The sequence below is a fragment of the Coffea arabica genome, chromosome 11c, assembly GCF_036785885.1.
Source record: "Coffea arabica cultivar ET-39 chromosome 11c, Coffea Arabica ET-39 HiFi, whole genome shotgun sequence".
Taxonomy (NCBI): domain Eukaryota; kingdom Viridiplantae; phylum Streptophyta; class Magnoliopsida; order Gentianales; family Rubiaceae; genus Coffea; species Coffea arabica.
The window spans coordinates 37,938,306-37,999,253 of NC_092330.1; the positions used below are offsets into that span (position 1 = coordinate 37,938,306).

Here is a 60,948-nt window from a genome sequence, read left to right on the forward strand (position 1 = left end):
TTTAATTTAATTGTGCTTTGGTACCTAAATTTTTTTCTTTCATTTTGACCTCTATTTTTTGTAATAATTGAATTTAACCCCAAAAATTTCTTAATTTTTGTAATTAGGTCCCTAATAGTTTTGATTTCTTAAATATAATTTACTTTTCTTCTTTAATTATAGATTATACTTCATTTAAATACTTTGATTGGTAGATTTCATGATAATTTCCATTTATTTATAATTAAATTAGTGTCTTAATCATTTTGTTCGTTTTGGAGTATAAGTAGGGCAAATTTCACCCTATTTAATCACCACTTCACGAGAGGTAACCTCTTTTATTATTTTAAACTCTTTCATGTGCTCCAATGTGTTTTTATGTGTAATTGCAGGTTTTGAATGTTTTTTCTTTTAATTAGTCATTCTTATTCATTTTTAAGTTTTATTTGTTTTATTTAATTTTGATGATTATCTGAGAGGCATTAAAATGCCAAGTTGTAACAGATAGGTGCTCAAGACATGTATTTTGCTAGTTTATGCAATAGATAGGTTCTAATTTTTGTTTAAAATGTATTTAGTTAGATGAATATAATAATTAGGTTATTTTTTTTTTGAATTCCCCTTTAGATTGTAGTTAGGGTCCGAATGTAATAGTTAGGCTTTTATTTGCATTTATTTGTTTGGGTGCTTGCATGCTTGTGTGTTTATGTGTTTACTCATTTTCATTTGGGTTTTGTATCTAGAAATTATGATTATGTGTTATGTGCTCTATGTGCATTATGTGTTTATTTGTTTTAATTATGCTTTATATGATTTATTTAATTATAATAAATGCATGACGTCACCACATCAGTCCAACGCTAATTGTGACCTTCCTTCGCGATTTCTCACTAGTCCCACGCTAGTGAGAACTTATAGACATGGGTTAGTTATTTAGTCCAATGCGAGACTCTTAGGGACCGTCCACGCACTATATCATGTTTTTGTGACAATCACTACATTTCATGCATATTTTCTACTTTTTAGAATCCCTACCATTTGGCATGATATTTCCTCTATATGTATATTCCTTATCCCTATGTGCGAAATAGAACATTTAGACTTGCGTTTCATTTAAGAAACTTAGAAATATGTGAGATCATTTGCTTGATTAGATTAGGAGAGCACCCCTTCAAATATGGGAAATGAACAAGTATAGCTACTTAGTCTTAGCACGCTCGTGTCTCCTCTATAAGAAAAAAAATTGAGTTACAAATCTTAGTCCCCCGTACTCATTATCATGCATTCCTTTAGCTCATGTATATTTGTATATTATTATTTTTCTTTCTTTTCTTCGAGTCTCATCTTTTGCATATTCGTAACCTTTTCAAAGAGTCACTCTTGGGCGTCTCAATTAATGCGCTTTGCGCCAATTAAATTTTGAAGAGATATTTCGACCATCCCGATATCCATTAGGTCTAGATTTGCATAGATATAGTAACATATAAATGTGATAAGTTTTATAGGTTAAATTAAAAAATTTTTAACTAAATCACACAACTAACCTTGACTAGATTGAAAGGGTGTCATAGATCAAATCTTTGTCTTCTCTTTCTTCAATCGTGACTCCTGAACTTTTTTCTTTTGTTTTCAAAGACGTGGAGTCGTTTAAAGAGGGTTTTACCTATTTTTTTATTAAAAAAATATTTTTGGGTGATTTGGTACACCTTAACTCAATATCAAGTGACGACTCCTATTTTTTTAAACTATTATTTTGGGCCAAAATCGTCGCACTTTTAAAGTCCCATGTTAGGCTCTTTTTCTGCATTTATTCTCTAAAAATCAAAAACTCATTTTTACTCAAAATTAATCAAAAATTCATTTTTTATAACACGTAATTTTATTTTTCAAAAAAATGGGGCACGACAACCTTTATCAGGCGGGACACATACGTTTAGAAAAACAACTTTAGTAAGTTTGGAAGCGAAGTTGTTTTTTATAAGATGAGTGAAAATCTTTTACACAGTAAAATATTTTCAGTAATTTTGTGCAACCAAACATGGGAAATTAGGAAATTATTTTTCTCGAAAAGATTTTCAACCGAACACAAACAGACCCTTAATGCAGTATCAATTACTTCTGGAAAGCAACTTTGCTATATAATGCAACCACCGATACCCCAAGCACTATTTATTTGACCAAATAACAATCTTTTTTCTACACATGCTTCATGTCATGGAAAAGTCTGCAATAACGATCGTTATGATAACGAAACTGTTTTTACCTGATATAACAGGTAGAAACAATTTTAGTGACCATTTGATTACCTATTGGACTGGTCACCTAAATAAGATAGTACCTAAAAATTTGATTAGTAAGTTTTACATAAAAAATAGTAAGTTAACTCGATAAATTAGTAACTTTTATGTCTCAACAAGTAAATTGGAATAAATATGGAACTTACTTTTTTTTTAAAATAAATTACTACTCGATATCCAAAACTTACTTTTTGGAGAGTAAGTTTAGTTCAAGTAATACTAAGTTTTTATAGATTAATAGTAAATATTGTTGATAGAATAGTAAATTTAGTTAGTGGTCAAAACCTACTAGTTTGTGGTATAAATTTACTATTTTACTTAAAAAACTTATATGAAACAAGTATTAGGAAGTTCATTTGAAGTAATGCTAAAATTTTTTATTAATGATTAAAACTTAGTATTATAGTTAGTAATTACTCATAATGTAAATATATGATACACAATTGTACGTAACATTTATAAATGTTATATTGTTTAAGCATTTTAACTATACTATGAAAACTATTTTTTTTTGCACATGACCTTTAAAATATGTAAGAATAATTTGTCATATTATAAATTTTGAATTATTTTTGAATTTGTGAAAGGTTAGAAAGTTTGGATGACAATAACAACAAATCTTTCAAGTTATATATAGAATTGCACTTATCTATACATCACAATTTTCATATATTAATACCTATGAATATAATAAAATGGTAAAGTTTTAATAAATTTATTTACTGGGTCACAAGTATAAAAGTTAAAGTTGTATTATAATAACAACAAATCTTTCGAGTTGCATATAAAATAGCACTTACTTATACAACACAATTTTCATATATTAATGCCTATGAATTTAATAAAATGGTAAGATTTTAATAAATTTATTTTCTGGGTCACAAGTATAATAATTAATGTTGTGTTAACATAGCATAATTTTTGAAAATTATAATAAAATTACCCATATGTTAAGTTTTGTGACTTTCAAACATACTTTGTATCATTTACATTATGGATTTGTATCCATATTTTTCTATCAAACTCTTTTTCATTGGCAAATGGTATATAAATTATTATAAAATGTCATTTTATAATAATCATAATTTTTTATAGATGAATGTTATGCAAACTGTTAAAATTATCAATTCACAAATGGCTAAATCTTACTACTTATGGCATATATTAGTCTAATTGACTAAAAAAATACTGTAATCATGTATACGTTGATTGTTGAATTGAAATTTCGTTTATTACTAGTACAAGTTCTTCTAATCAAAGCAAAATAAAATCAAATATCTTTCCCTTTTGTATGTAGTAGTTATGTTTAGTAGAAAATTATTAAACCATTTTTACAATACATAATTTCTCCTAAAATTAGTAATATTTTCCATGACCTCTAACCTTATCAATAATACTAACGACCGACATGTAGATAATCTTAAAAGCAAAAGCCATCATTATGACAAAAAAAGAATATTTTCATGCTGAATAAACAAAATTGTAATTCTATATAGAATCGAAGAAATTCATCATGAATGAAAATGAATTGCAAAGTTATTACATTTCTAATTTCATATGTATCTAGAATTTCACGCAGCATTACTTTAGAGGAACTTTCCTTTTTCACACTAAGGAACCAATCTCAATCTCTTCGTCTCTTTTATTTTTTCTTTAACCATTAAAATACTAAATAAATTTAATTCCATTTCAAGCTCTAGTTAATTGTATACTAATATTTTACACAACAATCAATTGAGCACCAATTTCCTTTTTTTAAGTAGCTATTATTTATTTTATTACTTTGGTTAAATATTTACATATAAAATAATAACAATAGAATGCCAATCCTCGGATCAATGAAACTTCAATTATTGTTAATAAAAATAATTTTACATTGATAAAAATTAGTCTACAGAATGAAAAGTCAATGGCAACAATTGCTAAAATATAGCAATTTTTAATTGTGGGAAAATAAACAACTAAGTTCCCAAAATATTTCACTTTTATTGTTTAAAAAATCTCAACTTGTTAACTAAATTCAAAATAATTCTATTGTCAAAAATATTTCTCCTCAAATTAACTTTAATGATTAGAGATGAGATACAAATATGGCAAAATATCGCTCATACGTGTGTCATGGATATTTGAGACTTTTAGTAAAAAACTTTTTGTTGTTAAAATAACATTGTATCATAGTGTACTAATTATTTTAGAACCATTTTTATACGTGAACTAAATTTAATTTAAATTATACAATATATTATATATGCATGTGATTTTCATTTATAATTGTTGGATCCTATTTTTTATGAACAATCTCCCAAGGAAAAAAGTTCAGATCATACTGATTTTCTTATATTAATTGTTATACTAATTTTGTCATTTTTATTGTTATATTATTTCTCATTTTGTTTGGGCTTTAGCTCTTATTATTTCTTGTGTCCCAGGTCTAAATTCATTAAAACTTTATCATCTTATTATATTCATAAGTGTTAAATTATAAAAATTGTGATATATAAATAAGTGATATTCTATATATAACTAGGAAGATTTGTTATTATTGTTATTCAAACTTTTCAGAAATTGAAAATGATTAAAAACTTATAATACGACAAAATTTTATTACATATTTTACGAGACTATGTGAAAAGTCAAATTATTTTTCATAGTATTTTAAAATATATAAATTCAAAATTTTTTTAAATTATACTTATAATCATGTATTATACAGGTATATTACGAGTACTTACTAACTAAGGTAATATGTATTAATCATTAATAAAACATCTTATCGTTATTTCAAATAAATTTCCTAATACTAGTTTGAAATATGTTTTAAAGTAAAATAGTACATGTGTCCCATAATCAATAAGTTTTGATTATTAATCAAATTTACCATATTATCAGTAAGAATTACTATTTATGTATAAAAACTTACTATTACTTGAATTAAACTTACTCTCTAAAAAGTAAGTTTGGGATATAAAGTAGTAATTTATTTATTTAAAAAGTAAGTTTAATATTTATTCAAATTTACTTTTTGAAGTATAAAAGTTACTAATTTATTACTGTTAACTTACTATTTTAGATGAAAAACTTACTTTCTTATTTTTAAGTGTTATTCTATTTAGATGGATAGATCCATCAAGTAATCAAATGGTCGCTAAAAGTGCAACAACCTGTTATATCAGGTAAAAAATTATTTCGTTACCATAATTATCGTTACTAAAACATTGTACTCGTGTCATAATCATCGAGCTTTACATGAATTGTTCATCAAAATTGGTCTCCCAACTTTGATCTTATCATCTCATTCTACCATTTAATGCGACAGCGAAGAAAGTGAAACTATACCATAAATCTGCCCGAATACCATCAAATAAATAGCCTACATGAATGTGTTATGTACTATAATCTTTTTCCTACTGCAGCTTGATGAAAATGGGAAATAGTTTTACCCTTCAACTCGTATAGACACTGAACATACACAATTTTTTTTTTTTTACTGCAGTTTCTACATTGATCTCCTTTTTCTAATATTAAGTAACACGATGAATTAATCTCTTAAACTTCCAAATTGCGGTAATTACAGACAGATGTTTGCCAACTTACAACTACAGCTTTGCCAAATTTCTCAAGACAAAGAAAAATATTTTTAAGTAGGCATCTATGTGCAATGTAGGTATGAAACCAGAGAATTCTAGTAGGGTTAATTAGAAAAATCCAGAACTATTCAGGCGATTCATAGAATTATACTTATTAAAACATGTCCTAATAATTATAGTGGAAGCAATTTAAAAAAAATTAATGTTGGGAACAAATTAAGCTAAATAAAATAATCATTATCTTTGTCATACCTAACAATTTCATTCAAAAATAATTATTGTCTTTTTCATACTTAACAATTTCAAGCTAATTAAATCACAGGTGTTTTTCTAAAGAAAAAAAGATAGCAAGACAAAATTGTATAGTTTAGCTTATTAAACATCCGGTTTTAGATATTTATCAAACATTATAGATAGATTTATTATTAAGATTCAGATATTCATATATTTCTTTTTATTAGTTAAAATTTAGCAAATTAATTGTTTCAATATTCAGTTTCAGAATTCAGATTCAATTTTATCAAATAGGACCTTAGTGTGAACTCTTAATTGTAATTGAATTTGATATTTTAAAATTGACATTTAATACAAACTTTTATGTTTAACTAAATTTGATTTTTTCAAAGCCACAATTAATACAAAATCTCAAATTTAACTAAATTTGATTTCTTGTCAATCACATTTAGTACAAGACAAAGACAAAGAAACGGTAAAATGGGATTTATATTACTTACTCGAAATGAACTTTTTTTGTTTTAAGAAAAATACAAAGAAATTAATGTTAAAAGATTAACTCCTTTTCATAAATTTTTGTCAAAAAGTACATAGGGAAATGGATGGATTGGGTGATTCGAAGAAGGACGTGTAAGTGAGAGATTTTGGTTTTAAGCTTCCCACTTACGCTATTAAAATATATAAATTCAAAGTGTATGTAATTAGACTAATTTTTGGGGATTATTTATTCTAACATGGTCGACATTATTGATGAAATATGGCATCAGCAGAACCTAACACTTTGGAATTCATCTGTCCCAGAATTTCAAATGGTAACATTTTTCCTTAAAATTGGAATATTTATTTTAGGGAGGTAAGAGCATCCGGTGGAATTGAAATATGAATTTAGCTAACGGGTGTGCAATTGGCCCACGTTGAAATATCAGCTTGGCTAACCGGTGTTCTAATGGCCTTCACTAAGTGGGGCGTTAGGCATTAATTTTTGAAAAAATGTAATTAATTTGAAAAATTATATAAATTCAGGGGATATAATAATTGTGATTGTGTGAATTTATATGGTAAGTTAGATGTAATTTAGGTACATTAACAAATATCCACCTAGATGGGAACCTTCACAAAAATCCCAAGGCATTGTTGTTTTGAGAGAAGGGCAGGGAAAGGAAAGCAAACGGAAATGGAGGGATAAAGTTTTTAAATTTTGGATTAGTTTTTGAGGAGAGAAAGAAAAGGATTTGGAGGGAAAGGGAGGGATAAAATTAGTTATTTTTTATCAACCTGTTTCATGTCCAAATGTGGGCAAAACAAAGGGAAACGACACCAAATTAATGAAAATTTCAAAATGTTCTAAAAACCTATCATGTATTTATAAATTAAATTTTAAATTATGGAAAAAAATATAATTGATGCATGATAGTTTTCTTTCCTTTCCTCTCGTAATCCAAACAAAATAGACAGACTTAGATTTCTTCTACTCCCCTTTCTTTTCTTTTCCACTAGAGTCTTCTCCTTTCCTTTCCTTTCTTTCAATCCAAACGGTGCCTAAAAGAAAATACAAGATGGTGCGACTAAAAGTTCATACCATTCCTATGGACTGTCAATTGCATCAAAACACGAACTTTGTCTATATAATGTGCACACTTTGTGACTGATTTCTGTCGAGTGCTTAGCCCATGATTGTTAGTGTTGCTTGTTGGATAGTTTACTCTCAGTAAAATACTTTGAGATTTTAGGCCATAGTATATACTTATGGCTTATAAGGTGCATTACTAAGACAAAAAATACCAATCAGCAACAACGGTAATATTGGGTTTAAATGATACAATACACTAGGATAATGTGCATTTTACCGACTTCATGAATGTGAAGAACTAAATATTATGTATTAATTATTTGTTTTTTTTTTCCGGATATATTTGGCTTCAATTAGCGCTCAAACTCGAGATCTCACAAGTAGACAAAGAAACCATATTTTTTAGGTATGGTTTCTCTTTATTGCTAGAGTTGGTATCAAATGTACTTAGGAGACTGAGATACCTTAAACAACCTTAAGCCAGGGCTATGAGCTATAAAACAAGAAGAGGATGAACTACTAGAAGAAGAATATGGGCATAGTAGGGCTGTCAAATAAATTGAGTTGCTCGCAAATAGTTTGAGTCAAAACTCGATTCAAGTTAGGTCAACATCGAACTCGAATCGAGTTCGAGTTAACTGAGTTGAACTTGAGATCAAAGATACTTAACTCGTTAGTTCGCAAATCGACTCGATTTTATATATTTATATTTATATTTTTTATTTTAATAGTAAAATTACATATATCCTTAATATTTTATTATTTGTTAAGAAACATTACTATTTTATTCATTTTTAAAAATATAAAATAATTATTTTTTATTTTTTTAAACTCAAGCTTGAGCCCTACAATAAGAACTCGTTGATTTTGAGTAGGGGTGGCAATTCGGGTCCAAATCAGGTTGGCGGGTCGGGTTCGGGTCAACCCGCCAGAAAATCTGTTGACCCGAACCCGACCCGCCAAACCGTAACGGGTCAGGTATGCTGACCCGAACCCGAAAATTTCAGGTTGACGGGTTGACCCGAAATGACCCGAAACTTAATTTTAATTTATTAATTTATCACTGTAATTTCTAATAAAATCAATTTCTCACAAAACTAATTACATAATCAAGTAATAAAAATTTAAATAAGTAATTTCAAACCAAATCTAAAATAAATTAAACACCGTAAAAGTGTTTTATCCCAAACAAAATATAAAATAAATTAAAACAGTATAAAAGTAAAAAATAATATAATATATTATTTGTCCAAATATAATAATTTCAACTTCACACAAATTAAATAAAGTCATTTATGATTAAGTAATTAATGCCTTTGAAAAAAAGAATAACTTAGGTTAGTTAGATAAAATTATATTTATATTTATTAAATTATTTTTAATTTGTAAACGGGTCATATCGGGTCATATCGGGTCACCACGGGTTGACCCGAAATCGACCTGTTTTCTTTTCGGATTCATCGGGTCCAACCCGATTCTGACCCGAATTCCCAAAACCTCAACCCAAACCCATTAATTTCGTGTTAGGTTCGTGTCGTGTTTTCAGGTCGTGTCGAAAATTGCCACCCCTAATTTTGAGTTTGATAAAATTAAATCAAAACTCAACTCAATTAAACAAAAATTTGACTTGACTCAACTCGTTTACAAACCTAGATATAGAGTTACAATAGTGACAGGTTGTCGATGCCTGTGCAATAATAAAACCTGCTCAAACTAAAAGTAATTTCTGTAGATAACGGTAAGCAGGGTCGAATCCACAGGGACTGGGAGTAATTGTTCCTTTTCAAATTCACAGTGACAAAGGGGAGTGTTTTTATATCAGGGGTGACAACTCAACTAAAAGTAAAATAATAAAAATAAAATAGCCAACTAGAAATTAAAAAAACACAATTTACTAAAATCAAAGGATCTAGCCAAGGAATAACTTCAGCAATGGTTCACCTAATTGATCATTGATAAGCAAAGGCAATTCCAATTATTTACTAATAAATAGGTTATAACTGCCAAACAAGCGATGGCAGTCAGCCCCTCCTTACTGTGTCGGTGATCAAGGTACGCTCGTTAATCACTTCTTTAATTGGAAGAACAATCCTAGGTACGCCCATAAGATTTAATTTCCCAATTGCCTTACGTATTAGAGGAGCCCTATTCTAATCAAATAACGCACTACCAGGGTTATTTCAGATTAGCCCGCGTATCCCCCTGACACGAATCTAATCGTGCCAGTTGTCACTATTTCAAGACAATTAAACAATTACGAATTTAATGTCCTAATTGACAGTAGATTATCCAATCAATTAACCATCCGGATCCAAGACAATCAACTAATTAAATGACCATAAGCATAGCAATCAAGGAATATGCGAATACTAATAAATAAAAGAAAAAAATTAAATTAAATCGATCTTACAATTTGTAGGCGAGCCAGAGCCTTCGTTATTTCTTGACTAGAATGAGGAAATTAGTTCATATTTGATGAACTGAGTCCACACAACATTGAAGAGAAGCCAGCGGCCATGGTCCGTTGAAATTTAGCAGAATCCAACTCGTCTCAATATATTGAATGAATAGAAAAGCTACAAAAGTTCATAGTTTTCACTCCGTCTGGCGCACAACAATGAAGAAAAGACTACTAAAAGCAACTAAGGAAGAAAAGTCCAAGCCATGAATGGCTAAACTCCTGACATTCGTAAGTCCCAAGAGCTACTAAGAAGCCAAAGAAAAGTCAAAGGCAGCAAGTCTTCATTGTTCCTGCCATGCGTTTCCGTTCTTTGGTCAAAAGTCTAAAAAGGAAGAAGAAATCTAATTCTAAGCTAGAAGCTGCTGCCCCTTCTTCTGCACCATTTTCTCTTATATCCTCCTGTTCCGTGCGGCGGCTCCAGGGAGAAGAACACTTTTGGCACAATGACCGAAAAGGGCTCATGTCCCTACTTCCCAAAAATGCCCTTTCGAGCCTTCTATTTAATTAATTTCCCGATGATTGTCAAATTGGCCTTAATTGTAGTATTTTCATTCTACTTCCTGAAATAAATGTAAATTACGAAAAGTGAGTAGAATCCAATAATTAATTCACATCGGGTCAGGTAATAGAAAAAATTAATAATAAAATAAATGATAAAATTGCACCCTATCAAATAGCTCTATGAATTACCGTAAGACATAGAGAATAGAGAGATTGGTACATATCCTCTTAATAGTTAATTCCCCTCGAGGCAACTCTGGTATGATTGAGCTAAAGCTCATTGTGCCTAGCAAAGGGGGTGTAAGTACAATGTTTTACTCTTTTTTCCCCTTTTTTTTTTCTTTTCTTCAAAAGAGGATTAATACTGGTTCAATTTACATGGGTTCAAATACAATGTTTTACTTGTTCAAATGGTTCTGCAAAATTTATTTTTCAAAACCAATTATGGCAATCCAAGCTTTACTAGTTTTGGGCCCTAGATTCATTTTTCTCAGTTACGTAGACCACTGAACAGAACTCTTTTTTTTTCCCTATTATTTCATTTTTCTTTTGTGTGAAATTTTGACCACGAAATATAACTAGAAGCATCTGGACCTGTCCAAATTAAACACATCTAATAGTATGGATTACTGAATAAAAAGGAGCTTATGTATTTTGCTAATGAATTCAAAGGAATTCATACGCAGGGAGACAAACCAGTTTGAGATGGGGATAAATTAAAAAAGAAAAATTGAAAAGGGAGATATACCGCCGTTTTATTAATTTTTTTTTAATTTGGTAAGTCCTTTCTTTTTGAAAGGTTAGTTTGGTAAATCAACTCAAGTAATGAAGTAACAAAAGTGTAAACTTTACACTCTTTACAGTTAAACAGCTCCAAAAAAAAAAGGTCTGTTTGCTAAAGAATACAATCTAGCTCTCTAGGGTATACTTCTCATCAGCCATCATACTACTTCTGCTACTTTAATTGCTATAAGTTCATGCTGGTAAATGTATTTGCACCAAAGTCATATCCAAATATTTATTAGCTGAGTTAAAATGAAATATAAATGGTGCGATATTTTGGAGTTATGATTCTTTACTTTAGTGGAATATATTAGAATAGTTGGCCAAATAAAAGAAATCATTTGGGGTTATATATTGAAATCAGCAAATTTGCTGAAGAAAAATAGGTCCTTGCGAGTACGAAGCAACCACATGTTTCAGAATCACAATAAAATCACAAATATTCATTACTCACAAATAATATTTATTTATGTTGTTCAACCTTTACAAACATTGCTTGTGAAACTAACAAGCATTAGCTTTATAATGACATAGCACACATTTATTCGTGCATCCATTTTAGAAGACACCATATATAGCAACTTCAAACACGCTAAATACTTAGAAGATATGTCTCTCTCTCTCTCTCTCTCTCTCTCTCTCTCTCTCTCTCTCTCTCTCTCTCTCTCTCTCTCTATATATATATATATATATAGATGGTTCAAGCATTTTTGATGTGATGAGATTCAATGTCTTCAACCATGTGAAGGAAAAAGTTGAGCAAGGTTCCTGGATGTGGGGTATCTTCCTTCAGCTTCTCATAGTCGAGAGTCCATGTAATCAAACTTTCTTTGTCACCAAGAACATCAACATGGTATATGATAGTGAAGGTCTTGTACAGCTCCATGAGATCTCCTTCAATCATCTTAAATACGATTGATTTCTTTTCTTCATTTATGTCTTGAATAATCTGCTTTGCCACCCTATCTTTCCCGTCTGTAAAAATGAAAAGTAAATCAATTACAGACTCTCCAATTCCTAGTCAACATGCTGGTAATCCAAAAACAAGGTTTGCGGAATTCTTTCTTTTCGGTTTTTAGGGATAGACAATACTATTCACACAACCAGGGAAGAATTCTCGTTGTGAAACATCTGGTATATCGCATAAAAAACTTGAGAAAAGCAAAAGAAAAAAAATTCTGTAGTATTAATTAATTGAATTCTTTACGAAGATGGACTTCCTTAATTAACCTCTGTAGTTTCCACAATCAGATTATTGTCTTCGTATAAATACTAATAATAATATTAATAATACGGTTAATAGTAATAGATCTAGTCCGTTTTTCATTAAAACTTTTCCCGAGGCAGATATTAAGCTTTTATCCTTTCTTTTTCCTGGCAAATAAGTTAGATAACTAATTGTGTGCCAGTTCAAAGCAGGGAAAAACGGATGGAGAGAGTTTAAATCAACTTAGTCCAGAAGCTGACCAACACGCAACAAAAGCTAAATGAATAAAGGAAAAACAAGAAAAACTGCGGGGAAGAAAGAGCTTTGAATATTGATTCCATACCATGGGTATAATGCCAGCAGATTTTGGATCCAACAGTTCCAAGATCACCACCAAGCAAAGTAAACCCTTGAACTTTCTCAGGAGTCATGGTGGCAAGATGGTGTGGTCTTTTGCTGAAGACATCATGGAACACATCTCCAGCAGGGCCATGGATGTTAGTTTGACCAATCATTTTACCTTTGAGCCCCATTTTTTTTTCTGAGAAACTGAGAAGGAAATGACCAAATACTGCTGCAGCAAAAAAATGCAAAGAAATATTGAAGGAAGTCTCAGTTGTGGTCTGCTAGACTATCCCTCTGCTCCTTATATAGTATAGAACTGATGGGTGACTTCACCCCCCACCTCCACCCCCACCCTTTCTTTTTTTTAATTGGGGTCTATAAACCACGTAAGAGGAACCAATTATCTTCGCCGAAACTATCATTTTTTTCCCTAGTTCTGACATTGTTAGAAACTTCTTTTTTTTTTTTTTTAATTCATGAGATGTTGTATTGGTACATCAGCCCTAATAAATGATACTCAGCATCCATTAAAATGTGATTATCCTCATTTTCTATTAATCTATAATCATATTACATCTATAGTTTTGCACTTAGGGTCAACAGACTCGACATCATTCATTTTTTTAATGCCTACAACTAAGGTTTTCTTGTGGGCAACTTAAATTTTATTTTAATCGATATCTCTTAGTCTCATTTTTGCTTTACGACAAGAATACTTCACCAACATTGGATAGAATGAAGGCCATCCTTGACAAATTATTTTGGAGAGATCTACTTCTCTTGTCCATGGCAAAAACGACTCTCCAGTAATGACTCTTAGAAGTTGGTTAACACAATAAATGATATGAATTCATGAGTTTGGGATAGTTGGCAAGTAGGTTGCTAATGTCAATAGGAGATCGCAAGTTCGACTCCTGCACGTGGCGTCTTGAAAAACTCTAGTAAGATGCTCATCTCCGAATAAAAGTTAGACTTTACGGATGCTCCTTGGATCGAATCCGGATTAGTCTCACGAAGAGTGGGAATATTGGGTGCTTAAAGCAAAATAAATAAATAAATAAATGATATCCTCTTCTTACATGGTTTGTGGTAGGTGATAACTGAGGCATACTATTACCAAATGGGAAATAAACTGATGCCATACCACTTCACATGATTCACACAACACATAAAATTTCTTAATTGTTTCCGGCACTTGGGCCATATTTCATGGGTTGGTCAACTTGGGATCCTTATCAAAGATTAATTGGCAGACAAGTTAAGGTCTTATTTGGATTACAGTTATCTTAAGAATTTTTTTTACATTTTGTGTGAACACATTTATGAATCATATTTTTATTTCATATATATCAAATTATTGCAACATATTTTTTTTTTTACAAAAACTTTTAAAAATAGTAGTCCGATTGGGTTCTTACCTATTTAAGACTTCGATGTTTCGCTACCAAAAAAAAAAATACAATTAAAAACTCGTCTTATGTGGATGCGGGGCACTGGTGAGTGAAGCAAGACCAACGCCGTGGTGTAATATGGGACATTGACTTCAAAATTTGGAATTCAACTATCGAACATCAAATTAAGCTCATCCGGTCCAATCATTGTAAATTGGATGATTGTTTTGGTTCAACCGCACCAACACTTAACCCATTTTATGTGCGCTGAGGATGGCCCTCCCGACTCGGCCATATCGAGCTCAACCCTTTGTTATTTGGGATGGGTCGCCACAAGTCTTGGTTATCTCGGCTAGACATCGCATACGGATAATTGAGGTGACTCCCACATTCATTGGTACCTCGGATTGGTGCTGTGCTTGACACGACATCCAAAGTCTTATCAGAGAACTTGATACTTGCATGGCGGACAAGACATCTGATGGGACCTGTCTACTGCTCCATCTTGTCAAATCAGACTGGACATGCTTAGTCCCTGCCAGGTCCTAGGAAGTTGAAACCCACTATTCCTTCCTCCCACTTATCCCTTATAAATACTACTCCTTCTACTTCAGGGGGAGGAGAAAAAAAAGAGTAAGGACTCTTCTATTTCCATTCCATTATTAACTTTCCAAGAAAACTAACTTAATCATCGAAGGTATCCCGGGGGAAAAAGCCCCGCCTAGTGTGTGTATCAGGAAAAGAACACCACCAAATCACCTCAATCAGGAAGAGGAGGCATCTGGTCAGCTCGGCTTGATCATCCAGGAACAGTGTCTTCATGTATATATCAACTTTCTTTTCATAGGATGAAGACAAGTTTGCAGTAAATACCAAATACCCACCAGCTACACCTCACATCACCCGTTTTATGTAAATGAACTTTCTTTTTTTTTAATGGAATGAAAATAATTCGGGAATAAGTTTGCAGTAAATACCAAATACCCACCAACTGCACCTCGCATCACCCCGTTTTATGTATATCAACTTTTTTTTTTAATGGAATGGAAATAATTCAGGAATATGTATTAGTTTTCTTACGAGTTTCAATTGGATACTCCTTAAGACATCTAAAGTACACTAAAATTATCATGTGAAAATACATATTAACATTTATTATACCTCCTAAATTGCAACATTTTTTTTTTTGAATTAGTTATACTTTTTCAAAAAAAAAAACTAATATCTAGTACTTTTTTAACAAGTGGCCAATAGACACTCGTCAATCAAACCGTAGAATTAGATACCCAAATCTTTTAACCCAAAAAAAGGTCCAATTCAGTCGGGGGGCCAAACTAGGGATGTAAGCGAGGCTACTCGTGAGTAGCTTGGTCAATGGCTTGGTTTAAACTCGATTAAACCGAGTTCGACCAGAGTCTCAAGCTACTCGAGTACACATTCAAGTCGAGTTTGAGTCAGAATTTTGCAACTCGTGGCTCGACGACTCGTCGAGCCATATAATTTAAATAATATATATAATTTAAATAATATATGTATTATAATTATAAAATGACAGTTATGGGTATAATTTATATCGAATTTACAAGTAAGGTATCAAGTCAAAAAGCTTGATTACTCGACTCGATAAGGCTTGACTAAAGGTCGAGCCTTATCGAGTCGAGTCTCGAGCTTTTAAAGATTTTCTCGAGTCAAGCTCAAGTTTGAGATTTTTCGACACAATCGACTTCGAGTCGAGCTCGAGCCAAGTTATTTATAGGTCGAGTCGAGCTCGAGTATAGCAATACTCGAGCTCGACTCGGCTCGATTACATACCTAGGCCAAACAAGCTATATGTCACTCATGTCTGGGGGGTTATATTCTCAGAAGTGATTTTCAAGATATAGGCAGAGTAGTGGACTGTATTAAATTGGGACATCGTAATTCGTAATTTTTATCACAGCAATCTTACTTGAAATACAGGAATTAATGAAAGTTAGGTGCAGTGGACATTATTTAATGTATTTAATAAACTAATAGAGGCCCCTTTGATTCTTGACTCAATTCTTGACTAATGGATGCAAAGAAACAAGTCCCCATAAGAGTTAGGATAAAGTTCGGTACTAAAAAAAACTTTGTAGGAAATTAAACCAAGCTATTTTAGTATTAGTCTCGTAATTCTTTTTGTTGTCTTATTTGTCTAGTTTTCATATTAAATTAGGAAATCTCAATCAGTTTCCAAGTAAGTTTTGATTTACAACTGTATTTGTTTTAGGAAATTTTGGAGTTTATAAATACTAACAGCTTAGTAAGTAATTATTTGAAGTGTTGAGTTGAGTTTTAAGAGTAGGTTTGAGAGAAAATCTCATAGTTGAGATTTGTGAGTTGTTATGAGCGAAAAGCTACGACTTGATATTTATTATTGTTGGGTTTTGAATTAAATAAATTATTGACTATTTGTTTTCTTCCTCTTCCCACATATTTTTATATGTGTCAAAATTGCTTCCGCTGTGCGCGAGGATTTTTGGTGTGCTAACAAGTGGTACCAGAGCTTTAGACTTTGATCCTAGGGCTTGTCCGCAAAATTGGGGCTTAGAGCTTGTTCATGAAATTAAAGTATGGATCCCCATTATTTACAACATTGTCTAGCTTTTATCTTTGATGGTAAAAATAATTTTGAGACTTGGAGGTCGATGATGAAGGATTTTTTCAAAGATATTGGAATTTGGAATATTATCCAAAAGGGATTCACGGAATCTATAACAGGTACAAAGTTATCAAGTGATGCAGTTAAACAATTAGAGAGGAATAAACAATTAAATTACAAGACATTTTACTATCTCAGTACCCAAATCCAGTTACAAGTAGTGAAAAATTCATACATGTAAAGACAGCTAAGGAGGCTTGGAAATTTTTAATAAAATTTTATGGCCATAGTGGAGAAGAAATTTGTGATGAAGAAGAAAAAGAATATTTTGATGAGACAAAGAAAGAAAAAATTGTAGAAATTGTGAGTGCACATGAAGATGAAAAATTTGTGATTCAAGAAGAAATCTCATGTGTGGTTGAGAAAAAAGGTGAAGTCAGTGATGAAGTTAAAGATGTGCCTCAAGATCATAGCAACGTAGAAACTGTAAATTTTGTCGAGATTGATGAAATTTTTGAAGAGAAAAATCAAGTGATGGACTTGGTTGAGATCAATTGTGAGGTGCACAAATTAATTGAAAATTGTGATACTACTAAAGTTGATGCAATTATTAGTGTGAAACAAAATAAAGGAAAAACATGGTGATGTTAAAAACATTGATAGCAACAACTATGATTTTCTGATTTTGGGAGATTTTCTTGGTGACATGAATGAATTAAATTATGGAGTATCTAATGGAGTATGGGTGAGTATGATTGAATTTTTTTGATAAGAGTGATCAAACGAAGAAACTGTTTGAGAAGTACAAGTTTCATCCACTATTGCACGTGAAAATGAAGTTGGACATCAATTGCAAATTGGTGTTCCACATCATCTATTCAGCGACGGAGTTTTTCATGGAGATTCAAGCTTATGATGGCATTGGAAATGACAACATTAAGAGCTTGGTTTAAGGGAGGCAATGTAGGAAATTAAACCAAGCTATTTTAGCATTATTCTCCTAATTCTTTTTGGTGTCTTGTTTGTCTAGTTTCCATATTAGATTAGGAAATTTCAATCAGTTTCCAAGCAAGTTTTGGTTTACAACTGTATTTGTTTTAGGAAATTTTGGAGTCTATAAATACTAACAGTTTAGTAGGTTATTATTTGAAGAGTTAAGTTGAGTTTTAAGAGTAGGTTTGAGAGAAAATCTCATAGTTGAGATTTGTGAGCAAAAAGCTACGACTTGATATTTATTATTGTTGAATTTTGAATTAAATAAATTATTGAGTATTTGTTCTCCTGCTTTTCCCACATATTTTTATATGTGTCAAAATTGCTTCCGCAGTGCATGCGTTTTTTTGTGTGCTAACAAACTTCGATAAAGCATTGACTGGCTTTAGAATACAATTGCGCTACATCACAAAATGGAACATAAATATAGATGAGGCATTTAAAATTTATGTCATGTTAAATATTGGAGTATTTCCCACTTTTTCTGCTAATAGACGTGTCCCTGTTTGGAGATTTGTCTAGCAATGAAGGTTGTCAAGATTTTTTTATATATTTTTTTGGGGGTGGTCCTAGTTGGGTCACCGTCTGAGATTTTCTTGGCCTGAAGAAATCAAATATTGATACCATTAAGCCCAGAAGATATTTTTTTTCAATTAAAAAGATGCAACTTTGGTTGGTTTTCAATGCATTTTTCATAAATCTGCAAGCTAACTGAGTGTCCTGGGCAAAAATTAATTGGTCACCAAGTTTTAGCATTCTTATGACTTTAATGTTTTCTGTGATTTTGGAACCAGGTAACCATACCATCTTTCTGAACTTTTCTTTACCAAAAAAAAAAAAAAAAAATTATAGCAGGACAAAATTAATAGGAGTTCGTGTTATTTGAAAAAATCTAGTTTTATGTGGATCCGAGGGACCGGTGGGTGAAAGATCAATATCTTGAAATCAATATTGACTTCAATGTCTTGAAATCAAACATGTAACATCAAATTTCCGTCAATGTAACATCAAATAGGAGTTCGTGTAATATTTATTTCTTTAACATCTATTACTCTGACTATAAAATAAATTTTTATACTTACTGTTGCGTAATAATTTGTTATTGAATCATGAGAAAATGAGTTTAAAACGATTACCTATTACCTAACATTTCACTTCTATTTAAAGACGAAAGACAATAACAGTAATAATCAATAAAAAATATTACATTATTGGGAATAATATTTAAAAAAACAATGGAAATGCAAATGTTTAAAGAATAAATAGTACCGGAATTTCTAATTTGATGTGAATGACATTTTAATCGCTGTAGTTGGGATTTTGTCCTTCGAATTTGATGTGAGATTTCTCTTTCGTCAACGCAAAGTTGATGAAACTTTTCGAATTGCAGTGTGGAATCGTTGCAGTGTACGTTTCGTTTTTCGCAATCTTGCGAGTTTAAAATTTAATTGTCGTTGAAATGCTTGTAGGCGGGCATGCTCCATAGTGAAATTAGGTTAAGGGCTAAGATGGATACCATAAAAAAGTTGAAGGAGATAATAAGTTTTTGGAAAAAACGCAAAAAAGTTTTCTTAATTGGAGTGAGCACGCAAGAAAGTTGAATGAGGATACTATATTTTGGAAGAATTTTAATTAGAGTGGAATTCTTAAATTGGAGGACTCTTAAGTGGAGTGGGAAAGTAGGAGAAATGTAGGGAAAATGTGAGCATGATGATAGAATTTTTAGGAGATGATTAGTTAAGAGATAAACATTTCTTAAATTAGAGGACTCTTAATTGGAGTGAGAAATGTGGGGGAAATGTGAGCATGATATAGGATTTGTATTATACTGAATAACTTGATAGTATACTCAAATCACCGATGAGGTAAAATTTGCCTAAATAAGTTTTACAGTGTCCTAATTCCTTGAAAAAAAAATTGCTAAATAGTCCTAATTGGCACTACAAGTTACGGCAACGTGCCAGTGGCATCTAGTCCTAATTTTTTTTGGGGTCAAAATCTAGTCCTAATTGGTTCTGTTGTTTCTTGATCATGTTGTATGCTCCTAAATTCTACTTAGCGTGTAATAATTGATAATGGCTTATTCTATTCTTTCATGGTATTGGACAGGTGAAAATCACACTAGAAGTGTGGTAAATTTACTATAAACTCCTAATATTATCTCCCCTAATTTTTGTATATTTTTTTAAAAATTTAAACTTTTGTCAACAATAGGCTGGTCATGCAAATAAAAAAAGGGAATAGTCACACATCTCATTCTTTGCCCTAAAGAACTCAATTTAGCAAATTTCTTAGAATAATGGTGAAAAAAATCACAACAATGGAGGAACCTGGGTTTGTTTCCTTCTTTTTTCTTTTGGATTTGAAACAGCCCTATTCAGTTATAAAAAATAAATAAATTAGCCATCTTACGTTCATTAAGAAAGGGAAAATTTTTTGGTCGCTGCACATGGATGTCCGGCCATCCTAAAGGGAAAAAAAAACAATTGTTCCATTCTTGCGATTTTTTTTAGGGTCTTAACTTTACATTTAGTTGCACATTTGTGATTTTTTTGAAACGTGATTGTAATTTGTAAAGGTCATTTGTAAGAGTGGCTATAGGATTAGTTTAGTGATAAATATTTCTTAATTATAAAAATGTAAAATTGTATTAAAATAGCATACGAATGAACATTTGTCTTTAATTAAGGAGAAAAAAAGATTTAAAGTATAAATAACAAACTATAAACGGTTTATAAAGTAGATAGCGGGAAAGTTTGAAATTTTAAATTTGACTGGTGATAAGGTTAGTCATAACCCACTATTTTTTATGTATTAAAATAAATACAAAAATTTAGAAAAAAGAATAAGAAGTTGGAAGCTATTGAGAGTCTCTCTCCTAAAAATCCACTCTGCAATACATATAGATATAGATTTTCCTATCATTCTGCTAATAAACTTGTCCCTATCTAAACCTAGAGAAATGTTCACCAAGTCCTACTTGGGTGACACAGATTTTTCTTGGCTAGTAGAAATAGACATTGATAATTTGAGAGGTTAAATGAAAAGTGTGAATATCAATTTCCAATATAAGGGTATTTTCCTATCTTTCTACTAATAGACTTGTCCTTATCTAAACCTAGAGATATGTCCACCAAGTCTGTCTTAGGTCAGAGTCTGAGATTTTCTCGGTTAGCAGATATCGATGTTGATAGTTTGATAACATTAAGTCCAAAAGATTAGCTGGGCTTGGCTCTGATCACTATTTACGGCATGTGGTGATTCATGATCCGTGGTCGCAATCAAAGTCAAACCCATCTAAATTGTTTATTATAAAAAAATTATTAATTACAAAAGATTTTTTTTTTTTTTAATAAAGGATGCATTCTTTGGTTGGTTTTCAATGGATTTTACGTAAATCTGCAGGCTAATTGAGGTCCCTACCAAATAAATGGAAAGAAAATAGTCCGTACCATGTTATGTTAATTTCCATGGCTTGGAGGGGTAGTTTTGACACCCACTCTACACATGATTCATGGCTTAATTAATTTGAGTTTACAGATATCCACTCAAATCAATTTGATATGACAGGAGTAGGGCTGGCAACCCCGTTGTCAAATAACTCCCCCCGTCCCCCGTCCCCCGCCCCATCCCCTGTCCCTTGCCCCCATCCCTCACCCCGTTTCCCCCGCGGTCCCCCGTGAGTAAAGAAATCAATTTACAAAAAGTAAAACTCTTCTCATATATCCAAGCATTTTTGAGAACTAACAGGAGAGAGGAAGAATTCCCAAACACTAACCAAAAATACCAAGAACAGTTAAAATCCAGAAATAACAAAAGGCAAAGATCAATGGAAAACATAAAAAAAAAAATCAGCAAAATGAAGGGAAAAACAAACCCATGGTTGTTGAAACTGCTTATAAACGATATCATAGGTCATGGAAAGAATTCTTGTTCCATTAGACTCTCGTATTTACATTTTCATTGAGGCTTTTAGACAAACATCTTATATATATATATATATATATATATATATATATATATATATATATATATATATATATATATATATATATATATATATTTTATGCGGGGGACGGGGCGGGTGTACGTTGCCCCCATCCCACGCCCCGTTTTAAGGCGGGGGTAAATATTTCGCCCCCACCCCGCCCCCACCCCATTTCTACCCCGCGGGGTGGGCACCCGCCCCCATTGCCATCCCTAGATAGGAGACAAATGATGTATCACTTGATTTTTTTTTTGTGTATATATCATATCTTGATTTTTTTATGTGTATATGTCATATCACGATGCTATTGCAAATTTTTGTTTAAAAATTACTTGCATATACAAATTCATCCGTGACGTGCATTTGGATTAGTCTATGAGGATATGGATCCAATTAGACCGACAGTTTCCTTTTCTTTTTTTTTTGTCCAATCAATGTTGTAGCGTCTCAATCCCTAGGGTTCTTAGTGATAAATCAAATTGACAAATTATTAATGTAACACATCACTAAAGTTGTGCAAGTTGTAACCAAACCATTTAATATTCTCAGACTGGCAACATCAACTGGTTAAACTTTTAATTCATCTTCTTGCTAGGAGACAAATTTTGCTTTTCTTCTACAATTCTAATAGAAATTTAATTTAATTTATCCACTATAGATAGTCATACAAACTGAGCTAACAATAAAAAAAGGAAAATACTGCAGAATGTACCATCTAAAACCACAGAGATAAAGAGATTCCGCAGCTCAGTCACAACATTGCACTTTTACCATGTTATTGTATAATTTTAAGAATTAGTGTTTTATACACCATTAGCGTAAAGTTTTTTTTTTTTACATTAAGAGGTACAGATATATGATACATAGACAAAACGTGAATTTAAAGTTTGAATAGTGATGAAGTGGCATTCATCTAAAATAAACCTACTTGTGTAAAAGAAAAAAAAACTTTACACTAATTGTGTATAAAAATTGGTAGCAGCAACTATGATTTTCTGATTTTGGGGGATTTTCTTGGTGACATGAATGAATTAAATTATGGAGTATCTAATGTAGTATGGGTGAGTATGATTGAATTTTTTGATAAGTGTGATCAAATGAAGAAACTGTTTGAGAAGTACAAGTTTCATCCACTACTGCACCTGAAGATGAAATTGGACATCAATTGCAAGTTGGAGTTCCATATCATCTATACAGTGACGGAGTTTTTCATGGAGATTCAAGTTCATGATGGCATTGGAGATGACAACATTAAGAGCTTGATTTAAGGGAGGCAATGTAGGAAATTAAACCAAGCTATTTTAGCATATTATTCTCCTAATTCTTTTTGGTGTCTTGTTTGTCTAGTTTCCATATTATATTAGGAAATTTCAATCAGTTTCCAAGCAAGTTTTGGTTTACAACTGTATTTGTTTTAGGAAATTTTGGAGTCTATAAATACTAACAGTTTAGTAGGTTATTATTTGAAGAGTTGAGTTAAGTTTTAAGAGTAGGTTTAAGAGAAAATCTCATAGTTGAGATTTGTGAGCGAAAAGCTACGACATGATATTTATTATTGTTGGATTTTGAATTAAATAAATTATTGAGTATTTGTTCTCCTGCTTTTCCCACATATTTTTATATGTGTCAAAATTGCTTCCGCTGTGCATGCGATTTTTTGTGTGCTAACAAACTTCGATAAAGCATTGACTGGCTTTAGAATACAATTGCGCTACATCACAAAATGGAACATAAATATAGATGAGGCATTTAAAATTTATGTCATGTTAAATATTGGAGTATTTCCCACTTTTTCTGCTAATAGACGTGTCCCTGTTTGGAGATTTGTCTAGCAATGAAGGTTGTCAAGATTTTTTTATATATATATTTGGGGGTGGTCCTAGTTGGGTCACCGTCTGAGATTTTCTTGGCCAGAAGAAATCAAATATTGATACCATTAAGCCCAGAAGATATTCTTTTCAATTAAAAAGATGCAACTTTGGTTGGTTTTCAATGCATTTTTCATAAATCTGCAAGCTAACTGAGTGTCCTGGGCAAAAATTAATTGGTCGCCAAGTTTTAGCATTCTTAAGACTTTAATGTTTTCTGTGATTCTGGAACCAGGTAACCATACCATCTTTCTGAACTTTTCTTTACCAAAAAAAAAAAAAAAAATTTATAGCAGGACAAAATTAATAGGAGTTCGGGTTATTTGAAAAAATCCTAGTTTTATGTGGATCTGAGGGACCGGTGGGTGAAAGATCAATATCTTGAAATCAATATTGACTTCAATGTCTTGAAATCAAACATGTAACATCAAATTTCCTCCTATGGAGAGGTTGTTTAGGGGGAGTTTCTTCTCTCCTAGAGATTTTTAGTGAGAGTTTTTTCTCTCCTAAAAATTTCTGGTGAGAGATTTTGTGGTTAGTCTACCTCTTATATTAGATATAAGTTTTTTTTTTTAGATTTGATTGTCAGATCTAAGATTTCTTAGATCTACCCTATCAAATCTCACTTTAACATATGAATTTAAATAAGTTCATTAGCAGATTTAAAAGGAAGCAATTAGTAGTATAGTTGGAAGCATACACGGATGATCTTAAGATCATGAATATTTTATCTTTTAATTTTTTTTAGAATTTCAACGTTATATGCTATTGACTTTCTAGATTTGTATAATTGATATAATTTCTGTCATTAACGCAGATTTAATGAAATGATGCTGTTTTTTTATTTATTAAAAATAAATGTAACATCAAGTTGAGCTCATGCAGTCCAATCATTGTAAATATCATTGTAAATTGGATGATGCTGTTGGTCACCGCTCAACACCTCAACCATTTTTATTTCTTTAATTCTTATAGAATGAAGACAATTTAGCAATAAATACCAAACACCAACCAACGCCCCTCACCGCACCCCGTTTTCCGCACATCAACCTTCTTTCATGGAATGAAGATAAGTTAGGATTCAATAACCATATCCTTTAACCGACGAAAAAAAAGAAAGAAAAAAAGAATCCGATTTAGTCCGGGGGGCCAAAGAAGCCATCTGTAATTCATAACTTATATTCTCAGAAGTGATTTTAATTGTCAGAAGATCAAAAGATGGGCAGAGTGGTGGACTGCATTTAATTGAGATGCTGTAATTCGTAAACTTTATAAGGGCACAAGGGTTATGATAAAATTTGGTACCCAAAAAAAAAAGAAAAAAACTTCGATAAAGCATTCGTGGGCTGTATTTTAGCATTTTCCACTCGCGCTACGTCAGAAAATGGAACATGAGCATAGATGAGGCATTAAAAACTTATGTTACTTGAAATATTAGGAGAAGTGATATCTGCACTTTCAAATTAGTCTCTAGTACTGTTTAGAGACTATACTCTTAACGAGTAAATTGAAGTGCAAAAAAGGTTAAATGAGGAGTGCGAATATCAATTTTCAATACCAGAATATTTTCCTATCATTCTGCTAATAAACTTGTCCCTATCTAAACCTAGAGATATGTCCACCAAGTCCTACTTGGGTGACACAGATTTTTCTTGGCCAGTAGAAATAGACATTGATAATTTGAGAGGTTAAATGAAATGTGCCAATATCAATTTTCAATATAAGAGTATTTTCCTATCTTTCTATTAATAGACTTGTCCTCATCTAAACCTAGAGATATGTCCACCAAGTCCTACTTGGGTCACGGTATGAGATTTTGTCGGTTCGGAGGAATCGATGTTGATAGTTGGATAACATGGAAGTCCAAAAGATTACGTGGGCTTGGCTTTGATCACTATTCACGGCATGTGGTGATTCCTGATCCGTGGTTGTGGTTGCAATCAAAGTCAAACTCATCTAAATTGTTTATTATAAAAAAAATTATTAATTACAAAAGATTTTTTTTTTTTTTTTAAATAAAGGATGCATTCTTTGGTTGGTTTTCAATGGATTTTACGTAAATCTGCAGGCTAATTGAGGTCCCTACCAAATAAATGGAAAGAAAATAGTCCGTACCATGTTGTGTTAATTTCCATGGCTTGGAGGGGTAGTTTTGACACCCACTCTACACATGATTCATGGCTTAATCAATTTGAGTTTACAGATATCCACTCAAATCAATTTGATATGACAGGAGACAAATAATGTATCACTTGATTTTTTTTTTTTTTTGTGTATATATCATATCTTGATTTTTTTTTATGTGTATATATCATATCACGATTGCTATTGCAAATTTTTGTTTAAAAATTACTTGCATATACAAATTCATCCGTGACGTGCATTTGGATTAGTCTATGAGGATATGGATCCAATTAGACCGACAGTTTCCTTTTCTTTTTTTTTTGTCCAATCAATGTTGTAGCGTCTCAATCCCTAGGGTTCTTAGTGATAAATCAAATTGACAAATTATTAATGTAACACATCACTAAAGTTGTGCAAGTTGTAACCAAACCATTTAATATTCTCAGACTGGCAACATCAACTGGTTAAACTTTTAATTCATCTTCTTGCTAGGAGACAAATTTTGCTTTTCTTCTACAATTCTAATAGAAATTTAATTTAATTTATCCACTATAGATAGTCATACAAACTGAGCTAACAATAAAAAAAGGAAAATACTGCAGAATGTACCATCTAAAACCACAGAGATAAAGAGATTCCGTAGCTCAGTCACAACATTGCACTTTTACTATGTTATTGTATAATTTTAAGAATTAGTGTTTTATACACCATTAGCGTAAAGTGTTTTTTTTTTTTTTTACATTAAGAGGTACAGATATATGATACATAGACAAAACGTGAATTTAAAGTTTGAATAGTGATGACGTAGCATTCATCTAAACCTACTTGTGTAAAAAGGGAAAAAAAACTTTACACTAATTGTGTATAAAAATTAATCCCAAATTTTAATCATAGTCCTTATAACGTAAATTAGATTAGAAAAGCACTTGCATATTTCTCTATCATATGCTTTACGCTGAACTAGTCTTTTGAGCATAATCATTATGCTAAAAATTTCTTGACAACATAATAGGGAAACCTGTGGAGTTTGATGAACCAACGGAGTTGATGAAAAAGAAATATTGGTCTCTTTGTCAAGCTCTGCAGAATTACAACGAAATTAACAGCAGAGACAGTGTGTGATCCTTTTACATGGCTTTCTAGTAAATATAACTCCTCAAACACAGCAATAAAAATTTCCTTACAACTTCGTAAAATGTAATAAAACTACCATTTGTGGGTCAATTTCACGAGTGTGCCTAAAATAATACCATAAAATTAGTTAGTGCGATAATAGACATGATGTGCTATTTATCGTATTAATTGCCTTTTCTTTTTTTTTTTGGTACAGGATAAAAGGACAAATCGTTAATGACTATCTTGTAGCTCTCTACATGTTCTGAATGAAGGATAATAATATCTTCTTTTGTGTGAAAAGAAAAAAATGATAAATCTTAAGGATGCATATGCTAAGTTCTATGATTCCCCTAATGCCAAATATTTGACAGAGACTAAGCCAACTAGTAATTAAAATAAGTTGATCTTGAGGGTAAAATGGAGGTATCAAAAATATTAGTTTCCTAGAAGTTCTATGAAAATTTCCCTGTTTAAGGTAAAAAAAAAAAAAAGAACCATGTTTATTCATCTACATAGCCTCATCATAACTTCAATATAGAAATCATTTGTCATGTGTCAACAATTCATGGTAGCATGTGTTGTATCAGTTACAGGACTTTAGGGCAAACTTTAGCTTCCTATAAAACATTTATGATTCAATGACTTTGGTGCACTCCCAAAAAAGATGTTCAAAGTAATTTGATTCAGCTTCGTCTTGATTAGATCGAGGAACTCAAGCCAATATGCGCCAACTCCCGAGTTGGACTTTCTGGTCACTTCAATGTTGCCCTAATCCAAATCTTTACACTAGGAAAATGAGTTCAACCAAAAAAATATTGCAGTATTAAACTGGCCTCTGAGAGAGGAATCGAGACATAAAGTTTTCAATACGTAGAAATTCATTAAACAGCTGATAATAATTACATCGATCGATTATTGGACCACACCATTAACATATGATATTATCATAACTCATAGGAGCAAGCACACAATCTATTTCAGGTTTGCACATGGTACAACCTTCGTCGAGCTTACATTTATTCAATACACTAACTGGAGATCTTGGAACTTCCAAACACACATGTTCGTGCCATCTATGATGACAATTTAGCACCCCTTCATTTGAGATGGTGAGTCTCAATATCCTTAGTGACATGAAGGCAAAAGTCCATCAGAGTATTTGGATCTGGGATATTGGGATTCTTTTTCTCATACTCGAAGGTCCATGTAACCAAGTTGCTTTTGCCATGGGCATCAACATGAACTGTTATGATGAAGGTCTTGTATAACTCCAGCACATCTCCTTCAATCACCTTGAATGTGATTGACCTCTTTGCCTCATCTATGGCCTGGATAACCTCTTTGGCCACTTTCTTTTTTCCATCTAAAAAAATTGAAGAATTGAACGAGAAGAGTGTGAAACTCTAAAGGTAAAAAAAACAAAATTCAGTAATTATTAAGGCCAAGAAAAATAAATTTTCCTAGTGGCCTCGCAACCATGCAAAGATTGTTAACATTTGACCTTTACTTGAACCTTTCAATTTTATCTTTCAATTTTTTTAGCAGGTGAGGATGAAATTTAAGAAATTACAAGAGGGACGAAGGTGTTGAACAACCAGGCACCAAGATCATTTGTGAGTTGAAAACTTTGCTCAAATAGATCTAAGCATTATACATGCATGCAGAATCATAAACAAGAAAAGATGGAAATATTTGAAAGGAACAACGAAAAGAAGGAAAATCAGGAGGAAATTCAGATACCGTGAGTATAATTCCAGAAGATGACAGATCCGACGGTTCCCCAATTACCATCATGCAGATCACAACCTTGAATATGAGTAGGGCTCATCGCAGATACATGGTGTGGTCTGTGCCTAAAAATTTCATGAAACACATCTCCATCGGATTTTATCTCGATTTGGTTAACGAGCTTACCAGTAAGACTCATTTCTTCTAGCTTTTTTAAGCCAAGAAAATATGACTACTGAAGGAAGAGGGGTGAGGGAAAGCTAAAGACTGAAGGGCCTTTTATAGTTGAGTTGTCTGCATTACTTAAACGCCAAAACGTCATAGTGTACTAAGGGCCAGCTGTGTTTGTCTCGTTTGAGTTAAAGCTTGAATTGGTTTAAGGAGCCATTTGGTTTGAATTTCACAGTCACTGTCATTATCTGTATCATAGGGTGATCAATGATAATAGATTTTGATGAAAACCCATAGTATATTTATTAATGTAAAATGGATTTTATAATTTATAATTTATATTATTTCTTTTTTTTTTTTCCATTTGTTGGAACCAGTAGAAACGATGGCATTTTTTTTCTTATTTTTACATTTAAAGAGAAAAAGATAAATAATTAAAATGGCATTTTGTTTTCCAATTTTTATATTTAAGGAGAATAAGATGGGTAATTAAGATGATTTCCTAGTGAAGGTGATTAATCACAAAACCCATAGAAGAGGCCTATCATTCCCATTAGCCTCAAACAAACATCATATATGGGTGTAATTGAATTTGAAACTTGTGTTGAAACCCATTTACTGAACATCCCCTAATTTTTTAATGGATTGGGTTGTGTGCCTTATCTAAAGACCAAAAAGTCTCAACTAGGGTATTCACGGTAAAGATTTTGTTGCAAAAATTTCAATAACAAAAAATGTAACTGACAAAATGTGTTTTGCGCATTACATTTATCTATTTCTCATAACATATTGCATAGACATCATTAGGAATGCAAACGAGTCGAACCGAATCAAGTTTCGGCCTAATCGAGCCAAGGCTCAACATAATTTTATGAAACTTCAACTTGAGTTTGAGTTCGAGCTTAAAAAATAAAAAATAATTTTATTTTTTAAAAATGAATAAAATAATAATTTTTAATAAATAATAAAATATTAGAAATATTTATATATAATTTTATTATTAAAATAAAAATAATAAAAAAATATACATATAATCAAGCTCGATCCTGCTCACGAATTAATGAGTTACCATTCAATGGGGGTATTTTTGGAGTTAACCCCATTAATGAGTTAACTCCAAAAATACTCAACAAAGAATGGTAATACTTGGGCATTGATTGGGATCCCATAAAGTGGAAATATATTTTTTTTTGGTAACATCAAAGTTAGATCCGGACCGGATTTGTCGGTTCGATTGGTCCGACTGTGAATTGATTTTTTTTTTCAAATTGGTTTGTAATATAAAACTGATTTGATAAAAACCTATCGAAACCACAAAAAATCGGTTAAACCAGTGACCTAATTCGACTGGTTGATCCGGTTCTTAAACTTTTCTTTTTTCTTTTCCCTAAACATAATTGAGTTACCTAAATTGTAATATTTTCATTTATTAATAGAAATAAAAAAAGTCACCCATTTAGTGTAAATATCAAAATCACTCGCTTTCTTAAATGATTTTTAAATCAAGATGTATTCATTCCTATGATCTCATTAATTTAGCATTGTGATTCCAATTTGCATTAATTTGTTTTAATTTAGTTTTTCAAGTAGTTTTGGAGAATGGACATATTTTAACCAAGAATTTACATTTTTATATATAATTATTAGGTGTATATTTGATTGCATGTCTAATATTTTTGGAACATTTTTCATGATTGACGAAATATAACCAAGAACTTAATTTCAATATTTCTGAAACTTATAAAAATATAAAATAATTATAACATCATGCTGATATCAGCAAATTTTTTAGAACGGTTCAATTGATCTAACCAGTTGACCACCTCTGATCAAATAGTTTAGCCGAGTCGCTATCGGGTCCGAGTTTAACAACATTGGATATCATTTGGTGGTGCATGATTTACCAATCCATCAACCAATTACGAGCACTACAACTAAAGTACTTTATTTTCTTGGCATGCATTGCAATTGCACTTTTATTTTATTTTGTTTTGTTTCTGGGATATAAATTATCCTCAAAAGTTGTACTTTATTCTAGTTGGAGTAAAATATCATCAGCGCTAATAAAATGATTTTTGTTCTCTTTTTCTTTTTTTTCCCTCTTCCCCACGAAAGCAAGTAAATTTATATTTTAGAGAGAGGCAACAAAATCTCCCTGTATTATTCCATTTCTTATTTTTATTCAACTTAGATCTAGCACAATGAAATCAAAGATATGAAAAGATACATATAAAAAAAAAGCAAAAAAAAAATAGAGGGAAAGACAAATCTTGCATTATGAAAAAAGTAAACAAATAATACTAATATAAGAACAATAAGAAAAGGAATAACAAAATAGAAGGCTTATTGGACTTTTCATAGATGTATTGGGTTAATATTAATAATTTTTTTTTACATAGATAATTTGACATTTGAGCTACTAGTCTTACCCAGATAAGTTCCAAAGTATGTTAATTTTGGACTTGAATCATTTTTACAATCCCATATTCTATACAAAGCCAGAAAGAGTGAATTCTTTGAATCAGTACCTAGTAATTTTACTTAATTAACTCCATGTGTATAATTTGGAACCAATGTAACTATAACTGTCTGAATAACAAAATAATTAGTTTAATGTTTATAGTACAGTGTAATCTTAACACATGATCGGCATTCTCCATTATTTTCACGGAGTCGTGCCAACAACACTAGGCACTCCATCTTTTACTATCCCTGCATTTTCGTGAACTTTGTCCATGAATAAGAAGCTTGCATGGTGTTGGAAATTAAGAGTTAAATGTCAATGTCACTACATTTCATGAAAAAAATACCATCGAAGCTAAAACCTCCAGGATGAGGATTTTATGTAAGTAATGAAATCGGTTTTATGCATGTAAAAATACCATAACAACACTTAGGCATAAATTATAAAGCCCTCGTTTTATTTATGTTGCACAAAGATTCTTATAACAGATGATAGGCTGGTTACAGAATTACTAACATACCAAAACAGTACAACAAGAAAACACACAATTACTTGAGTCTTTCACATTGGACATGCCACAATCTTTTTCATCAAGTTCACATCCTTCACAACATACGCTTACAAATATAGCAACTTGTAATCAAATTTATGCTTCATATGATCATGATTCGGAAATCATAGGCCCTTCATTTGAGATGGTGAGTCTCAATATCCTTAGTGAGTTTGGTGGCAAGGTCTGCTATAGTTGTTGGATCAGGGACGCTGTGATTCAATTTCTCGTACTGGAGGGTCCATATAACCAAGTTGTTTTGACCATGATTTTCAACCTGAACAGTAATGATGAAGCTCTTGTACAACTTCAACAGGTCTCCTTCAATCACCTTAAATGTGACCGACTTCTTTTCCTTGTCTATAGACTCAATTATCTCCTTCGCCACCTTCTTTTGTCCATCTGAAAAGACGTGAACAGTGGAATTAATTAACCAATAGATTAGGTACTGGATTTTGAAGCCGAAAGGCATAATTTTAAACGGCCAAAGTCTCGCCAGCGCAACTTTAAGCAACGTAGACTTGTTGAGTATTTAAGAATGCTTGACCAACTTATAAAGCAATTTAATGCTCTTCACGACTTGCATGTAGCAGATATAACAAGAAAGATTGACAGATTTGAACTTTGGAAGGAAAACCCCCAAAAAAAAAAAAAGTATTAAAATGGTAAAAGTAAATCGATGGAAAAAATGGAAAGAATCAGAAACTTACCGTGAGTATATGTCCAGAAGATGATAGATCCTACTGTTCCCCAATCACCATGATGCAGCTCACAACCATGAACGATATCAGGGCTTATGGAGGACATTTCATGTGGTTTGTTTTTGAAGAGCTCATGAAACATATCTCCATTGGACTTAATTTCGATTTGGAAAACCAGTTTACCAGTTAGACTCATTTCTTCAGAGATCTATTAACCAAGAAACGAAGACTGATGAAAGCAAGGGGTTAAAAATGGTTTAGGCATGAATAATTGAACATGAATTTATATCAATGAGAAAAAATGCTGTTTTCTTTTCGTTTGTTTACATGTCGCTTTCGCACTATCTTACTTCATAGATCATGCACTAGTGCAATGTACTATCATTTATTAGATACTCTGACTATTTTAGAATATAAAATTTATATGGATATTGTTATAGAATTAGTCTGGGGGCTATTTGATTCTATACAAGAAGTTTTGCAATCCGTACTGTTAGTGATGTAGATTTTTCGCTTTAATCCAAGTAAAACATACAAAGGATTCTTCTTCTTGCTTGGGAGAACAAAAAGTTCTAAAGAGAAAAAAAAAAAGAGCAAAAGCCCTTTTGCCATCCCCAGTTCGGAAGTCTTAGAGCTGCCCATGGAGTATGGAAAATACTTAGATTAGCAGTGCAGCCATCAAAGATCCATATCACCAATTGTGACTACTTACATGGCAACATGGTTTGTAAATAAGCTCATAAATCGTGGATCGTTCAAGAATTTTCCATAAAGTATAGAGGCTTTGAATAGGCGAGCAGTAAATCCTAGCCTATGAAATTTGGACAGGATATACAGTTCATATGTTTAATTGTAGCAAATATATCTTTCATAAGTACTTCATTTAGGTTATGTGTATATGGTATGGGAACTAAAATTGCCATTTACACACTTTCATGAATTATTTTCAACTTTGGTGACGCTCGATTCAATTTGTAAACGATTTTTATGATCAAACAAGGTAACTTTTTGTTTCGAAGAAATAGATCTGCAATCTTACTAAAATTCTTTGGTCATACTTAAACTGTTAATCTAGTATAGGGACTTTTTAATGTATAATACAGGGTTCAAGAAATTATGAACAAAAAAATACAAGTGATCGAAACAAATAAAGCACTTACAAAAAAATAAATTAGGGCAAAATATATTTTACACCCTTATGGTTTAGCGATTTTTTACATAACCCCAATATAGTTTCAAAAGTTATACATAATCCCTTTATACTTTAAATTAAAGTATCAAGATGACGGAATTTGCATTCCATAATGGAACCAATTAAAATGTCAAAAGTATTCCTATGTAAAGTTAAAAATTATTTATTAACTATGAGGGGATTATATATATATTTTGAAAACCATAAAAGGGTTATATGATAAAATAGTAAACCATAAGGGAATTATATGGTAAAATATAAAACCACATAGGGTTAGAGTGTCATGCATATTATGTTTATATATTTTGGTAACTTCAACCATTTTTTTTAATAAAGGTAATTTTGGCATTTTCATGGGTTCCATTACAAATGATTATTTTTGTTATTTTGATACTTTAATCAAAACTATAAGGGGATTATATATAACTTTTGAAACTATAGGGAGGTTATGTGAAAATTTGCTAAATCAGAGGGAAATAAAGTGTATTTTGTCCAATAAATTAAGTAAAAGTTAAATAAGTAAAATATTTAGAAGCCAAGGAGGCTTTTTGCCTAATGATTAAGATTAAAACTCTAGAAATTAGAAATCTTAAATTAAGATCTCCCATCTCTCCCTCACGTCTTAATTCTCACCCCTCCCCAGATAAAAAAAAATTAAAAAAATATAAAATGTCATTCCATGGAAGTAATTTGTTTGGAGCTCATTCTTCCCATGATAGAGTTGAGCTTGTGAATCAGTGATGCATTACATCTCTACACTCCCCAACACCTTATTGTTTATCTATAACAGTCATGAGTCTTTATCTAGAGACAGCAGGAAGAAAGACAAGTTAGAAGATTTGCCAAAAATGAATATTAAACCTTGTAATATTCAGCAAGGGGTGCAAAATATTCAGAGATGCATGATTGACAATACATAACTTGTAAATGCAGAATTCCATTAAGCAAATATTATCAGTAAACTCATAATTAAGCAAATAAAGTAACAATGTGTCCACCATCCTCAGATCTTTCTGGGCCACAATATAATCGCCCCTCGAATATGATAGATTACGAGTTATTAATTATTCTTAAACTGTTTATGAGTATAATATTCTCGTAGAAGTTACTGTGCATTAGGATATAATTATCCACTCAATTCACTGTCAATTGAATTTTCTGCTTTCCAATTGATTACAGAATTTACATATACAAATCACAAATAATTTTTATAAGTTTGTAGCGATAAACACTAAGGTGCCTCGATGATATGGCCACTCTTTGGAAGGATCATCTCCAAGATAGGAGAGTACAGTCTTATTGCCATTGACTAGTCATGATCACCAAGATGAACAATACATGGGCTCTTATTTAATTGATAAGATCCAACAGCTTTATATGTCTGCCCTTCAAATTAATTAATGTACCCAAACAATTAAATGGTAGTTGCTAGGCATACATTTGTGGCTAGTATACATGGCAATGGGTTGGCTGAAAATCTGTGATATATATATATATATATATATATATTCCAATTACAATTTGTTGATACATGCCTGCACAAGTTTAAAAAATGAAAAAAAATATATATATATTTTTTGTGTAGGAGACCAAAATCAAGACACATAAATAAATTAAAAAAAATGACTTTCAAGGAACAAAACTCTTTTCCTAATGCATGACACCTGATAGAAAATGACTTATGTATTTGTGCTGATTGTCCAAGGAAAAAATAAAACTAGGTAAGAGAGGGGCAAGACAAGGAAAAATTTCATGATATACCAATACTTCTGCTAATCGGCACAGCAGGGCAAGGATCTTAAGAATGAATATATGAATTCAAATTCAATTATTCAAAAAAAATAAATAAATGCAAGACTAAATCGAAATGAGACCTCATAGTGTAATAATATCTGTCAGGCCCTGATTCTCAATATCTGTCTCTTCAATTTACTCTGCAAACTTATTTAATCACATTCTTATGAATAAGTACTCCAAACAGTGGACTGACCTTTGAATCAAAAGGTAACTGATAAAGAATGCTATGAATCGATCAAATAAATCAACATATAACTAATTTATTGAATTAGAGGAAACAAAGTTTTCCAAGCCATCACAATCGATGTCCGCCAATAATTCAGCAGACAATCTGCCAGCAGAAATTTATGAATCGATCATACCAAAATTATCACTCAACTTATTTCGTGCCCATTTGACTAAACATTGTATAGACAAAAAAAAAAATCCATGGCCCGCAATTTTATTTGATATATTCACAATGTCATTTTTCCCCTCTTTTACTGGCTTTGGGCTTCCTTTTTTATATATTTTCTTGACAACAACTCTTATCACACGTATCATGGCATTTTTATTGAGCTTGACGTCAAATAAATATTCATCATATCCTTTCATTGGATGCGACGGCAGAGAAATTGACTCTATATTATTACTTCGTGCTTGAAGACGGTAAAATAATAAGATTTAGATAAGCACAAAAAAAAAAAAAGGAGAAGTTGGTCTACTACTAAACTTTGAAATTATCATTCATCTCTTGAATTGTAACACTTTCACAATAAAAGTTTTTATCCTTTTGGACAAAGAATAATGCCACACCAACTTCTTATCTGTTGCACTTAAGGCGCTAAATAGACGAACCCAAAAAATAAATGCTAAATGAACGTATTTTCTAGCTATCTATATCTATCTCCATGTTATTATGATATCCAACAATTTGCAATTGTGAGGTTAGCTACAGCCTGTGGTGCGTATTTTTTTGGCACAATTGGTGGTTTCCTTTATTGTCACTAGTCATAATAGAAAAAACAACTCACTCATGTTTGGATATATTATTACTTGAAAAAAAAAAATTATACTTGTATCAGAAGCACATTTTTTCATTTTATTTTTATCTTTCGAATTTTTTCTTTATTTCACAAACTTTACATACATTGTTATTAAATTCAGCCCATATATCAACCCAATTCAGTAACTAGTTCAATGGGATATTGGTTCAACCCAGGATTCACTGATTGACTCGATGGTTGTATTATATAATAAAATAATGTATTTGGATTATTAAAAATAATATAATCATTTAACAAGTTGTTGAACCGCCAATTTTTTGAGATTTTACGAATTGAATTGATAAACCATTGACTAGTTAATGTGCTCCTCTCTTAATTGATCTAACTACTTACCTAGCCCGATTAGGTAGCTAGTTCACCAAGTTGTCTAGTTGAACCTAGGGGTGTAATCGAACCAACTCGCGAGCAGCTCGGTCAAAAATTTGACTTGAACTCGGGTTGACCGAGTTCGAGTCTAATTCGAGCGCCTCTATAAAGCAAACGAGTCGAGTTCGAGTATTCAGAAGCAACGCTCGAGAGCTAGTCGAGTCTTATCGAGTTTTTTAATTTTAATTCTTTAATATATTATTATTATAAAATTACTCTTATATCCAAAATAGTTATTGAATTTACGAAATGTTTCAAGTCGTATAAAAATTTTAAAAGAGCAATAATGTCTTTTCACTAAAAAATTATCAAGAAAATGAAATTTTGTAGCTCGATAAGGCTCAAATTGACTTGAACCCATGCGAGTCGAGCTCGAGTTCTACGAGCAAGTTTCGAACTCGAGTTCGAGTTCCAATAATACTACTCGCTCGAGAGTCGAGATCGAGTATGGCACTCGATTACATCCCTAGTTGAACTGTCAAATTGTGTCATGATTATATCATAAAATGTACTATAACAATTATTTCAAATAATATTTCGAATAATGCCTTCATCAAATCTCCAAACAGTGACTTTCGACTGACTTTCGAGCCCATTGTTGTTGAAGCATACAATTCGTTGTAGGAACTATCCCAAAAAACAAAAAGAAGGTTGGAACTATTAATTCAGGGAGGATAAATCAAACAAAAACAAAAGTATAGATTTGGTCCACGTAGGCAAGATTAGATATGACTGGTAATTGCTACAGCTACCGAAACATCAATAGATAGCAACATTTCAAGATTTGATAGTACAATCCTATCAATTGATTACGAGGACCGTCGATTGATAGTAAATTTTTCCGTCATTTTTGTAACATGATAAAAATTTTCTACACAGTATACAGTAAAAGAAAAACGCCAATCTATGAGTGAAGACTACTCGTGAAATATGTAGTACAAGAATTTGAAGTTTTCTACTTTTATCTGTCGGATTTTTGCTTTTTACTTTGGTGCATTTGAATTGTATGTTAATGCAGGGTCAGTTAGCTAGCCATGAAGAACATATAATAGCACTATATGTATATAAGGTATTTGGATCCTACTTCTGATGTAAGGGCCAAATTGGTGAGTAATATCTAAGTACCGTGTAACTGATTTATAGTTTCAAGAGCATATTCTAACTTTCGATAATGATCGGAGTCGAAACTATCCAAACTTTATTCTTACAAAAAACGAAACATAAGAGGAAAATATTTTTCACGGAAAACCTGACTTCTTTTTGTAACGAGCTTTGTAACGAAGAACTCATTGTTCTATATGGCGAAGTATCCATTACGGCACTGTATTATGCACCACAACCTAATTTATGATGTGCTTCTGCTTCTCATGCTCTTGGTCTAATTCTATTTTTTCTTCACGAGATAAGAAAAACAATTCCCAACGTAGACATGAAATAAAGTTAAATTGAAATGAGTTACTAATATGTTTGGTTACAATCTTTTAATATTGAATCGATTTCACACATCCGGGTATCTAAGTTTAACTTATTTTATGTTGTTTTAACATTGTCTGATTTAGATGCACGATTGTAATGGAGGAATTGAGAGTTAAAAAAAAAAAAAATGGTTTCACTTACTGAGGGGCTGCTTGGTTAAAGGGTTTGGGAATCAAATAATGGAATGAACCCCTTATTTGTTGCTTGGGTTAAGTCTATTGGAATGCAATTTCTGGAATCATTTCTAAAAAATCGGACTTTCACCATTCCTGAGTAAATTGGGAGGTTTTGGACAAAACCCTCAACTCATTCCCGAGCAAAAACATTTATGACGAACCTACCCTCTTTTTTTCTTCATTACACGCCGCATCTTCTGTTCTTCTTCTTCATCAGATTTTCTACCTCTTCTACTTCACCGGTTGGACAACCATAAAGATCAGTGGCTTTCGACTCTCCTTGGACAACGAATTCTAGAGTTGAAGAATCTTCTACTAGGGTGAATTCCTTGATCCCAGGTTAGTGGATTACAAACTCCCTTGCCTCTGCAATTTTCTTTTCGTATGCAAGCTTTTCTCTTTCTTCTTCTCTGTTTTTTCAGGCTACTCACTGGGTAGCTGAAAATAAAGAAGAAAAGAAGGGAATCTGATACAATAAAACTAACTAGACCAAAATTGGTTGTAATACATGTATTTGAATTCACTTACTTCAACAAATACATTATTTTGTTCTTTTTTTTGGTGAGATAAATGTTAATGTCACTAGATTTGTCATTTTTATGGTTTTAATGTGTTTTCTTGGATTACGCATTCAATGGAGGTCAATCAATTCTTGATCTTTTGGTTATTTGATCCGTGAATACTGGTATAGTTTGGGTGGGTTTCTACATGCCCTGTACCTGTTTGTAAAATTGTCTGCTTGAATAGCTTTCAGTTTCATAGTTATTCGTACATTAGGATTTCAAGTTTCAACCATCAATTTCATTTGTTTATGCTTATTTATATCTATACATCATTGTGTTTTCGGATGTTTGATGCATGTCTAGGCCCTTTTAATAAGATCAATTGATGTTTAATGCATTTGAAGATTTTGATGCCGTAATCTAGTTTGGTGAATACTTACGTTTGGTTGTCATATTGTTATGTAGACAAAGATGCCACGTTTGCCTATTGAAAACAGAAGACGCAAAAAATATCGAGGGCAAAGCCAGATTTTATCAGGAATGATAATGGTTGTTATTGCACTGTTTATGATGTGGTACCAGTTAATATTCATACATCTCAAAAGTAGAAGACGCCAAATAAAATCAAAAGAAGAAAAAGTCACTGAGCGCATGCAACACTTATTCAATTTGACTAGGGAGAGTGATGCTTATTGTATTAGCGAACTTCGTATGGATAGACGAACATTTGGGATATTATGTGAAATGATTAGAGACACTGGAGGTTTGAAAGCTACAAGAAACATGTCAATAGAAGAAATTGTTGCCATGTTTGTATATGTTTTGGCTCACCACAAGAAAAGTAGAACAATTTGTGGTCTATTTTGGAGAAGTAGAGAAACGGTGAGTCGTCAATTTAATCTTTGCCTCCTAGCAGTTTTGAAATTGCATACTATATTACTTAAGAAGCCTGAGCCTATTACCGAAGATTGCACAGATGAGAGATGGAAATGTTTTAAGGTAATTCAAATATTAAAATACAATCATTTAATAAAATGTATGTTTTCATCTAAACTATCCAATATAGACATTTTAACTCATTTATATTTTTTATTTTTGTTAAAATAGAATTGTTTAGGTGCCTTAGATGGGACATTAATAGATGTGACACCACCCACTGAACAAAAATCAAGATACCGAACGAGAAAAGGAAGTATTGCAACGAATGTATTAGGGGTTTGTTCTCCTAATATGCAATTTATCTATGTCTTGCCTGGTTGGGAAGGTTCGGCACATGATGGTCGTGTGCTTCGAAATGCTATCTCTAGACCAAATGGTCTTAGAGTCCCACAAGGTAAACATATATTGCAGTATTCAATACCATTCAATCAATTTTTTTTCGAAAATAAGGTAGTCTAGTATTAATTTGTACATGATTGAATTTTGAAGGTTGTTATTACTTGGTGGATGCTGGATATTGTAATGCTGATGGATTTCTTGCCCCTTATCGAGGGCAAAGATATCACCTTAATGAATTCAATGGTTATCGACCACAAAGACCAGAGGAATATTTCAACATGAAACATTCTAAAGCTAGAAATATCATAGAAAGATGTTTTGGATTGCTAAAAGGAAGGTGGAAGATTCTAGCATCCCCTTCATTTTTTCCAATTCAAACACAAGTGCGAATAATTATGGCATGTTGTCTGCTGCACAACTTGATAAGGAAGTTCATGACTTTTGATCCACAAGAATTACTACAAAGTGAAGAAAATGAAAGTGAAGATGAAGACAGTGATGAAGAAGTAGAGTGCATATCCACTATTTTGCCAAGTGATCAATGGACAAATTTTAGAAATAATTTAGCACATGAAATGTTTGACAATTGGAGGGCTGGACTTAGTATTTAGCTATGAATGGATGTTTAGCTCTTAGACTCATTAAATTTGGATTGACATTTGATGTACTCTTGTAGTGGATTTGTGAATTAGATTGACACTTGATGTATGTTCTTTTAAATTTGGATTGACTTTTAATTGTATGTTCTTTTATGTGTTTTGTTATATTATAAATTTCAGTTATATGCTATTGTGTATCAAAATTAATTGATATATATGGGTTGACTTCTAAATGATAGGATGGAGAATGATGAAATTGTACGTGGAAGAGGGAAAAATAAATGTTTTTGGACTGGTGAAGAGGTAAAAGTGCTCATAGAATCATTGCAAGAGTTGGCTTGTGATCCAATGTGGAAATCAGATGGAGGATTTAAAAATAATTATATGAGCGAATTGCTTAAAATTATCTTGCGTAAGCAACCTACTTTTACCAAACAAGTCAGCCCACATATTGAATCAAAAGTTAAGTGGCTGAAAAATAGGTTCCATGCAATTGTTGAAATGTGCAAAGAAAGTGGTTGTAGTTGGAATGATGCTGAGAAAAAGATTTCTTGTGAAAAACAGTGGTATGATGATTGGTGCAAGGTAAGAAATTGATTACTTTTTACATTCTGATATGTTCTTTTTCAACCTTTTATTAAGATTATCATTTATCTTTCTATTCTATCTCTAGACTCATAAGGATGCGAAGGGCCTTTGGGATGTTAAATTTCCTTATTTAGGAGATCTTGAAATTGTATATGGAAGAGACAGAGCCACTGGAAATGTTGCTGAAGATTTTGCACAAGCTGTCCAAGATATGGAAGATGTCCAAAATTTGGAGGAAGGACATGAAGGACTTGATGCTATGTCAAACTCGGATAATGATAAGGTAGAAGAAGATGAAGTAAATTCCATAGAGCAATCAACTCAACCAAGCTCAACAAGTACAAGAAATTCCAAGAAACAAAAGAAACAATCCCCTCCCATTGCAAATGTGTCAAAAAAAATGAAATCTGCATCAACAACAAGGGGTGATCTTGATGCATCATTGCAACTTCTCACCAGCAAATTTGGAGATTTCGTGGAGGGAATTCAAGCTAATTTCACAACTATGGCAGCAGCCATGTCAAATGAGGATAAACGTGAGCAACTGGTCTCCGATAGAAGAGATCAAGTTGTTGCTGAGTTAATGAAACTTGCTTTACCGAGTGGAGATGTAATGAATGCAGCCGACATACTTTCGGAGCAGATTTCCAAGCTTCATGTGTTCTACAATCTTCCTGCAGAAATGAAACGACAATATGTAATTAACCTCCTTTATCCTCCATCTACTCGCTGAAGTAAAATTATTGTTAGCTGGAAAGTGATGATTTGATGGCAATTTCTTTTTGTTATGGTGATTGTTAGATGGTTATATGATTAGTCTTTTGGAGATTGTGGACATTGAATGGCACTCTCGACTGGATTAGACAATTGACTTGTATTTGGTATGGTTAGCTTTTGTGATTTGAGTCTCCTTCTTTTGTTCATATATGTAAGGAGAGATCTATTTCATATCATTATCTAATATAGGAACCACAAATGACTTGTTAATGGAGTAAATTTCCAAAAAGAAAGAGTTTTTAAACTAACTTCCTAAAGGCTGGCAATTTTTAAGTCTCTTCCCCAAGGGTGAAAAACACATTCAAGAAATGTGTTCTTCCAAATAAAAATGCAACTTTCAAATACGTTATTTTAATTTTCGTAAATTTGTTTAAATATAAAAAATTGGTTAAATAGCGTATTAAATACAAAACCTGCTAATTTCCTATAAAGAGCTGGTATCTTATAAGTAATTTCTTTTTTTTTTTTTAACTTTCACATATTTAATTTATGTTAAATACAAAACATACTAGTTTTCCTTTGGGCGCTATTTAATCAATTTTTTCCATAAAGAATTGGTATGTTTTCCATAAAGAGTTGGTACAAAACATACTACAAAACCTGTCAGTTTCCTTTAAAGAGCTGGTATCTTATGGGCAATTTTGTTTTTTTAACTTTCACATATTTAATTTATGTTAAATACAAAACATACTAGTTTTCCTTTGGGCACTATTTAATCAATTTTTTCCATAAACCTGGTACAAAACCTGCCAGTTTTCCATAAAGAGCTGGTATCTTATGGGCTATTTAACCAATTTTTCATATTTAAATAAATTTCCAAAACATAAAATAGCGTATTTGAAAGTTGCGTTTTTATTTGGAAGAACACATTCCTTGGATGCATTTTTCACCCTTTGGGAAGAGACTAAAAAATCGTCACCTTTTGGGTGATTGTTTAAAAACTCCTTTTTTTGGGAATTTACTCCTTGTTAATGCAGCCACTATATTTATTTTCTGGTATTAATTTTTTTATTATTTATGATTTTCTTATGTTTTATCAAAAAGTTAATAACTATTGTAGTTACAATTATGAAATGTTAATTTGTCGTATGTGTAATTCTTTTGTTTTAGAAGAATTGTTATATCAGGGGTAAATTTGGAATTTAATTGCATTTAATTCCGAAACACTCATCAAACCAAGCATCAGGAATTGGAATAATGCTAATTCCAATGTGTGAACCAAGCAAGATATCGGAATGAAAAGTTTTAATTCCAAAACCAGAGTCTATGATTCCAATTACAATTCCAATTCCTAAACTTGAACCAAGCACCCCCTGAGTTTCTCTTCAGCTACTGGATTAGTACCCCAAAAAAAAAAAAAAATTCATTATGGGCTTTTGGTTTTATAATTCGCCATTGCAGTATGTACCTGAAATTATGCACCTTCCCAAAAAGTCCAAATCCTTCACTCTCATGGGCTTTACCTGGGATTGTTCTAAATTTTTTTAACTTCCTTATGTGGATGCTGAACAAGTAGTAAAGTACAAATGAAGCATCTTAAGACCATAGAGGTATGGCCGTTAACAAAAGAAATTCGAAGGAACATATCATTTTGGGTATGAAATAGGGGTTTACATGAGTCTACTTAAACTAAACATGTTAATGTTCAAATTTGATTGATTAGTTTATTTGCCATACCGAACTCAAATAAGCTTTTATCATACTGAGATTGAGTATCTTGAATTTTTACATGTAAATTTTAAGTTTTACACCAATTGAGTTAGATTCCAATTGAAGTCGAAACTTTTCTGAGCAAAAAATATGATTCATATTTGGCTTGATTAGTTGGTTACTTAAATTCAAATGAGTTTTTACAGTGCCAAATTTGATTGGAATACTAAGTAGGTAATTGTGGATGATGCAATGCTTGGAATAATACTTGACCCTATTTGAAAACCTAGGCCCTATTTGACAACTCAAATCAGCACTTAAAATTAATAGATTCAGATTTTAATATATTCAGATGCATTTAATAACAAAAAATAGAACTTTTGAATTAATTAAATGACACTAAATTTTTTGGGTAAAACTTGTTCTGAAAAAATAAGTAATAAGCTATTGGGTTATCATTTAATGTGATATATACTTAAATTTATCAAATTTAGTATTTAGCAGTTCAGTAATTTAATAGATTTAGATTTCAAAGTTTAGATTTTAGTTTTCAAATTTTAGTTTTATTAAACACGCCCTTAGGAAGCATTTCTATAAATATTAACTTTCCCTTTATTAAAAGGGAAGGTAATTGTGTAATTCACAAGTTGGCAAACTTTAGCTTCAAACTTGTGAAACTTTGTGGAAGGCGTCCTTCCGTCCTTTGATTAGTTGGATTAGCCAAAGATGATATAGGAGCTGTTGCTCCAATTATGTAACTACTTTTTCCAATGGCAATACATTTCAGTTGTCATTTGCAAAAAAAAAAAAAAAAAAATCTTTCAGCTCTAATTGAGAGAGAAATAAAGTTTTATAGGATTTTACTCATTAAAACAATTATCGATAAATGGAACGCTGAACTTTGAAGCTCGATGTTTATACAGAATGAACAATCATGGTTAAACAATTCACAAATGTTTGATAGGTATCAACATGAACAGTTGCGATGGAGGTCTTATATAACTCCAGCACATCTCCTTCAATTACCTTAAAACTGTACTAACTTCTTTTCCTCATCTAGCTCCGCAATTATCTCTCCTTTGCATATCTCTGTTTTCCATCTGTAAAACAAACAACAATCCGGTAAATGAAGCGAAAGAGTATAAAGTCACATATAAATCAATTAGCATATATAGAGAGCAAGACCCCGGGGTGTGTGTTTGCGTGTGTTTGGTATTTTTAACATATGATTACAAGTAACGATGATATAACCACTAGAGTCAGCTCAGAGGTTAATGAAGAAGAGCTCTTAGAGTTTTCACCGCTGTCAGGTTCAAATTCACAAATATTGGGATAAAAACTAGTATCTGACAACATAATTTGTCTCTTGGATGGGTAAAATATATAACTACATCTTTCTAACTGTACTGATCCTTGCCTTAGCTACAGTCGCGAAGCCACACTATGCTGAGGGGGGATATATAATTGGCCCCCCTCAACTTTACAAAATTAAAAAAAAAATAGTTTTGAAACTATTAAAAATATTTATATTTTTATCATAAAAGCACCTCCTCAATTGTGAAAGGTACACGTTTTCCTCTACATTGTCTCCCTATATTATGAGAAATTTTCATTCTCCTCACATTAATTATCTTCCTTAAACAACCAATTTTTAAGACGTACTTCCTATAATACAAATGTTTTAAAGCTATTAAAACACAAAATTGTTAAGGACTTGAATAAGAAATAAATTCACAACAGAAAAAACTCACAATAAAAATATTATCTTTAATTAAATTTCTCTTTACATAATAATGACATTATCTTAGGTGTATAATATTACCCCCACTGGCTTTAGGTCCTAGCTCCGCCAAAAATTGGCCATATCTTTTAAAGGGGATAACAACATTCCTAGTCATTTCCTCACTTCTGATACTAAAACATAGATAAAATACAGTAAATTTTGGAAGAAAATACCAATGGAAATAATGACGAAATTAAATCCAAATTTTTACCGTGGGTATAGTTCCACACTTGCATGGCTCCTACAGTTCCCCAATCACCATCATGCAATTCAACACCTTGAACAATTGACGGGCTCATATCGGATATATGATGTGGTTTGTCTCTAAAGATCTCATGAAACACATCTCCATTCAACTTTATCTCGGTTTGAGAAACCTGCTAATTACCAGTTAAACTCATCTCTTCTTAGTTCTGTTAATTAACCAAGAAAGGCAGATGAAAGCAAATACTATCATTGAAAAGACTACAGGGATATATAGAGTCAATTGTCAGGGATACCATTTTAAAAAAAAAAAAAAAACAAAGAAAGAAACGTGATTGTGCAGAAATACAAGTTGGGCACTTTTAAAAGGTCACAATTTCCAAATTTGCACGCAAAAAGAATTTTAACTTTATCAAGGTTGGTGATGCATCCCTCTCGATTTTAACTTTTCAAAACATGGAAACTATAATATCTGAAACCTTAATTTAAAGATAAACCATTGATGATGATTGGTATTATCAGGCAGACAAGGGACATATTCAAGAAGTTGTACAATCACACACAATTTTAGCTACAAGATGTAGCCGACCTCTAATGTATTTGTACATCTTGCTAGTTAGCATAGTGAACATTGTCAGACATTCAAAATTGTGTTGGCTGAGCAAATGTTAGCACAAAATTGAAACATTATTTTACGTAGCACTATTAATAGATCTTTTATTGGCATTGAGCTATTACGCAGTTTGAGTCACATTTTGTACAAGCACTTAATTATAACTGAATGTGTGAAATTGACATTCAATACAAACTTTTGTCTTATATTGAATTTGAATTCTTTAACATGCAATTAATACAAAATTTCAAATTTAACTGAATTCAATTTCTCGTAAATCATATTTAGTATAAAATCCTAATTTTAACTCAAAGTGACATTCAGTATAAGCTCTTAATTTTATTTGAATTTGATTTTTCAAATGTCACTTTCAAAACAAACTATTAATTTTAAGTAAATGAGATTTCCTTATAGTCAGATGCTGTACAAACTCATAATCTTAGCTGAATTTGATCGTTAATTTGTCGAAACTTGAAGTAACGCATTTGATATATGTAACATATTTGTGCATTTGATATTTGATCAATGTTTCAAAGCAGACTTGAGTAACATATATATTTGGAGACGTACTGATTTATAAGTCAATATTCCTAGCTAGTCAATCCATTTTCAGGATCTTAATCTTTTTTTTTTTTTTTTTTTGTGTTTGCTGATTCTGTTTAGTTCAGCTAATCTTACTTGAAAGCCAAGGCACATTGAAGAAAGAAAGAAAGAAAGAAAATTATACACAAATATTACAGCACAAAAACATTTTAGGCATCAAGCCATCATTTTATTTATAAATATTCATTGTAATTAGTATATCAAACACACAATCACAGCCACAACAAATTTAATAAAGCTCTCACCAAGCTTATAACATGACATACATAACCTTAACAAGCTTTTGTTTCATACTCACACCATTCTATCTCTTATTATTATTCAACTACTGAAATAACCATGCATGTTCATGCCTTGACAAGTGAAGCATCCACGTCTTTTCCAGCATGAATCAGCCAGTGGAGGTACTTAGTTGGAGCAGGCTCATTCTCATTGATATTCTCATACTCAATTGTCCATTTGGCATAGTTGGACTGGCCTTTTGGAATAACTTGTAAGCTAGCCTTGTAGCTCTTTAATTGTTCCAAAATGTGTCCTCCAACTGCTTCTGCAGTGACAGTCTTGTTCTCTTCATCCACCGTAAGCCTTTCTTTCAGAGTCTCAACTTTTCCATCTGGGCAGTAAAATATTTATCAAATTAATCCATTATTATAGGGATATTCTACCAAATTGGTGGCAGAAAAACATGAAGTTATGATGCATATCATCTTGAAATTCCCAGGAAAATCACCATAATATCAAACTGTTCTACAGTAAATTTTAAAAAAAAAAAATCATGCAACTCTAATTTGTAACTATCAATCTTACAGAGTATAGAGTTGGTTTTTGTTACCTATTGCATAAGTCCAGAGCTTGACAGAGCCCTTAGTTTTCCAGTCACCTTGATGAACCTTAACACCATGAACTTTGTCGGAGCAAAGATTTGGAAGTTTGTGTGCTTTACCACCAAAGCTCTGGAAGAACTCATCAGGATCAGACTTAATCTTTATCTCAGCTTCTAACTTTCCAGCTAGAATTGGACTAGCCATAATTGGTTGTAGTAATGCTGAAAAATCGCTGTGCACCTTTTCCTAGTAAATGCTCTACCAACTAAACTGGCTGAACCATGATTTATAGAATCAAATTTTCATTTCACAGTAGCTTTTAGATTATTACGTAGATTAAGTCAACATTTTGTGCGAAACTGTTTAGCATAGATGGTTAATTGAGTGAATGCAAAACTTTTTGATGACAAAGCATGTTCTATTTGCAGTAACAAACTTGATAGTTTTATTAGAGAGGTAAAAAATGTCATACCATTTATTCACGTGGTAAGTAGACGAAAAAAGGATTTTTTTTTCCAAACTTTATAATGTTTTTGGGATGATTGAAAAGGGAAATCAGAGTATGTTGACAAATTGTTTTTTTTTTTCCTTTTTTAATAGGTAGTCACGCGTATTGTTACAAGAATGGAAATGAAAAAAAATTATTTTGGCCCTTCAAATCAAGAAATTGTACATTTGTCCGCTTCATGAATGGTGAAGCACATCAGAAAGTCATCTTTTTTTTTATTCTTTTTTCTTTCTTTGTTCGATACTCAACAACACCATGGATACGCTCAGCAAAAGTCGCAAACGCCAAAATCTTGATGAAAGCAGCTCTTCAGCCATCATCATGTTGAAAATACTGCAAAACAGTAGTGAAGGGCATTGCATTCATGTATCAATAAGGCTACTTCTAAGACAAGAGAAAAGGATTTGAATATTTTCTTTTTAGCTGCACCAATCTAATTGTTTGCTAATTTTGGGCAATTGACTAGGATGATCATCTCATGCATTATCTGCATTTGATAATTGATATAGGTAATTATCTGCCAACGAATAAAACCAATTACACGGTTTAAAAAGGGAACCTAATTGGTACAAATTGAGATAGTTACGTTGACAACTACATTGTGGCATTGGAGAGAGGGTTGAATTAGATGATAAGTTAAGAGAGATTGTAAGTAAGAGGTTTAGGGTTAAAGACCTCCCACTTACAAGCCAAAAAAAAAAAGCTTCAAGGTGGCATAAAGTGACTAAAATGAAAGTTCAATTTAAAAAGTGAGAACTAATGCCATAATACAGAGTAACAACTTCAAAGTGGCGGTTGCTAATAATTGTCAACATATACATGCAATATTTATTGAAACCGAGGACCAATTGGCATGTACAGGGATAAAGATCTTACTAATCAATTGATCCATCTGATTCGATTACATTCTTTATCTTTATCTTTTTCTTTTCAGAGAATTGGAATTTTCTTGCTGTAAATCTTTTTACTGCAGCAGATATCTAGATGCTCCCCTACAAGCATATATATTAACCCTTGAACTAGCCAGTCCAGGTTTTTTGTTGGACTAGGCTTATTGTCGTTCAGTTTTTCATGGTCAATCGTACATTTGGCAAAGCTGGAGTCACCTCTGGAGATAACTTGTAACGTTGCTTTATAGTTCTTGTAGTGCTTCATACAATCTCCATCTATTGCCTCAGCAGCAGTGGTCTTGTTCTCCTCGTCAATTTTGAGCCTCTCTTTGTATACCTCAACTTTTCCATCTATATTTGCATCACAAAGAAATTCATCAGTGGCTTTTCTTAACACTGAATAATGTTTCACTCTTAATTTGTTGTTTCCTATATTATCTAGCTTTAGGCTCAATTTGCCACATTTTGGGAAAAACGAATTTAACAAGAAAATGTAATGGAGAAAAGTATCAATTATTAAAAACTATTGATGCTTCGTTACGCCAAACTAAACTACAATATAGACTCCTTATCCTTGATGTCTTTCTCATTTCGTTATGAAAATTAGATAATTGACTGAGTATGCTAACTACTTCACAAGCTAGATCGCATAAAAAAAATAAAAATTCATAAAACTTAAAGGAGTAAATGAACATTAAGATACAGTAAAGTGATGGTTTTACCTAAGTACAACAAATAAGAAGTAGGCGTGGCATTATTTTTTGTGCAAAAGGGTAAAAACTTTTATAATGAAAGTGTTACAATTCAAGAGATGAATGGTAGTATTGAAAGAAAGAGTGTAAGTGAGAGATTCCGAATTCGAAACCTCGCACTTACACTAAAAAAAAAGATAGTAATTTTAAAAGTTTAGTATTAGGTCCTCTTCTTCTTCTTCTTTTTTTTTGTGCTTATCTTTTGCCTTTACAACACTCAATAGAAAAATCTTATTATTCTACCGTCTTTACGTAAGAAGCAATAATATAGAGTCAATTTCTTTGCATCCAGTGAAAGGATAAGGAGATAAAGTCAATTGAGGAGGCTAATTACGATAATATGTCAAGCTCAATAAAAATGCCATGAAACATATGATAAGAGTTGTTGTCAAGAAATTATACAAAAAGATACTGAGGGAAGCCCAAAGCCCGTGAAAAGAATATAAAAAAATAAAAGATTGTGAATATATCAAATAAAATTGCGGTCCATGGGCACGAAATAAGTTGAGTACAAATTTTGGCATGATCGATTCATAAATTTCTGCTGAAAGATTGTCTCCTGAATTATTTGTGGACATCGATTGTGATGGCTCGGAAAACTTAGTTTCCTCTAATTCAACAAATTAGTTATATGTTGATTTATTTGATCGATTCATAGCTTGCTTTATCAGTTACCTTTGATTCAAAAGTCAGTCCAGTGTTTGCAGTACTTACTTATAAGAATGTGGTTTAATAATTTTGCAGAGTAAAATTTAGAGAGGTTTCGAGGGCTTAGTTGACGAAAAACAAATATATGGAAGGCCAAGCTAAGAATCAGGGCCTGACAGATATTATTACACTATGAGGTCTCATTTCGATTTACTCTAGCATTTATTTATTTTTTGAATAATTGAAATGGAATTCATATATATTCATTCTTAAGAAATTGTTCTGATCTTGCCCCTTTCCTACCTAGTACTGTATTATTTTTTCTTGACAAGGCGCACAAATAAGTAAGACATTTTATTTTAGTTGTCATGAATTAGGAAAAGAGCTTTTTTTCTTGAAATTCATTTTTTAATGTTTCTTGATTTTTGTCTCCTACCAAAAAAAAAAAAAAAAAGTATTTGTCCTTTTGGTTTCTCATATTTTTGCAACTTTTGCAGGTATGTATCAACAAATTGTAATTGGGATATATGTGTGTGTTTGTGTGTGCGTGCACGCATGTGTAAGTGTATGTATGTACATACATGTGCATATGTATATATATGTACATACATACATATATACATACATATATATATGTGTATATATATGTGTGTGTATGTATATATATATGTATACATACATCACGCACACGCATATATATATATGTGTGTGTGTGCGCGCGCGCGCTTATGTATATATATGTATGTACGTACATACGTACGTTCAACAAGGATTTTCAGCCAACTCATTGCTATGTGTACTAGCCACAAAGGTATGCCTAACAACTACCATTTAATTGTTGGATACATTAATTAATCTGAAGGACAAACCTGCAAGGCTGTTGGATCTCATTAATTAAATAAGAGCCCAGTGCACATCTTGGTCATTATGACCAGTTAATGGCAATAAGGTTGTACTCTCTCTCTTGCCGAAGAGTGGCCAAAATGCCAAATCGAAGAGGCGCCTTAATGTTTATCACTACAAACTTACAAAAATTATTTTGGGTTTCTACAGGAAAATTCTGTTGAAAGGCAAAAAGTTCAACCGACAGAAAATTGTGTGGATTATTAAATCTTAATGCACAATAACTTTTGCGAGAATCTTAAGCCTAATTAATACTCCCTCCATTCCTTATTAGATGTCCTAATCCAGTGTTTCTTTTTATCTGTCATTTTATGATATCAAGAAAGCATTTATAAACTTTTTTTCAAATTTATCCTTGTTTACCCTTTCAACTTTCTTGAATTGGAACTCTAAATAATTAAATGCAGTATTTGTAGTATTAACAATAGAAGTAGTTGAAGAGATGAAGAATTAAATTGAAATGTGTCTATTAATTAGGTATAGTTGAAGAGAGATAAAGGGTAATTTTGAGAAGTAAAATAAAACTTTTGTTGACTTTTAGAAAATAACCAACTTTCTTAATCTAAGAGAATTAGTTATTCAGGCCATCTAATAAGGAACGGAGGGAGTAACTCGTAATCCACCATAAGCCGTGAAGATTGCTGCGGCCAATGCGATAGGGAAAAAAAAAAAAAAAAAAGAAACTCGTTTTCCAGTCACCTTCGTGCACTTCAATCCTGTTAACTTTCTCATTCACAAGATCTGGGAGTTGGTGTGCTTTAGCGCCAAAGCTATGGAAGAACTCATTAGCATCAGACATCAGCCTGAATTCAGCCTCCAACTTACCTACTAATTTACTAGTCATAGTAGAGAGTTCCAAGAATTGATCAAACCGAAAAAAAGAAGAAGAAGAAGGAGAAGGAGAAGAAAAGCCCTACTAATAACCTTGAACAATACTATGTTTCATGCAACTCAGCCACTTGACTACCTGATCTATAGATGCTTCATTAATTGGTTGGCTCCCACAAGTTACAAATGTGTGGTTCTCTTTTCTTTTAGCTGCAAAATATGCGTGTAATCGTGAACATGAATGCATGTTGCAATATCTTCTCATGCAAATGATATACTGCTGCGTTTAGCCAATACTGTCACACTTGATTATTAGTTAAATTGGTAAATGCTCCACTTCTGTCTCCAACGGGGAATTCAATGGGAAATAATGATGTGGGGTATATTTCTTTTTTTAGGGGCGGGTTATACATTTTTATCTAATCCTTATCCATAGCAAGCTGAAATCAAAATTGCTCTACATTTCAATTGAAGTCCATGATAATTATTTGGACAAGTTTGATTTGTTTTGTATATGCTTAGGACAACATGCCAAGAATCGACCAAAAGCAGACTCACAGAACACTAGCGTAGCTTAAAGGACAATTTCGATTTTGGATAGGTAATGTTTTGATAGATTTTCAGCTTGCACTTTAAACTTCTATTTTAAAGTCTTTTAGTTTTATGAATACACTTTTTTTTCTGTAATCTATCTGTAATCAAAATATGTAGTGGGCTTTGAGTATTCCTAAGAAGAAGCGAAATTCGCTTTTGCAACAGAAGTAAAATTAAGAAGTGATATTGTTATTTAAATTTATATATTTGTTGTGCAGGTGCGTACATTTATTGTTCCTATGCATACATTGTAGAGTACAATTGTAACTAACATTGTGGAGATGCTACACGCCAATGTTGTACTTTCTGCTGGTTTAGTTCACCTCTTTGGGGACATTTAGCAAGAAGTCAAGATATGATAAACAAGTGTGTGTGATACAGCAAAATTTTATTAAATTACATGACGAAATTGTGATCTAACTGAAGTTTTGCTCATGTTCCTTCGTTAGAAAATCAATTAACGTGTTTGTTATCACAAGATTACTTATGCAATTTAGAGATCCTCTTTTGATTAAGAAACCAAAAGAGATATTTAAAGAGAGGAAACTAGAGAGATCCTTGAAATTTGAAGGTTCAAAACGGTGAACCGATGCACTTAGCATTTATATCTTCATCAACTGAGATAGATATAAAGCCACCTAAACATTCATTGATCTTTGCCTTCAAAATTCGAAATTCACTAATTAGATTGATCTTTTCTACGCAGCATATAATTGTAATTACACATGCAATTCGAAATTCAAGTTACTTGTATCAAAAGAATTTTGCTAGTTCATCTATGATGATAGGATACCTAAATCAAAAACTGCATGAATGAAAAGTTATAGGATGGTACCAGTGAATGTCGCTTGTTTTGTGGAGTTCTAAACCTTGAGGTGGGTTGGAATTTATTGCAGCCAACTTTGATCCTATGGGGGGTGGATAAAAATCAGACTTTTCCAATAGAACTGGCTCACACATTAAAAGGGTGTGATCCCTTTTCCCTCTTGCCTGTTGCAATATGATTAACTTCCAGTGCGTTTAGGAAAACATTAGTATAAAGGAGTGAAAGAACGCCTGAAATTTGCAATGACAAAACTGTATGGACATTATTTGTGCAGACATTTGAGAGAGAATGCTGAGCTGATAATCCTTGATGGAGCAGGGCATTCATGGGCTTATGAAAAATCTGAGTTTTATAAGCACCTAAAAACCTTTCTCATAGGCTGAATCAACCAACCGACTTAAGGCACTTCAATCTTTCCTCTTCAACTCAAAGAAGAAATTTGTCGTTCAACTCAATTTTCGAGGCTAAAAACGTAGGGGAAAGCCTCTAATCAATTGAATTTGTAGGTACACTTGGTTTCGTAGAATAAATAACTGACAATGATGGTTAATAATTCTTTCAACAATGTTCCATTCATGATGTATCTCTGCTCAAGCTATTGCAGATCATACAAATTCCACTTGTGGAAGGAAGACGGGAAAATTAAACCATGTTCATGGCTGGCCACTAAATCCCTTGTTAATGACTTCTAATCAACTACTACTATTTCAAAGACACCATATATAAGACGACCAAAAATTCAGCTAAACACATACCGTTCTGGGTAAAAGATGTCATGGCCCTCAAATGACCTAATCAGCCTAAATTCAAGAGTACCTATTATGAAACGGACCATATGCCCAATTGTTTCACATCCTAAACTATCAAAGTAAAAGTATATTGAGACAAGAAAAAAAGAAAAAAAAAAGAATAGACAAACTTTGCTCCCTTTATTTTCAAAATATTCAACCTGTAAGCACTAATCAAACTGAATAGTCTCAAAAGCTTAACTCAATCATATAATGATCACACAGAATAGCGAAAAAGAAAGGGAGAAGAAGTACTCTGGTTGCAGACTCCTAATTTGGTTGTTGGAGAAGGGGCGGTAGTAGTGGTTTTTAACTGAGAATGATAGAGACTGAGGTTTGAGAGTCTGAGAGTGTAGACTTACGGTTTAGTTCTTTTATCCTTCAAAAAAAGGGTTTAGTTCTTTATCCTTCAAAAAAAGGGTTTATTCTTTTAGGAGTTTTATTTTTAAAATTTTTAACGGGATCAAATTGACTGCAATGCCCAAGAAACTAGCTGTACTACAAAAGTTAAGGGTAGAAATTTCTCAATAAGTTCTGAACACTTATGTGTTTTAAGTCTTTAATATTTACACTAGCGCTCGATAGCACACTATATTCCTACTTGCACTCGAGTCGTTACAACAATCGAACATGTTTGAAATTGATTCAAACACGATCAAAGTCGAAACAAGACAATCCATTGATCAAGCAGCTTCATATGTGCACCCGAGTTGCTCGATTCGCATACATCCCTATCGCAAAATCATAGTAATTGAACCTTCAACATCGAGTATAGGATTGGCCTTTGTTATTCACCTAATGCTCAAGTACATAGCCTGACAGAGCCGGCATTCTTCCAATCACCTTGATGAACATCAATGCCATGGACTTTCTCGGAACACAGATTTGGAAGTTGGTCTGCTTTACAACCAAAGCTATTGAAGAACTCATCAGGATCAGACTTGGATCTTTATCTCAGCCTCCAACTTTTCTGCTGTATTAGCCATAGTTTTTTCTAGCTCTACTAGTCAAAAAGCTACTGATTTTCAGCTCACCTTCACCTAGTAGAATGCAAATGCTAACGTATATGTACTTTAACCATCGGACCACCGCTTATATAGGATCAGTTCCATTTTTCCGTACATTTGTGATGGTTTGTACTAATATCTTTGCTTTTTATCAATTCTGTTTTAGGTTTATGTAGTTATACCGCTCATACCTATGCTTAAATTTCAATATACTAATTGGGCTTAAGTAGCAAAGTTTTGAAATTTAATTTAAAAAGAAAAAAAAAACCTGGCTACATTATTTTTGGATTAGGTCAGGAAATTTGCCTTGCTATTCTTCTTTATCATAGTCAAGACAAAATTTCTGTTGTTAGACTATTACCAGGATTAGGTTAATTATCTATGTCTTTTGATGCAATATCGAGAGGCAACATGTCCCAGATTAAAATTAAGGGGCAGATAAAATGTCATATTAATCCAAGAAAACCCAACTGCAACCAGAACTAGATTTCATGCTTTGCTTTATGGCCATCACCTAAGACGAGTGGGTTAGAAAGATTTGTTTGCTTGATATGTTATAATACAGGCTTCGTTAATAAGTTATTAATGCGAATATGCAAAACAAATGGTTACATTATAGATTCCTGTGCTTTGTGTTAAAGCTTCTTTTTTTTTTTTTGGCAACAAATTTTTGGACTGCACGGATCATTCCTTGCTGCTTTTAGATTTCAAAACAGAAGCTACAAAGTACAGAACATTTTCAGTTTTAGAAATGCACCTCGGTTTTTCAAAAGGTGCATTGACTACTGTAAAGAATAGTTTCAGCTCCCTGAGATCGATGCCAGCAAGATAGTTAAATCAGCAGTGATAAATGTTATGCAATGAACCACTGTTATATAAAGGAAGCATGCTGCGATAATGATACCCCATGAGGAAAAACAGAAACCCTAATAATCATAGCGATGATAGTAACACTAAACCTAGAGTTATGAACTAGTTCTTCGAGTTAATTAAGAATTTCTTGGTCCCATCTAGGGGTGTAAACGAGCCGAATTCGAGTTAATTTTATGAAGCTCGAATTTTATGAAACTCGAACTCGAGTTCGAACTCGAGCTCGACGAGCTCAAAATATCAAGCTCGAGTCGAGCTCGAGCTTAAAAAATAAAAAAATAATTATTATTATTTTATTTTTAAAAAATAAAAAATTATTATTATTATTATTATTAAAAAATAATTTTTTAAAAATTTATTATTATTATTTTATCAAGCTCGAGCTCGAGCTTAAAAAATAAAAAATTATTATTATTATTATTTTATTTTATTTTTAAAAAATAAAAAATAATTATTTATTTTAAAAAATGAATAAAACAATAATATTTTAACAAATAATAAAATATTAGGAATATATATGTAATTTTACTATTAAAATAAAAAATAAAAAATAAATATATAATTGAGACTCGCGAGTCAACGAGTTTAATGTTTTTGAACTCGAATTCGAGCTCGAGATCGATTTAATTAGTTCAAGCTCGACTCGAACTCGATATTGATGAGCTCGAGTCGAGCTCGTATTCGCTCGATTCGCGAAACACCCCTAGTCCTTTCTTTGTAGTCAAGTCATCCAAACAAAATCGTATTCCCTCGTTTATTCCAATTGTACCAAGAGACCATTATTTGGCGAAAAAGACAACAGAGAAAACATGTCAGATATAATCATATAATCAGTGCTCCCATAGCCAAAATGCGCAGGATTAGATGTAGTTGGGTATTAATGGATCAAAATTCTTGACGTCTTCACTTGAGGAGAAGACGACAAACTGAATTTAACTCGAAAAACTCGAAAAAAATAATAATAAAATTGCGTTTAAAAGAGCTGCAATGAATTTAGTTAGGAATATGGAATTAACCTATCTGGAGAAAGATGGACAACATTAAGCAAACAACATGCGTTTGAAAACGACTCAGCATTGATGAAAGGGTTAAATGCAAAATACCCCCCGCAAATTATACACCTAGTTGCAGTTTACCCCATAAACTATAATAATAGGCATTTTGCCTCCTTGAATGATATGTTTGGACAAATCTATCCCTTTTATTTTAAACATTGTTATTTTTCTTTTTTCCCTATCTTTTTCTTTTTAAATTCTTCCTTTTTTTTTCTTTAAACATTGTTTAAATAAGTAGACTAGATTAGTCAAAATTTGTTTATTTCTTAATTTCATATGTCAATATTTTATAAAAAAAAAATTTATGGAATACAAGATTTTTTTTCCAAATGTTGAAGTCAATGTCATTTAGGAAATTGAACTTTTCAAATATATAATAACAAAATAGAGAAATTGATTAATCAATTAGTAGTAGTATCAATAACAAAAAAAATGAACTACTATTGTTGTTTATTCTTATTTTTTATTTCACTACAAATAACAATTGCTAACTTTTCTTTTTTATGTGATATATAATATGTTACTTTTATTATAAGTAGTTGAGTAACTGTGAACTCTTAATTAGTTTATAGGCACTTAAATTGTTGAATTACTAGATTAATACACTTTACAATATAAGCTACATATATTTTGTAATAACAAAGAGTTTATGACAAATTATTAAGAATGAATTTAACAAATAAACAAATTAAAAAAGCAGTTTAAAGAATATTAAAATTTTTTATGTAAGTCCTTTCACATCGGAGAGAGACATTGGCTAGTTCCACGAAAGAAGGAGAAAATAAAGAAAAAAAAAGGAAAAAATGAAATAGAGAAAAAAAAAAAAAAAAAAAGGATTTCAGATAGTAGGGATAGTATTGTCCAAACATATCATTCAGGGAGGCAAAATGATTATTATTATAGTTTAGGGGGTAAAATGCAACTTGATATATAATTTGTGGGGGTTTTTTGCATTTAACCCTTGATGAAAAGACTAATAAAGTCAACAGTATGCCCCCACAAAATTCAATTTCCAAGTCACCATTCCAACCACTTCCTTGACTAATCCTAAACTTGGAGATTGAGCTCCAAAAAAAAGTTTATTCAAAGGCAATACGATTTGGGAATTGCAATGGGAAGCAAGTCGTTAAATGAAGTAATCAAACATCACTTAGTAAAGGCTTACTAAACTAGTTAATAAAGATGTTGTTGGGCTGCTGTATTTACCATGAATTGATTTAAAGATGAAAGTTCAGGATCTTTAACATGGAATATGGTGATTTTTCTCCAATTCCTCCTGGCTTTCTCTTTCTCTTTTATTCAGGTCTCCCCGGCAGGAAAACAGATACACACACACACACACACATATATAGACACAAGCATTTGAAGGTTCATTATCGTGAACCAGTGCACCAAGCATTTATATCTTCATCAAGCCAAAAAAAAAAAAAAAAAAGAAAGAAAGTTAAGATAGATATAAAGCCACACGAAACATTCATTTTATTTTTCGTCATTACACGTAGAATCGTTAACACATACAAATTACAACCAAGCACTAACAGGAGTAGAATTGCTAACACTTATACAAATTACAACCAATCACTAGCAGGAGTAGAATTGCTAACACTTACACAAATTACAACCAAGCACTAACAGGACTAGAATTGCTAACACTTATACAAATTACAACCAATCACTAGCAGGAGTAGAATCGCTAACACTTACACAAATTACAATCAAGCACTAACAGGAGAGCAAATTTTTGGAGGCTTCACTAAGCCCAGACAATGGAGTACATTAAAGATTCTCTTTCATTCTTTGTTTTTTTTTTACTCCGGGTACCCCGGACCAAGATGGCAATGAAGATAAATATATCACCCATAGAAGAATTATATGGTACATATAGATGTATTATTTATTTTCGTGCGCTTTGAGAAGTGAAGCATCCACATCTTTTGCAGCATGAACTAGCCATTGGAGGTAATGAAATGGAGGACGCTCATTCTCACTGAAGTTCTCATATTCAATACCCCATTTGGCAAAGTTTGAGTCACCTTTTGAGATAACCTGGAACTTAGCCTTATAGGTCTTGTATTGTTCCAAAATGTGCCCTTCAAGAACTTCGTAAGTGATTGTCCGGTTCTCCTCATCCACTCCAATCCTCTCTTTTACAGTTTCAACTTTCCCATCTGTATAAATTTTCACCAAAGTAGATATTAAACAAAGTAATCCAGCAAGGTTAAAAGCAGTTTTTGGATCCTTTCCAGTACTAAAATTGTTTCTTAATCGATGAAGACGAAGGATACGTCAAACGATGCATATGTATTCACGACTTTCTTAGAAAATAATTAATAAAAATTCAAAAATGTCCCTTAGCAAGGATGACACCCTAAACCTTACCACCTTTTCCTAATCCAATAAAAGATTTTGATAATAGTAAACGAAACTTCAAGATCGAGTGCAGGGTTGGCCTTTGTTACTCACCTATAGCATAAGTCAATAGCTTGACAGAGCCTGTAGTCTTCCAATCACCTTCATGAACATCAATGCCATGCATTTTATCAGAGCAAAGACTTGGAAGCTGGTGTGCTTTGCCAGCAAAGGTGTGGAAGTACTCATCAGGATCAAACTTGATCCTTATCTCAGCCTCCAATGTTTCTGCTGTATTAGCCATAGTTCCTTCTAGCTCTGCTAGTCACAAAACCACTGATCAGCTCACCTTGACCTAGTAGAATGCAAATGCTAACGTGTATGGACCTTAACCATCGGACCAACATTTATAGAGGGCCAGTCCCAAGTTTCCGTACATCTGTGGTAGTTGGACTAGCATCTTCAATCTCTGTCAATTATCTTTTAAATTTTATGCAGTTATACCATCAAAATTAGACATCTCAAATTTGAATGCGCTTAAATTTGTCTTGCTATTTCTCTTTTTGATAGTCGAGAAAATTTTGTATCATCTGGAACAACTTTTAATAGGATTAGATTTATTATCTTTGATATAAGAATAGGAGGTAACATGTCACAGATTCAAGCTCAGAGGAAGATAAGTGTAGACGTATAGTAATTGGCGAAAACTCATTGTACCGTATACTTCATTATAGACAAAATTCTGTCCTTTCACCACATATTTGCGAAATGAAT

At 32.1% G+C, this 60,948-nt stretch overlaps 5 protein-coding genes and 1 long non-coding RNA gene across 9 annotated transcripts; 1 reads left to right on the forward strand and 5 right to left on the reverse strand.

The window, feature by feature from the left end:
* Positions 1-11,858: 11,858 nt before the first annotated feature.
* Positions 11,859-13,252, reverse strand: LOC113717303 (kirola-like). Of its 2 annotated transcripts, XM_072071015.1 has the most exons (3): positions 12,963-13,252; positions 12,099-12,387; positions 11,859-12,050 (listed from the first exon to the last, which is right to left on the reverse strand). In XM_072071015.1, exons 1-2 carry the CDS (start codon positions 13,150-13,152, stop codon positions 12,113-12,115), a joined length of 465 nt encoding a protein of 154 aa, XP_071927116.1. In that variant the 5' UTR covers positions 13,153-13,252; the 3' UTR covers positions 11,859-12,050; positions 12,099-12,112. The 2 variants fall into 2 exon arrangements, with proteins under 2 accessions (XP_071927116.1, XP_027097892.1); XM_027242091.2 differs by having other exon boundaries at positions 11,859-12,387.
* A 14,675-nt stretch (positions 13,253-27,927) lies between these two features.
* LOC113716835 (MLP-like protein 34) lies at positions 27,928-32,892 on the reverse strand. Its single transcript, XM_027241325.2, has 4 exons — positions 32,691-32,892; positions 32,120-32,382; positions 28,808-29,027; positions 27,928-28,430 (listed from the first exon to the last, which is right to left on the reverse strand). The coding sequence occupies exons 1-4, from the start codon at positions 32,875-32,877 to the stop codon at positions 28,165-28,167; spliced, it is 936 nt and encodes a 311-aa protein (XP_027097126.2). The 5' UTR covers positions 32,878-32,892; the 3' UTR covers positions 27,928-28,164.
* A 5,839-nt stretch (positions 32,893-38,731) lies between these two features.
* On the forward strand, positions 38,732-41,818 carry LOC113716182 (protein ALP1-like). 2 transcript variants are annotated; one of them, XM_072070283.1, is made up of 3 exons: positions 38,732-40,236; positions 40,345-40,570; positions 41,788-41,818. In XM_072070283.1, the coding sequence occupies exons 1-3, from the start codon at positions 39,709-39,711 to the stop codon at positions 41,793-41,795; spliced, it is 762 nt and encodes a 253-aa protein (XP_071926384.1). In that variant the 5' UTR covers positions 38,732-39,708; the 3' UTR covers positions 41,796-41,818. The 2 variants fall into 2 exon arrangements, with proteins under 2 accessions (XP_071926384.1, XP_027096275.2); XM_027240474.2 differs by lacking the exon at positions 41,788-41,818 and adding an exon at positions 40,666-41,257.
* A 168-nt stretch (positions 41,819-41,986) lies between these two features.
* LOC140016692 (uncharacterized) lies at positions 41,987-46,911 on the reverse strand. 2 transcript variants are annotated; one of them, XR_011822891.1, is made up of 3 exons: positions 46,124-46,445; positions 45,156-45,229; positions 41,987-42,376 (listed from the first exon to the last, which is right to left on the reverse strand). It is a non-coding gene; the product is annotated as an uncharacterized lncRNA (long non-coding RNA). The 2 variants fall into 2 exon arrangements; XR_011822890.1 differs by lacking the exon at positions 41,987-42,376 and having other exon boundaries at positions 44,961-45,229; positions 46,124-46,911.
* A 552-nt stretch (positions 46,912-47,463) lies between these two features.
* Positions 47,464-48,427, reverse strand: LOC113715783 (MLP-like protein 43). The gene is made up of 2 exons (XM_027240084.2): positions 48,165-48,427; positions 47,464-47,945 (listed from the first exon to the last, which is right to left on the reverse strand). Exons 1-2 carry the CDS (start codon positions 48,358-48,360, stop codon positions 47,680-47,682), a joined length of 462 nt encoding a protein of 153 aa, XP_027095885.1. The 5' UTR covers positions 48,361-48,427; the 3' UTR covers positions 47,464-47,679.
* A 10,854-nt stretch (positions 48,428-59,281) lies between these two features.
* Positions 59,282-60,562, reverse strand: LOC113717176 (MLP-like protein 34). Its single transcript, XM_027241869.2, has 2 exons — positions 60,289-60,562; positions 59,282-59,993 (listed from the first exon to the last, which is right to left on the reverse strand). The coding sequence occupies exons 1-2, from the start codon at positions 60,476-60,478 to the stop codon at positions 59,716-59,718; spliced, it is 468 nt and encodes a 155-aa protein (XP_027097670.1). The 5' UTR covers positions 60,479-60,562; the 3' UTR covers positions 59,282-59,715.
* Between the last annotated feature and the right edge of the window lie 386 nt (positions 60,563-60,948).

Bases quoted from the DNA above. Each gene is read 5' to 3' on its own strand.
- LOC113717176 (XM_027241869.2), bottom strand. From the start codon at position 60,478: ATGGCTAATACAGCAGAAACATTGGAGGCTGAGATAAGGATCAAGTTT. The intron at 59,994-60,288 runs GTGAGTAACAAA...AAATTTATACAG, and splicing joins GCTATTGACTTATGCTATAG to ATGGGAAAGTTGAAACTGTA.
- LOC113715783 (XM_027240084.2), bottom strand. From the start codon at position 48,360: ATGGCTAGTCCAATTCTAGCTGGAAAGTTAGAAGCTGAGATAAAGATT. The intron at 47,946-48,164 runs GTAACAAAAACC...TTTACTGCCCAG, and splicing joins GCTCTGGACTTATGCAATAG to ATGGAAAAGTTGAGACTCTG.
- LOC113716835 (XM_027241325.2), bottom strand. From the start codon at position 32,877: ATGAGTCTAACTGGTAAACTGGTTTTCCAAATCGAAATTAAGTCCAAT. The intron at 29,028-32,119 runs TGAAGGGCCTAT...TTCCTTCAGTAG, and splicing joins TTGAGACTCACCATCTCAAA to TCATATTTTCTTGGCTTAAA. The intron at 28,431-28,807 runs GTATCTGAATTT...CAATTTTTTTAG, and splicing joins CTTCTGGAATTATACTCACG to ATGGAAAAAAGAAAGTGGCC.
- LOC113716182 (XM_027240474.2), top strand. From the start codon at position 39,709: ATGCCACGTTTGCCTATTGAAAACAGAAGACGCAAAAAATATCGAGGG. The intron at 40,237-40,344 runs GTAATTCAAATA...TTGTTAAAATAG, and splicing joins AGAGATGGAAATGTTTTAAG to AATTGTTTAGGTGCCTTAGA. The intron at 40,571-40,665 runs GTAAACATATAT...TGAATTTTGAAG, and splicing joins TGGTCTTAGAGTCCCACAAG to GTTGTTATTACTTGGTGGAT.
- LOC113717303 (XM_072071015.1), bottom strand. From the start codon at position 13,152: ATGGGGCTCAAAGGTAAAATGATTGGTCAAACTAACATCCATGGCCCT. The intron at 12,388-12,962 runs GTATGGAATCAA...TCATTTTTACAG, and splicing joins CTGCTGGCATTATACCCATG to ACGGGAAAGATAGGGTGGCA.